The 58,710-nt window shown below is 47.8% G+C and overlaps 1 protein-coding gene across 2 annotated transcripts; it reads left to right on the top strand.

The window, feature by feature from the left end:
* The first annotated feature begins 371 nt into the window (after positions 1-371).
* Positions 372-55,454, top strand: PECAM1 (platelet and endothelial cell adhesion molecule 1). Of its 2 annotated transcripts, XM_080923601.1 has the most exons (15): positions 372-607; positions 698-724; positions 15,629-15,922; positions 17,931-18,233; positions 19,123-19,398; positions 21,593-21,841; positions 23,346-23,621; positions 27,009-27,296; positions 27,771-27,878; positions 28,454-28,481; positions 29,144-29,217; positions 29,863-29,916; positions 31,593-31,655; positions 39,053-39,109; positions 54,519-55,454. In XM_080923601.1, exons 1-15 carry the CDS (start codon positions 574-576, stop codon positions 54,536-54,538), a joined length of 2,151 nt encoding a protein of 716 aa, XP_080779727.1. In that variant the 5' UTR covers positions 372-573; the 3' UTR covers positions 54,539-55,454. The 2 variants fall into 2 exon arrangements, with proteins under 2 accessions (XP_080779727.1, XP_080779728.1); XM_080923602.1 differs by lacking the exon at positions 39,053-39,109.
* Positions 55,455-58,710: the final 3,256 nt, after the last annotated feature.

Here is a 58,710-nt window from a genome sequence, read left to right as displayed (position 1 = left end):
TTGTCAGAGAAACTGGCCAGCGAAGGATAGGCCTAGATTTATACTGTATGAAAAAAAAAACCCTTAGAGAGCCCACCGGAAAGGTAGACAGGCCTTGCTAGGTATCCCACAATGGCACTTTTGGGTGGAAGCTGAAAGGAGGGAAATAAAACCCCCTCACCCTGTCAGGAGGAAGAAGTCCCTGAACCCAGATGAGGCAAGAGGCTCATGTCACTTTGAGGCAAATGTCACTTCTGGGTTTTTTTGGTTGTTGTTGTTTTCTCCTCTTCTAGACAAAGCCACTGAATTCAGTGGTCCCTCCGGAAAGCCAGTCATTTCCTGAGGAGATATCAGGCCAGCCCAGACCTCATTGTTCTTGGTTTCCAGCTATGGCCGCCATTACTTGACAAGTACCAGAGCTGGTCTCTGCTCCTGCAGAGGTTGTCAGAGTTGTTTCTACGTTTCATGCAGAGTCTGTGGCTGGGAAGAGAATTTCTGCCCCTGAGGCATGGCCGGAAGGCAGAACTAGCGGAGTGCTTTATCTGCTGGAGTCTTTCAGGATTCAGCTGAGGTGGGCCTCAGTCGACTGACAAGATGCTCCTGGCTCTGCTGCTCACGCTGCTGCTCTGTGAGTTTTTAGCCTATTTCTTTCTTCCGTTTCCATGAGGCTTGAATTAGTGAAATCAACGGACTGCTTTTCTTTTTCTTTCTCTTCTAGATGCAAGCCTCCAGGCTCAGGAAAACTGTAAGTCCTGGTATTTTTACACGGATTCCTTCTTTGTGTCTTTTCTGAAATTCTTAACCCATGTCAGACTGCTTAGGGTTGGTATTTACAACAACTGAAAAATCTAAAGTGGGTTCTGTCATTATGTACACATACACACACACACACACACACAGGCATTTAGAACAAAATCTTTTACGGTTCTAAGGTTGAAAGAGTGTGTTTTAGAGACAGCGTCGTAGGCAAGTGTTGAACACAGTCTTGGAAGATCTTGGTGGGTTTCTGTTGGTTGGGACTGGAGAGATGTGTTTTTTAAAATCCCAGTGATTCCGTATTTGTTTGTGGTCTTTCTGTCATAAGCTATTTCTTTTTGCATCATACTATGTCTCTAATTGTTTACTTTCAAACTGGTCTTTTTATTTGTTTGGGTTTGGTGTCTGTAATCCGCAGACACAGAAAGATCAGTAGTGAAGTCCGGCTTCGGCTACATAGAAGTTTGAGGGAAGCCTGGGCTACAGGAGAGACTGTCTGAAACAGTACAAAACCAACCCCCCAAAAGTTAAAACTAAAATATTTTTTTCTTCCAATTGTTTTAATTTACAAATGGGAAGCGGTTAACTTGACAGACTATGGAGCCTGAAGGAACAGACAGTAGATGGGTGGCGGGACCCCCTCTCTCCTAAGAGGACCCTCTCTCCTAAAAGTTTAAATAAAAGGACCTTCCAGATCCCCTTTTCTACCCAGCTGGGAAGCTCCGTTCTTATCTGAGCTCTTCTGAGCTTGCACACGGGGAAGGAGTCTGTCTGTCTTTAAAGTCAGACCTATCATCCCCTTGAGAGCTGGTTCGGAACCTCTGATTTTTCAGATTTAAGGAGATTTGTCTTGCTTGGTCAGAGACTCTGAAGGAAGGGGCTCAGCCAGTCCAGGGGTTGGGCTGGGAGTCAGGAAGAAGGCCACAGTTACACTCAGTCAAAAGTTATTTCAGTATGAGAAGAACAGGGATGCTGGGCTGCAGGCTGACCTCTATAGCTTTTCTGAGCTGAAGAATTTGACAGGGCTGAGTGGAGCCAGGGGATGGAGCTGTGGCCCCAGGGTGGGGAGGATTGTGGTCTGTGAGTCTGTCTGTGCTTCCTTGGGCTTCCAGCTCCCTTGGCAACACCTGGAGACAGACTATATATTATCTTCAAGTCATCCCCACTTGAGGGTGGAATCAGTGCTTCTCAGAAAGACATGACTCAGTCCAGAAAGTCAGGGGTTATATCAGTTCTACCATCTCCACTACCGGAACCCAGACATCTGTCTGAGGCTTGTGCTTGGTTTTGTTCGGATTGGTCTGATTTGAGACAGGAGTCTCACTCTGTACCCTAAGGTAGTCTTGAACCCACTGTGTAGCCCGGCTGCCTATGAACTCTAAGTCCTCTTGCCTCAACCTCCCCAGTGCTGAAATCACAGCTGCCACCCTGGCGCCCAGTGGCATGGAGTAGGGTAACACTGAGATTGGGGTAAGGAAGGCGACTCACTCGAGCTGTCTGTGTGTCCCCCCAACCCCCTCCCCTGTCTCTCTTCCGAACACAGGGTGTCATACCTGAAACTCTCTGTGTAGCTCGGGATGACATTGACTTTCTGGTCCTCCTACCTTCCTTTTCCAAGGGTTGAGATTATAGGCACGCACCACACCAGGTTTCTGCAGTGCTGGGAGCCAAACCCAGGACTTCACGCATGCTAGGCAAGCCCTTACCGACTGAGCTACATCCCAGTACTCTCTAGCTCCTGTCTGGATTCTGCCCTGCCAGCCCTAGATGGCTCTTGCTTTTCAAGATCCCCATAGCTTGTCCTCCCCTTTCCCCCCACCACCACCCTGCTTCACAAGACACCAGCTGTAAGAAACATGAGGCAGAGAAGCAGGCAACAGGCTGAAGCTGCTTTGTTGGAACTGGGAGGGGTCGTTCAACCTTTCCCAGGGGTGAAGGATGAGGGGCTGGAGATGTGTGTGTGTGTACATGTGTGTGTGTAGCTACCAGGAAGTTACAGCTTATATTTTTGTAGTTGGACTGGAAGCAGGGTGGGTTCTTTTTGATACTCGGGCACCTTGTTTCTGCAGAGGGAGATGACCAATCAGGCTGGGGCTGAGCCACTCTTTGGAGTTAGGGTTATTGCCCAGCACAGCCTGACTCAATTCCTCATGGCCTGAGGCTATTACATAATATATTCCCAAATATAAATGGGTAGAAGGAAGAAAGGGATGAAGGTGGGCACGGAGGTGAAGGCTTTAATTCCAGCACTTGAGAGGCAGAGGCAGGCGGATCTCTGTGAATTTGAAGCCAGCCTGGTGTACAAAGCAAGTTCCAGGACAGCCGGGCTATTACACAGAGAAATCGGGACTGAAACAAACAGACAAACAAAAGTAAGGGAGGGGTTGTAGTTGGGGGGGGGGCTTCTTCCAGCTAGACTGAGGTGACAGTCCTAGTGGTGGAAGGAGCTTAGGTCCCTTTCAGGCGGGACAGTGGCTGGTAGTTTTTAACCATGAAGAACTGAGGGACCCTTTGAAGGAACCTGGTGAGACAGGTAAAAAGGCAGAAACCAAAGAGCGAAGTTAGTACGACAGTGATTGGATCTGCCAAGGGGGTGATCCATGGTCCCAAGAAGTTCACATATCCTTGCAGAAGATACTGCCTGTCTTTTCTCTGTGTTTGAGTATTTCTAGGAATTGTTTACCATTCTCCCGTAGTAGACCATGTTGGTTTGCTTAGAAACAGCCCTCTTCCCCTAGGAAGGCAGAGATGTCTTGCTTGGGGGGTGTAGGGGAGCACCATTAAGCCTAGTCTTCCACAGTCTTTGGACACTGCAGCCAGGGATCTAATTGATATTTTAGGGTGACTCTGGTTTGTTGTGTCAGGATCAGGTCTTCCTTAATCTGATTGGTTGTTGGTTGGTGTTGTGCCTGTTCAAGCCCTATCACTTGCTGTAGGATGTGAGCCATTGGGGAGGCTTACCTAGAACCCCTTGTTTTGGTATAGGAGAAAGTTCTGAGGGTAAAACACTTTTTAAAAGATTTATTTTACATATGTGAGGTCACTGTTGCTCTCTTCAGACACACCAGAAGAGGGCATCGGATCCCATCACAGATGGTTGTGAGCCACCATGTGGTTGCTGGGATTTGAACTCAGGACCTCTGGAAGAGCAGCCAGTGCCCTTAACCACTGAGCCATCTCTCCAGCTCAGTAAAACACTTTAAAGACAGAGTAAAGGTGTGAGTATGAGGATAACAAGGAGGGGTCCTCCAGAAGGAGCCAGAGTCGTGGGGAGCTGAAAGCTCATACATTGGAGGAGGCTTGTGGTTGAATTTTTGTCTGGGCTCTGTATCTTTGAGCCCCACCCATCTCAAGCCAGTTAGGATTTGTTGGTGTGGAAGTAGCCTCCTTCTGAGGGCAACAGATCCCGTCATCCTATTCTTATCGGGAGTCAGATCTAGTCATGCAGCTCTGCAAAGAACTGAGTTGGTCCTGAAGGATGATACGCTGGTCCCGAAATGTCTCTAAGGCAGCAGGAGAGGCAGGGAGCTTAACTGGTGTAGTTCTGAGTCCCGAAAACTATATCCAGAGTGGCAAAAAGAGGGGTGAGTCGGTGGAATGGGCTCCCTCTCCAGAAGTCACCTGACCTGCTTTTAGGGGTTTAGGGTGCTGACAAATGGAGAATACAGAAAGGCATCGGCTAGTGTGTTTTAGGGGAGGGGCTGCCCAGGGGCCACAGTAAAACTCAACAGATGGCAAAGAACCAGCACAAAAACCAAGAGGGAATACTATACAGCCCTGTAGGGAACATTACGAGTCAAAGTTTAGACTAGCCGGTCCCTTTCTCATGTTCCCTGAGAAGACTTGTTCTCTCCAGGGAAAGGCGGTAAAAGGAAGACTTTCACAAAATTCTGGGTTTTTTTCCCTGGCACTACTTATACTGGGCGTGGTGGCATGGCATTATTATCCCCGCGCTCAGGAAGTGGAGGCAGGAGGTCAAATTTTGGTATATGAGATCTTGTCTTAAGGAAAAAAAAAACCACAACGGCAGGGTGGTGGTGGTGGTGGTGGTACCCTCCTGTTATTCCAGCTCTTGGAAGGCAGGGGCGGGGAGAGTCCTGAGTTCAAGGCCAGTCTGGTCTACAGAGTAAGTCCTAGGTTACACACAGAGAAAAACTCTGTCTCAAAAAAAAAAAAAAAAAAAGAAAGAAAAGAAGAAGAAGAGGAAGAGGAGGGGGGAAGAGGAAGAAGAAGTAGAAGAAAGAAACAAAGAAAGGAAGGAAGAAAGCCAAAGAGACAAAACCTAGTCAGTGGTGCTTTAGGTGATACCTTCAACCTTCAAAGGCGCTGACATCCCTGTAAAGACTAGAACAAAAGAATTGCAGCCTGTGAGCTCCTGGCGTCTTTGAGATGGGAAGGGCCTCTTGGTTTAGAGAAACATTTCCTTCCTACATCAGCTCCACAAGGTAGGTCTGCTGACCCCGCTGACCCCTGCTACGTTTATACCATCCAGGCCCAGCTCTGCAGAGTCAACCCTAGGGGTAAGCAAGCCTGCTGCCCAGGCCACACAAGTGGAGTATGTGAAATGAAGGTTTAACTGGTTTTCTAGTTTATTTCCCCCCACTCTGCAAGTCAGGTTGTGGCCAAACTCGACCCTTTTCTCAGGCCCCTGGCTCTCCTCAGCCAGCCTCTGTCGGGAGGGAACTCCCTGGACTTCCCACCTAGTCCTGGCTGCTGGCTAATCTGCCTTCCCACCCATCCTGCTGGCTACTTTCTGGTGTCAGAGCACAGGCACATTCCCTCAGGGTGACCAGGCCCCTGCTGGGCCATCTGGGCCTGAGCCTAACCCTTCTTCACCACAAGCACCCCCACCCCCAGGCCCCAGTGGCTTCCATTCTCTTTGAGGCTAGTTTAGAAGAGCTAGCCTCTGCTTCCTCTGGTCACGGCCTCCCTGCCTGGAATCTCAACTCCACCAAAGACTACCTGATGCCAAGCCTTTTCCATCCCGTAACTTTTGCTGCCCTGAAGATCACACCCGTATCCGGTTTCTCTTGACCTAGGATTTCCTTTCGTTTCCTTTCCCTCATAAACCCTCTTCCCTTTCCTCCAGGGGAGACTGGGTTCTGCCCAGCCCCATTCCTGTCTCTGGAGCCTCCTGGTCACAGTCTCCCCATAGCCAGTCTCCCTCTCCATTCCATACTGTTCTCTCTCCTGAACCTCAGGCTTTGATCCCGGGCCTACAGTATATTCATCTGCCAGGCCTTCAGATTTCGCCTCAGAAGCAAGGCTGATTTTCACTCTAATCTTTTACCTGGTGTTATCTGTGGCCAGGAAACTCTTCCATTTTTTTCCGGTCCTATAGTCAATCAAATTAGGCATTAAAAAAATTGTGGTAAAATGTAGTCTAAATTTTATTTTTTTATTTTTTTCATTTACTTATTTTTGAGGGCAGGGTCTCGCTATGTAGCCCTGGCTGTTGGGATTCTGTAAACCCCACCCCTCAGTTACCTGGCAGTAGCCAGGTATGCTCTGCCCCAGTGACCTGACACTATAAAAGGGGCTGCTTGCTCCCTCCTCTCTTGCCTCTCTTGCTCTCCCACCCCCACCCCTCCTCTTTCCTTTCCCTTCCCCCCTCTCCCTCCATGTGCTCATGGCAGGCCTCTTCTCTACTCCTCTCTCTCTCTCTCTCTCTCTCTCTCTCTCTCTGCCTCTACCACCCTCTAACTCTCCCATGACCTGAACAAACTCTACTCGTGTGGCTGGTCCCTCAGGGGAATGGATTCCCAACATGGACCCCCCCAGAGGCATTTCCCTTGCACCCAGGCCTCGCTGCACCTCCATGGGCCATATGCCCCCCACTCTCTCCATCCTTCCCCTAACATTGGTGCCGAAACCTGGGACATCATCTTTTCACAACATTGGTGCCCCGTGACTTTTTTTTTTTCAGTGACTTTTCCTTTCACTGGCTATCATGGAACTTGCTATGTAGACCAGGCTGGCCTTGAACTCGGACATCTGCCTGCCTCTGCCTCCTCAGTGCTGGGGTTAAAGGTATGAGCCACTTTGCCGGCCTTTAAAATGTATTAGTGACATTTAGAGCCTCGAATAGTTCTAGAATGTTTCCATCACTCTAGAAGTGAAGCCCTTTCGGTTCCATTGAGAGTCTTGTATGCCCTTTGGCTCAGCCCATCCGCTTGCCCAGCCTCCTCCATTGAACGGCCCCTGGCTACTCTCTGGCATGGAGTCGGAGGCCATGGTGAACTAGAACATTCTAGAACTCTGGTTCATTCTGGCATTACCGTCCTGACCCATCTTGCCTACACTCTGCTCCCAGAATGGACCATGCTCAGAATGCATAGGTGTCTTGTGCTCCTGTTCCTGAAACATGCTGTTCTGGAGCACCCAACAGCTGGCCCGACACAGACTTAATCCTGGGGCATATCCAGCACATGTCCTGGTCCTCTGCAGGGCAAGCCCTTCCTGTCTGCATCATTGACACATGACTAAGCTATAGCCAACTATGCACCAGCCTGCACTCTCAGAGAGCAGGGGTAATTTCTTATTTTCGCTGGACACCCGGTACCTGGCACAGTTGTTGGATGAATGTCACATGGCTGGGAACTTGAAGTGAACACGGAGATGCTTGAGAGTCCCTGGGGGCAGATGGGCCAGCATGTCCTGTGATAACAAGGAAGTGCCTTGGGGACTCATGCTTCCAAGGAGCTCTGTAATTTTCCTGACAATTGTAGGTAGTTCCTCCTCCCCCTCCCCCACAACTCTGAGTCATTTCCAGGTTGAGAGCCAGGTGGCTGGAGGGGGTGGAGGGGCTCATCTTGCTAAGAGGAAAGCCCCATCTCTAAGCTATTAGTGTTTAGCATTGTACCTACCCTTCCCCCTCCCCCCCACCCACAGGGATTCTCAGTGTAGCCCTGGATGTCCTGGAACTCCCTTTGTAGACCCTTCTCTCTTTAGGCTGTTCTGTGCCCTGTTCTCCATTAATGGTTTTGAACAGTTTGAGGTTTAATGAGGATTATGGAAAAAGTAGAGAGCCCTCTAGAAAATATAGTTATACATAACAGGAGGTCTGTGGGACACTTCGAACACCATGTACACCTCCAAGAGCCCAGGTATCCCAGGCCGTGAATAGTGACTGTCCTGTATACTGGTGAGACCTCTGTGCAGCACTTTAGTGTGCTTCTGCTGTGGGGAGGAGGAGTAAGATTGTGTTTTATAGACATGGAGAATTCTCAAGATCTGCTGGGTGTATTATTTTTTGTTTGTTTGTTTGCTTGATTTTGCAAAACCAAAGACCGATGATCAATATCCCCAAAGACTGGGGATATCCCTCAGAGCTCGCCTGGCATGTGTGGAGCCCTGGTTTTGATCCCTAACACTGCCTAAACCCCACACGGTGGCTCTTGCCTATAACCCTAGGACTTGGGAGGAAGAGACAGGAAAATCATAAAATTCAAAACTCAAGCTAATCCTTGGCTACATAGTGGGTTCATGGCCAGTCTGCTCTATAGAACTATTCCAGAGTAGCCAGGGCTACACAGAGAAACTCAAACAAACAAACCACACCCCCATTACCGTACTTACTTGGAGAGCTGCACCTGGGAGGTTGGACTTTCTAGGGCTGCCAAGGCTGCAGAGGGAGTGCCCAGCCAAACTCAGAAGCTTCCTGTTAACAGAACGTGAAAGGAGTTGGAAGAGGGGTGCGCCTGCTCACGCTGTAGTCCCAGTACTTGGGAAACTAAGCCAGGATTGTGAAGGATTTAAGGCTAGCCTGAGCTACATAGCAAGATTATCTTAAATTAAACAAATATTTTTTTAAAAACTTGAATTATTCCAAGACTGGCTGAAAGCAATATACATTCAGTATCTCACACAGTCTGTGGGTAACTACGGCTCAGGATCTCATGTGATAATAGATAGACCATTTTGGTCAAGGTCAGAGTTACTCCAAGGCTGACTAAGCCTGGGCATCTGCTTTTGAGCTGACTCCTGTGGCTGCACTGAAGGCCTCCGTTCTTCATCCTGTGAGACACCCCCTTCTTCTCTGCTCTCATGGGACGTGACTGTTGGCCCAGGGCTGAGGTCCTAGAGGAGACAGCTTGTCTAGATGGAAGCTGTACACGCCTGTGACTGACACAGAAGGGGCATCCTGGCTCCACTGGGGTAGATAGTCCTGTGATCGCCCCGGTGTAATGTGGGAGATGTGAGGGCAGGGCCAAGGGTTGTTTTGTAGGCTGTCTAGAGCAGAGCAGCTACCATGATATCAAAGTTGGTTATGTTCTCTGTTAGGGTGAGAAGCTAGACTGGGCCTGGCTCAGTTTCGGAAATTTTCTTCATTTAAAAATTTTAATGCATTTTTATTTAGTGTGTGTGTGCCTGAGTTTTGTGTGCACTCCATGATGTGCTTTTAGAGGTCAGAGGTCAACTTGCAGGAGTTGATTCTCTCCTACCATGTGGGTCCTGGCACGGCACGGCACTGAGTACCTTTGCTTGCTATGCTGTCTCAACGGTCCTGTTTATTTTTATTTTTCCATGTGTATGTGTATTAGATGGACGTGAGCTGCCGTGTGGGTGTACAGAACCCTAGTTCTGCAAGAACTAGTGCTCTAACCACGAAGCCATTTCTCTTGCCCCCACCCCCACCCCCGGTCTCCCCTGGAGGCGGGGTTTCACTGTGTACAACAGTCTGGCCTGGAATTTGCACTGTAGACCAGACTGGCCTTGAACTCTTGGTTCACAGCGCCCGGCTCCTCACGTTTTCTGTGCTATTTCCCCCTCTTCTGTCCTGTGATACTCCTGCTGGCTGAATGGCGACATAAGGTTCCTTCCAGTGATCCAGGTGCACGTTACACAAGTGGATGTGTGTTAGAGAACTCACCCGTGTCCACACCACCCTCCTTACAAAAGCCACACTTGGTGCTTTACTTGAGTTTTTGAGGCAGATATTCTCCATGTAGTTCTAGATATCCTGAACCACCTTGTTTCGAAAACCTTGTGGACAGCGTTTGAGAAAAACAACAGAGCAGCCAAGTTATAAAACTTGAGGGAAATGAAGGAGAAAGCCATGCCTTTGGCAATGGGTCGAGTAGCGTAGCGGGGCAGTGTGTAGCAGTGTGTGTGAGGTTGGGTCTCAGAGACTGAATGCTCAGACTGTGATCACAATCATAGAGAAAAGGAGCTAGAAAGGAAGGGAAATTATAAAGGCCACGGGGTGGATGCTTCTAATAGCTGTTCACAGCTGCCTGAGGCAGGTGACTTACTTTTGAAGAAAGAAAAGTTCCTTCCAGCTTGTCTTTATTTAGGTGGAACAGAATTCCCTTTGGGGATTCCTGGATTCCAACTGATTAACTGGCCTGGTTAGATTGATTTTTTTTTTCTTTTTTTAAAGATTTATTATTATGTATGTGAGTACACTGTCTTCAGACACACCAGAAGAGGGCACCAGATCTCATTACAGATGGTTGTGAGCCACCGTGTGGTTGCTGGGATTTGAACTCAGGACCTCTGGAAGAGCAGCCAGTGCTCTTAACCACTGAGCCATCTCCCCAGCCCCTGATGGAGTCTTAAAAGGCGGTAAGGGAAGAGAAGATAGGAATGGCACAGGAGTTATGAGTTCTTACTGCTTTTGCAGAGGACAGATGCCCAGCACCCATGTAGGGCAGCTCACAATTGCCCCTAACTCTAGCTCCAGGAACCAGACACCCCTTTCTAACCTCCTTGGGCACTTTATTAATACACATAAACCCATATGCAGAATACACTCATGCACGTGATAAAAATAAACAACAGGGGGCTGGAGAGATGGCTCAGTGGTTAAGAGCACTGACTGCTCTTCTAGAGGTCCTGAGTTCAAATCCTGGCAACCACACGTTGGTTCCCAACCATCTGTAATGAAATCTGATGTCCGCTTCTGGTGTGTCTGAAGACAGCTACAGTGTACTTATATAATAAATAAATAAATCTTAAAAAAAAAAGAATAACAAGGAACAGTAGTATGAACTGTATGTAATGCTTTGTGTGAACTTAATTTTTTTGCATCTATTATGAAGTGGGGGTGGGGTGTTGCTGACTCAGCAATGGGGATAGTGCCTGGCCAGGAGAGGCTCCTAGCGTTTCCTGTAGTTGTCCTGTAGTGTGAAGGAGGAAAGGGAAGAAGGGATTATCCACCAGGTCCAGGCTTCTTAATTACCACAGGCACCTTACCTCCCTCATCGACTAAGATAAAAATATGGAGGTAGGGGAAGTGGGGCTTGGGTGAGGTGTGGCTCAGTGGCGTTCGAAGGGCACTAGCTTCGATTTCCTAGCACCAAGAAAAACAAATTCCCAAGGAATGCAGATGTGTTAGCATTCCCATTTCAACATATATTAGCAGAAAGACTACGGTTAGTTAAAAACAAACAACTTCCAAATAGTCAGGCTTGGTGGTGCACACCTTTAATCCCAGCACTCAGGAGGCAGAGGCAGGCGGATCTCTGAGTTGGAAGCCAGTCTGGTCTACAGAGTGAGTTTCAGGACAGCCAGATATACACAGAGAAACCCTGTCTCAAAAAAACCACACACATAGTAATAACAATAACAACTCTCAACCCTAACTAGGTAAAGGCGGCTTGTTCAGGACGCCGTCTAACCGGCAGCCGTAACTGGGGTGGAAACCACAGTATGAAGAAATGTGGGAGCCTAAAGAACTCATTGGTTGTTTATTTCTGCCAATTCTGGGGAACAAACCAGGGATCTCATACATGCTAGGTGTGTCTACTGCTGGTCTACACCCCCAGCTTGGACATTATGGTGTTCCAGATTATTCCGAGTGAAGTAGATTTCTAGAGACGGAGACGAGATGAAGCCTTAAAACTCCCATTTATTCTGTGACGGATAGACTCCAGCCATCATTTCCTCGGTGTTTTCACCGGTGCTTACGACTGACGCTGTATCTCCGCGGAGGTGGTGCTTGTCTGCTACGCTACACTCAAAAGTCCTAGATTTGCTCCTCAGCATCTCATAAGCCAAGTGTGGTGGCCCCTGCCTGGGAGCCACTGCAGAGGGAGAGGAAAGCCTGGGCCAAGTGGGACCCACTGCTAACAGCTGTGGGTTGAAGTAACAAATGTCTTGCCCTACCCAGAGGTGGCCTGTGGGCTGTTCATTTCCTGCTAAGAGGTCAAATCTTGAGAATGCCTCACTTTATTTTTTTTTTTTAAACTGGGTCGTTTCTTAATTTCTCTATTTTATGTATGTGTGTGAAAAATCACTGTGAATGGCAGTATAATTTTTGTCTTTTTCCTGTTTATATTCATGTTACCATTTGGAGGACATAGACCCCAAAACCGTCATGAAGAAGCAAGCAGGGTGTGGGCAGCCATCTTTGCTTTGAGAAGTTTGTACGTGTGGGAACCAGTTAATTACTCTATATTTTTTAAAAAACAGAGTCTTACTATGTAGCCCTGGCTGGCGTACAACTTCTCCCACCGAGCCCTCGCCCCTGCTTTATGTGGGTTGTTGTAGTTGTTATTGTTGTTGCTTTGGTTTTTGGGTTTGTTTGTTTTTAAGGCAGGGTCTCAGTATATAGGCCAGGTTAGCTTCAGACTTGCAACAGAGCCCACCCTTGACCTTGAACTCCCGATCTTCCTCCCTCTACCTCCTGAGTAGACCCTTGAGATTAGAGAACTTCTGGATTCAAAAGGGAAATAAACAAAATCCAATTATGAGGATCAGAGTCTACAAATGAACCAGCTGAGCTCACTGGCATGGCTTGCCTAGAGAGGGCTGGTCTCGGGTTTTGTTCTCTATCTCTTTTCCTGGTACTGGAGCTGAACCCAGGGCTTACATGTGCCAAGCAAAGAGAATCATGCTCTCTGCCCCTCAATAAGGCAATTTTGTGAGTGTTGGGTTTGCTTGTTTGTTTTTGTGGGAGGGGGTGTTCATTTGTTTTAGACAGGGTCTTACTATGTAGCCCCTTTAGGGCATCGAACTTGCACTGTAGATCAGTCTGGTCAACTGAGTAGATGTTAAGGATACATACCACCATGTCAAGCTATTTGTGTGTGTGTCTATGTGTGTGTATGTGTCTGTGTGTGTCTATGTGTCTGTGTCTGTGTCTATGTGTCTGTGTGTCTGTGTGTGTCTGTATGTGTGTGTCTATGTGTCTGTGTGTGTGTATGTGTTTGTGTGTGTGTGTGTGTGTGTGTGTGTGTGTGTGTGTGTGTGTGTAGACAGGGTGTTAGTTTCTTCTTTACATTTTTAAAAAATTCACGGGCTGGAGAGATGGCTCAGCGGTTAAGAGCACTGGCTGTTCTTCCAGAGGTCCTGAGTTCAATTCCCAGCAACCACATGGTGGCTCACAAGCATCTGTAATGGGATCCAATGCCCTCTTCTGGTGTCTGAAGACAGCTACAGTGTACTCTTTTACATTACATAAATAAATCTTTAAAAAGAAATTCATTTGGAGGAGGACAGCCATTCCACACACAAAGGCCAGAGGATAGCTTGCTGGATGGAGCAGGGTCTCTCCTTCCACCATGTGGGTTCCAGGGATTGAACTCAGGTCATCAGGCTTGGTGGCAGATGCCTTTACCCGATGACCCTCTCACTGGTCTTTTTTTTTTTTTTTTTTTTTTTTAAAAAAAAAAAAAACGTAGTAGTGCTGGGCATTGTACCCAGGGCTTCATCATGCATCCTAAGGAAGCATTCTGGTAACTATGTTACCTCTTAAGGGAGCCACTTCCTAATGGCCTATGGGGGCCATTTTCATTCAAACCATGATACTTTAATACCTTGTTCTAGATTTTTTTTTTTTTTTTTTTTTTTTTTTTTTGGTTTGTTTATTGTAATTGTAAGGGTGTGTAAGCCTTCATCTGTGTCTCTGTAAACCTGGCCTAGGGACCCAAGAAGCCTTGATCCGTTGAGAGAGACCCCTTTTCGGGTTACTTATCAGATGTCCTGCATATCAGATATTTACATTAAGATTCATAGTGGGGGGGCGATGGGCTAGGGGGGTAGGGTGGGGAAGCTCCAGCTTTACCGAAGTGATTGTCCTTAGCTTGGTGGAAGCAGGTTTGGTGGTGGACGTGCTGGGAGTGCAAAGAAGCCTTCTGCAGGAGTTAAGCAGTGTTTCTGTAGTTGAATGCCCCTCCTCCATGGCTCCCCATGGCGGCTCTTGAAGGGAGAGACCGTCTGTGGTTCTAAACAGTTTATTGATTGCTCACGGTGGGAAATGGATGCATAAAGTACCATATCTACTTCTCTAGTGGACCTGAGATTAAATACCCTTTACAGGAGAAATGTCTGGGAAGGGAAGCTTACTGGCTAAGCCCTCCAGGCCTCTAGGTACCTCGTTAGCATGGAGAACTCTGTTTTGGACCTATGTGGCCATAAGACACTTTTCTTTTATGTGAGGAGCTGGCGTGTGTCCCAGGCCAGGAATTTGGCAGGGAGCAGGGAGTCACCTAAGTCTCAGGTCTGTGCCCAGAGTCTCTGGGGTTCAATCCTTCCTGATGTGGTCTTATGTCCCACACTCTGAGGCCACTTAATGGCAAACACCTGATGACCGCAATATAGAGGGTTTTATTGTTTCTATCTACGTACATCTATTTCAGGTAATGGCTGCCTTTTCAAAGCTTGCTTTTTTTTTTTTTTTTTTTTTTTTTTTTTAATCTAAGGCACTTTCAGAAACCACAGCATACGTTCACTATTTCTGAGATATATGTCTAACTTAGTATACATTTTTGTTTGTGGTACTAGGGATTGAACCCAGGCCATTTCACATGCTGGGCAATCACCCAAACCCTGAAATGCATCTGCAGCCCTCCCTCAACACGTCTATCCGTCTGTGCTTCTGTCCGTCTATCTATCTGTCTGTCTGTCTGTCTGTCTATCTATCATCTGAGATTTTACAACTTCATTGGCTTGCCTGAGATATACTATGTATCTGAGACACACTATGTGCCTGAGACACACTATGTGCCTGAGGCACACTATGTATCTGAGATACACTGTTGGCCTTGAATTTTCTATAAACCTACAGCTCTCTAACTTTTTAAACTTGAGACACAATCTCTCTCTGGTGACCTGGACTGGTCTTTAGCTCATAGCAATTGTCCTGCCTTAGCTTTCCAAATGCTGGGACTTACAGATGTTAGCCCCATACCTGACCAATGCTATGCCTTAATTTTGTGTGATGTGATCTGTGTTTTCCCACGGGATCTTGAAAACAATTACCGGAGGAAGCACATTCCTGGGCATGTCTGACTTTAGGACAGAGTCACTGTTTATTAAGCAACTACTATGTACAAGTATTATATTCTTTCTGGCTACTGGCTTATATATCTATCACAACAACTTAAGAAATAACTCCGTTTTGACAAAGACTTATTTTGTGTGTGTGTATGTGGTATGTTTATGTGTTGTGTGTAAATGTGTTATGTGTGTGTGTGCTGTAGTGTGTGTGGGAAGGTGTGGGGGTGTATGTATGTATATGTAGTGTGTATGTATGTGTGTGGTGTATGTGTGTGTGGTGTGTATGTGTAGGATGTGTGGTATCTGTGTGGTGTGTTATGTGTGGGGTGTGTGTATGTGTGGTGGTGTGGTGTGGTGTGTTGTGTATGTGGTATGTATGTGTAGGATGTGTGATGTGTTATGTGTGTGTATATGTGTGTGGTGTGTATGTGTAGGATGTGTGTGTGTGTGTGTGTGTGTAAGATGTGTGGGGGTGTGTATGTGTGTGGTGTGGTGTGTTTGTGGAGGATGTGTGTGTGTGTGTGTGTGTGTGTGTAGGATGTGTGGGGGTGTATATGTGTGTGGTGTGATGTGTATGTGTAGGATGTGTGGTGTGTGTGTGGGTCCCTGTCCCTCTGAACAATGCTGTTTCGGAGGTAACAGTGTCTACCCTCCTCCTGTTTTGCCTCAGCTTTCACCATCAACAGCATCCACATGGAAAGCCTGCCATCCTGGGAGGTGGAGAATGGGCACAAACTGACCCTACAGTGCCTTGTGGATATCAGCACCACCTCGAAAATCAGGCCTCAGCACGTGGTGCTGTTCTATAAGGATGATGTGCTGGTGTACAACGTCTCCTCCACCAAGCACACAGAGAGCTTCCTCATTCCTCAGGCTCGGGCATCGCACACGGGGATGTACAAATGCACCGTGATCCTGAACAACAAGGAGAAAACCACCACTGAGTACCAGCTGACAGTGAAAGGTGAGTCCTGGGGCTTGGGCGACTCACGCACACACGCTGGTTCCCCTCACCGCCCTGCCTGCTCACTCCCTGGCACCCTGACCTGAACCTGTAGGCTTTAGAAACTCCCGCTGTGTTAGGGCAGAGCTTCCTCCTTTGGGATGATGTCCCGTCCTTGGGAACACCTTTCTCCATCCTTAAGTCACAGACTACACCGTATTCTCCCAACCCCGTTTAGGAGACAGTCTCCCCACAGCCTGAGCCAGCTCCATTCTCCTGCGCATGCGCTGGCATTACAGGCACGTGTCTCCACACCCTGCTACTGAGTTTCTTTTAGCACTTTCTCAACAGAGTTGTTTTCTCCCGGCTGAACCAGCCCTTACCGAGTTTGTGCCCCTCTGTGACAGTGACATACCGTAGGCCGTGACACATGAGCCAGGCCTTGCTGGTGCACACCTTTAATCCCAGCGCTCAGCAGGCGGAAGCAGGTGGATCTTTGTAAATCTGAGGCCAGCCTGGTCTACAAAGCAAGTTCCAGGACAGCCAGGGCTACACGGAGAAACCCTGACTCAAAACAAAGACAACAACAACTGGCCTAATTTTTTTTTTTTTTTTTTTTTTACGTCCTGGGCGAGAAGACCCAAGCTTGTAGTAGACATTCAATAAATTACAACAGAGAGAGGCCAGGGATAGCTCATTCTGTAAAAAAAAAAAAAAAAAAAAAAAATGCTTTCCACTCAAACAAAAGACGTGTGTGTGTGTGTGTGTGTGTGTGTGTGTATGTGTGTGTGTGTGTGTGTAGCAGGACCCACGGCCTGGGATGCGCCTGTAATCCTATAACCCGGGGTGTGGACAGGCAGGAGGGTTCCTGGGGTTTGCTGGACATTCAGCCTAATTAAATTACTGAGGATACTGTTGTGGTAAATAGAAACCGTGGGTAACCTTTTCTCCTGCGCTAGTGCGGGCACCATTAGGACCACATGGCACTGCGGGGTGTCTATCTCAGCGGCTCCACCAAGTACTCACAGATCCCGGCTTCCTTTGACTCAGGCGATCTGCTCCGGCCCGCCCCAGCTGCTTCCTGATCCGGGTGGCCCCCGCGTTGTTTTCACTCACTTTCCCTTGGCGGGTGGTTACTACACCTGGCACACACACATCCCAACTCAGAGGCAGGCTTTGTGTGTCCCACCACTACACTCCTTTTTGAGCTCAATTAGGTCGCCACATCAAGAAACACGCCAAATACGAATAACAACCTATACTTATGTGTAGAGAAGAATATCCACATTCGCCGGCATGTTGGCTACCCAGCTCCATCCCCTTCTTACCTTTTCCTCTGGCTCTTCTGAGTCTCCATGCTTTCCTCCTCTCTCCTGCCTTACAAAACCTTCGTCCCCGCCCCACTCTCTACTCTCCAATCATGTTATCGCCTTGATATCAACCTACAAGATGCAAGTTTAGTGAGGTATCCATCTTAAATAAGCAAGCAAATGAGGAAGACGCCCAATATTGGCCTGTTACCTCCACAGAGAGGTACGCATGAACGCACGTACACACGCACGCACGCACGCACACACGCATGCATACACATACAGAAAGTGTCAGTATTTAATAATATTACTACACCTTTTTTTTCCCTTACTTTTGAGACAGAGTCTCACTATGTAGCCCTGGCTGTCCTGGAACTCACTGGGTAGACCAGGCTGGCCTCAACTCAGATCTGCCTGCTTCTGCCTCTTAAGATCAAGGATGAAAAGTGTACGCCACCACGCCTGGGATTTCCCTTTTTAAACTGTACCAGTTGGGAACCTAGTTTTATCACCTTCTGAAGAAGACTGAAAACCATTGTTTGCACCACCATATTATATTTTTAAACGTTACACTACAGTGCCAGGCACACAGAGGCCCTGGGGTGGGTAGGGCTGAATCTTCAGGGGACAAAGGATCCTGATACTGATCAGCCACAGTGACAGATGAGGGAGATGGACCTTAAGAGGAACTGATCCTAACTGCACTTTGTCCTCCAAAGGTGTTCCCATACCCAAGATAACCCTGGACAAAAAGGAGGTGACAGAAGGCGGGACCGTGACAGTCAATTGCTCCATGCAAGAGGAAGAGCCACCAATATATTTTAAAATTGAAAAGGTGCAACTGGAGACAAAGAATGTCAAGCTAAGCAGAGAGAAGGATTCCAGGCAGAACTTCGTGCTTATTGAATTCCCCATCGAGGAGCAGGACCACGTGCTAGTGTTCCGCTGCAAAGCTGGGGTCCGGTCCAGAATGGAAATGCAGACCTCGGAATTTGTCAGGAGTGAATACGTCACCGTGCAGGGTCAGAATCCTGCCCTCTGTACCATCCCTTGAGGTGTCAGGTTGCATGTAGCAAAAAGGAACGCAGCGTTCGGGAAGCCGCAGCTCCTTTTGGGGTGCCTGCTTCCATAATTATAAGTTTGGTAGCACAGACTAATCCCATCCCAGCCCTGGTGAGGTTCAGGCAGGGGGATCAGGGATTCAAGACTAGCCCTCAGCTATGAGATTCTTTCTCCCATGAGCCAAATAAATAAATGACATTAATTAGAAAGAATAAGTGGGGGACAGGAATGGCAGTTGGGTATGATGGTGCAGGCCTGCAATCCCACACACTCAGGACACTGAGACAGGAGGATTGAAAAGGCCAAGGCTAGCCTCAGCTATGGAACAAGTTCAAGGGCAGTCTGGGCAATTTAGTAAGACCCGTTCTCAAAGTAAAAATAAAAGAGAGGACTAGAGCTACAAACATGGGGTGGAATGTTGACCAGCATGTGAGAAAACCTAAATCCATTGAGGGAGAGGCCACAAGGAAGAGGAGCCAAAAGAGGAAAACCAAAAAATCTAGGGAGCTGGCTTGGATGTCCCAAACCCATGTAAAACCGGGTATGGTGGTGCATGTCTCTAGAGAGCCAGAGACAGACAGATTCCTGATACTCACTGGCTAGTCAACCTCAGCCTAGTTATTGAGCCCCAAGCCAGTAAGAGAGTCTGTCTCAAAAGAAAACCAGGGCGAATGGGGCTAGAGAGATGGCTCAGTGGTTAGCATTCTTGTTCTTCTTCCAGCCTTTATACACATACGCATAGTAGTACCACAACCCCATTCACACACAGGGTTTCTCCCACCCAGATAATAGAGTAGAAAGTACCCCGTTTGGAACTTGAGTCCAACTGGCTTGTCATCTTTCTTACAGAGTCTTTCTCCACGCCCAAGTTTCAAATCGAGCCTCCCGGGATGATCATAGAAGGGGACCAGCTCCAGGTTAAGTGCATAGTTCAAGTGACACACTTGGTCCAGGAATTTCCAGAAATTATAATCCAAAAAGACAAGGTGATTGTGGCCACCTCCAAACAAGGCAATGAAGCTGTCTACTCAGTCATGGCCATGGTGGAATACAGTGGGTATTATACCTGCAAAGTGGAATCAAACCGCATCTCCAAGGCCAATAGCATCCTGGTCAACATCACAGGTAGGGATGATGGGGGGGGGGGGGCTGGCAGGTGGGGGGTGCTCACGAGGCAATTGTGGCTAGGCATAGTTCCATGTGTCTATAATACCAGCATTGGGGGCACTGAGGTAGAAGGATCATGAGTTCAAGGCCAGCCTGGGCTATCTAATGAGACCCTGGCCAATGGGGGTGATGTCTTTTCTGTTCCAGGTGGCCTCGGGTATATTGATGCTGGGTGCTGGGGCTTGTGGGAAAAAGTCAATGTATAGCGGTCGGCTGTGCTGGCTGAATGTTCAGGGGTTGCCGCTGACTCAGTCCTGCTGCTTGCTACTCCCTGTGCCCTTGGCTAAACTGTTGAACCTGTCCTAACTGTGTGAGATGCAATGAGGATGTGATGGTACTCACCTCCTAGGACTATCAGTCACAACGTCTGCTTAACTGAGAGGCTGTAGGGCCAGTCACAGTGTTTAAATGAGATAGTTGTAGGGTATAGCACAGTGTTTCAATGAGATAGTTGTGGGGTATAGCACAGTGTTTAAATGAGAACTGTGGTCAGCACTTAGTAAGAATTGGCTAATATCTCTGCAGGTGTATATACCTTTCCTTTGTGTCAGACTCTTTCTTCTTCATGACCTCTTTAAAAATTTTTTCTCCTTACATTTTTTAAATGCTGTTTTATGTGTATGGATGTTTTGCCTGCATGTAGGTCTGTGTGTGAATGTTTTCCCAGTACCACAGTATAGGGTGCCCTAGAACTGGACTTACAGTTGCGAGTCACCATATTGCTGCTGGAAATTGAACCTGGGTCCTCTGCAAGAGTAGCCAGTGTTCTTAAGTGCTGTGCCCAAACTCCAGCCCAAACTCTTTTTCTAAAAGGTGTTGGGGTCTAGGAGTCACCCCACAAACCACACAAACACAGATCTCAGTCAGACCGGGCTAGTTTATTGAACGCACAGGCTGAGATTGATCAATCAGGGATGTAGTTCAGAATTTGGGGGTTGTCCACAGAAGTCTGCCTGCCTCTGTCTCCTGAGTGCTAAGCTTAAAGGCATGCACCACCACACCTGGCCTGTATAAAAGTGTATGGTGGCACATGCTTTTAATCCCAACACTCAAGAGGCAGGTAGATTTCTGTGAATTTGAAGCCAGCCTGGTCTACAATGGGAGTTCCAGGACAGCCAGAGCTACATCGAGAGACCCTGTCTCAAAAGACAAAACAAAACCAACCAACCAAACAAACAAACAAAAAGCTTTTGAAAATGGAATTCATGTATGTCTGTGTGCATTTATATGTACCAGCATTGTGCGTGTGAGGCTGAGATCAGAGGGTGTCAGAGCTCTTGGAACTGGAGTTGCAGGTGGTTGTGAGCTGTCTAATGTAGGTACTGGGAACCTGATCCAGGTCCTCTGCAAGAGCGTAAGTGCTCTTAACTATTGAACTGTCTCACCACCTTCCTCCAGTTTTAAAGACAAGGTCTCATGTAGCCAAGCTCTTATATATATATATATATGACACATTCTGTTTACTGGGTTGCGTACTAAGAATTGAGGACTTTGAATACAAGCAGGCCTGTCAATGATGGCTTCTTCTAGCCCTGATGAACTTGCAAATATTTTCTAATATACTTTCTCCAGGCAACCACCTAGGATGACTTCTTTCCATGGGACTGTTCCCTTAATCCCCCAAGGGTGAAGTTTAGTTTCCTCTCTGTGGGCTCCTCTGCAAACAGTATTCCTGAATTGAGCATCAGATAGACATCTCTTGAAGTCGGACTGTCACATGTAGTTGCCTCCTCAAGGCCCAGCGAAGGGTCATCCCCACAGTGAACACTTGTGGAAGCCAGGCATAGTGGCGCACACCTGTAGTCCCAATACCTGGCATGTTAGATAGGAGGATCAGAAGTTCAAGGCCATTCCCTATATAGTTCAAGGCCAGCCTAGGCTACTTGAGACCCTGTCTCAATAAATGAATGAATGGATGAGTGAATCCTCATAGGTTGAAATGCAAGAAGAGCCTGCGGTGAGATCTCAAGTTCAGAGGGAGTCCGGGCTCTTTAAGGCCACACTGGCAGGTATGTGAGAACCAGAGGAAGACTTTTTTGCAGGCTCCTAAGCGTTGGTTCTGCTGAAAGTAACTGGGCCACAGTCATCTCCAGTCGAGGATTGAGGTGGTACCCAGACACATCTCCCTCTCTTCCCACTTGATGTTCTTCAGAGCTGTTTCCCAAGCCAAAGCTAGAATTCTCCGCCAGTCGCCTGGACCAAGGGGAAATGCTGGACCTGTCCTGCTCCGTCTCGGGCGCACCTGTAGCCAACTTCACCATCCAGAAGGGAGAGACGGTGTTGTCGCAGTATCAGAATTTTGGCAAGATTGCCGAGGAGGGGGACAGCGGGCTGTACAGCTGTACCGCGGGCATCGGCAAAGTGGTCAAGAGAAGCGACTCTGTATCGATCCAGGTGTGCGGTGAGTATGCGCTCAGCTGCTCAGCTACACAGAGTAGGAATAAGGGGTGTGATGGCCAGCTGTCCCCAATGGTCAGCTGTCCCCAGTGCTGTCTCAAAGGCTGATGGGATTCAGACAGGTTGAGATCTCCAGGGAGGGCCAGGAAAATGGCGTACCGAGTAACAGTGCTTGCTGCCCAGCCAGACTGCCTGAGTTCAATCCCTGTGATCCACATGGTGGAAGCAGAGAAACACCTCCTAAAAATTGTCCTCCAACCTCCGTATTTAATCTGTATATATGTGTGTGTGTGCTTGTGCCCACAGACTGCACAGACCTCTGTGTGTGTATCTAAGACCTGTTTAGGAGGCATGTGGTTCATACTTATAATCCTGACACCCAGGAAGTTGGGACAGGGATTGCCGTGAGTTCAAGACCAGCCTGGGATACATAGCAAGGGTTTCTCTTAATCCTGACTCCCAACATTAAAAACAAACAAACGAACAATAAAAAAAAAAAAAAACAAAAATGTATTTAAAAAAAGAAGATTCTAGTTGGATGTTGGTAGTACATGCCATTAATCCCAGCAGTGAGGCTGGGGGATTGCTGCAAGCTCAAGGCCAACCTGGGCAGGGTCCTGTCTCAAAAATCAAATGAACAAGGGATCAAAAGAGATTGCTCAGTGGTTACAGGCATTTGCTCTTGCAGAGGACCTGCGTTCAGTTCCCAGCATTCACATCATGCAAAGCCACCACATCTGGGTGGTGGGTCTACAGGCTGGCATGTACCACCATTCCTGGACCTTCCACCTCCTTTCTCCCTTCATTACTTCCTCCTCTTCCTTTCCCACACTCTCCCCCGCTTCCTCCTATTTCCCTCCTCCTTCTGAGACCGGACAGGGCTACACTATGTAGCTAAAGGGAGCCCCAAAGTTGCCGTTTCCCCACCTGCCCTCCCAGGTGTGGAACTGAAGGTGTGCTCCAGTACACCCAGATATTATATCAGCATTTTTCTTATAAAAATTAGATAATTTAAGATGGACAGTAGTGACACTCACCTTTAATCCCAGCACTCGGGCGGCAGAGGCAGACAGACCTCTGTGAGTCTGAGGCCAGCCTGGTCCACAGAGCTAGTTCCAGGATGTTGTGAGCTATACAAAGAAATCTGGTCTTTAAAAACCCAAAACCAAAAAAAGTTAGGTTTATACACACACACACACACACACACACACAAATATACAAAATTCTTTCTACCTCCACTTTCTTAGTGCCGGGGATTGAACTCAAGGCTTTACACATGCTAGGCAAGTACTCTGCCACTGGGCTACCTCTCCATCTATCCACAACAGTTCTCTTTCTCCCTTGTAAGCACATGCACATATAGAGAAGCATTGCCTGGCCTGGGCAGCCCTATAGGAGCCCCTTAAGATGGATAAGGCAGATGGGCAGGCTCAGAGTTTTCAGAAGGAAGGTCCTGGGCTGGGTTGTTGCTTCTGTTTTATTTGGATTTTTTTCCTCTGCTGTTTTAGAAATGCTCTCTAAGCCCAGGATTTTTCATGATGCCAAGTCTGAGATCATAAAAGGACATCCCATAGGCATCAGCTGCCAGTCAGTAAATGGAACTACACCCATCACTTACCACCTTCTGAAAGCAAAGAGCAACTTCCGGACTCTGGAGATGAACTCCAGTGACCCTGCAACATTCACAGACAAGCCCACCAGAGACGTGGAATACCAGTGTATAGTGGATAATTGCCATTCCCACCCCGAGGTGCGCAGCGAGATCCTGAGGGTCAAGGTGATAGGTAAGCAGCTGTATTGTGAGAAGCAAAGGTGGCGCTCCAGGTTAGAGACTGTGGGGATAACAAGGATGCTACCTGTGCGTTCCATAGCAGATACGTATCAAAGCAAGACCAAGTGGGTCTGGGGAATATCTGTGGGTTCTTGCTGTGGCCATTGTAACCCCTCTTTACCTTCCAAGTGACACTTGATCCCCCTGAAAAAGGAAGCTGGTTGGACCTAAGGAACTACTGGTATTGTGTAGTTGGGTTGCTTTGGTTTAGGGGCCTTTTCAGATGAAGAGAGAGCCCCCCAGAACTGCAGGCCAGAACTCTTTCCTCCTATTGGCCTTGGTGGAACATCTGAGTCACACATGAAACCTGCTGCAGGCCTTGCTGCAGACGGTGGGCTCATGGAATTTTGCTGACAGTAGCCCAGAATTTTCACCATGGTCTTGGGGTTGGATATCTTTTCCTCAAGCATCTGACTTGTGCCTTTGGGTGGCTTTTGCTGCTCTGAATCTTGCTACAATTCTCAATTCCCCTTCTCTTCCCTGTGGCAACTTTTGTTAACAACTCTGTGTGTCATCAACACGTGCACAGTTTATAGGGGCTGAAGAGATGGCTCTGTGGTTAAGAGCACTGGCTACTGTTTCAGAGGTCCTGGGTTCAGTTTCCAGAATCCACATGGCAGCTCACAAATGTTCCTGGGGATCTGATGTCCTCACATAGACATACATGCAGGCAAAACACTAATGCACATAAAAATAAATCATTAACATGCAGTTTATAATCATATACTGTGTACCTGTGCTGGTATGGGCAAGACTTGGCCACAGAATAGGGGAAGTGATGAAAGTAATTACAAGCCTATAATCCCAGCACTTGAGAAGCAGAGGCAGGCAGGTCAAGAGTTCAAGGCCACCTGGGGTTACATAAGACCCAAGTCTCAGTGGACAAAGGAGGGAAGGGGTTGCTATGCATCCAGGCTGTTGTTGAAGAGTGAAGACTTCAGATCTCCAGATGTCAAAAAGTAAATGCATCTGGGAGACAGATCTCTGAGTTCAAGGCTAGCCTAGTCTACAGAGTAAGTTCCAGGGCAGCCACAACACAGAGAAAATTTGTCTAAAACACACACACACACAGAGGGAGAGAGAGAGAGAAGAAAAGGAGGGGGAGGAAGTAGGAGATGCCCAAGAGGAAGAGGAAAGAGGCTGAGTTTTAAATTAGGTCAGAGTTAGTGACTAGCATTTTCTGAGTCTTCCACATGTGTTCAGCCCTGGGTGAAGCATTGTAGTAAATCATCCCTAGTAATATTTAAAATAGCACACAAGAATCATCATAGTTTACCACTGATTTTTGCAATGAATTCACTAAGTCTTAGAGCTAATGCATGGTAGGTAGGGCTGGGATTTGAACCCAGGCAGTGTGGCTCCTGAGACCATTTCACCACTAACCTCTTGAGCTTTCCAGTGGGAGAGACTGTCAGGTCTGCCAATGTGCCCAGGCTGTCTGCCCCTGTGTGGGACCACTGCCATTTCAGGCCTGATGCTCTTTCGAGATTGGACCGCCCTGTGTGTGCTCAGAGAGGTGACTCATGTCATCTGTCAGTGGCCAGTCCACTGTCACTAGTAGGGAAGGTGGCCTGGAATGATGACATAGGACATAGGACCAGAATTTGAATGGTTAAGAATGTTGTTGAGGAAGGATGGCACAGTTGGGGGCGGGTACAGCGAATTTGTCTCTCTGAGCTTCCAGGTGGGAAGGAAGCTGTGAGGTTCCGGGAAGCTGTCTGGACAGGAAACTTCTGTTTAGCTTTCATTACTCAGAAATAAAGCCAAGCGTGGAAATAAAGTCTCAAAGTGGAGATGAGGAGCTAGCGAGGTGGCTCAGCAGGTAGAGAGGTGTCTGCCAGTCTGATGACTGGAGTTCATTCTTGTGGAAGGACAGGTTTCCACAAACTGTCTCAGAGTTCCATGTACACACAGAATAAAGAAATCAAAATGTTATTTATTTTTTTCTTAAAGAGTGGAGTTGGAAGACTGAGAACCAAACTTTCCAGAAAGCCCAAACCCACATTTCACGGCCAAAATAGGTGGTGAAGGAGAAGGCGGGCAGCTAGCAAGGGAGGAGGATCAGCTGCAGAGAGCACACATAAGTGAAGCCATGTCAACAGGGGTGGCGCTGGGTGACCCTCAGGCTAGAGGAGGCCAAGACTGGAATAAATGACCTCCTCCACTGAGTCTCCTCTTTAGGACCATGGTTCTGAGGCTCAAGGAACGTTTCCAGCTTCTTTGAAACTGGAAATAGCAATGCAGTTTCAAAAACCAGATGGTTGTCTGTGGATGGTGGTGCATACCTGTAACCCCAGGATTTGGAGGCTAACATCTGGAGTTCATGGCTAGCTCTATGAGACCCTGTCTCAAAACGAAACAAACATGGCTGTGCATGCCTTTAATCCCCGAACTTAAGAGGTGGAGGCGGGCAGATCTCCGAGTTTGAGGCCAGCCAGAGTTACGTAGTGAGATCCTGTCTCAAAACACACAAATGAACAACGGCAATAGTAAACAACAATAGCAAAGCCAGGCGGTTGGGAGAGCAAAGAAATGGAGACGAGGCTTTAAAAGCCCACAGATAAAGGAAAACCAGGGGTAAGCGCCACACATCTTTTAAAAATCTCATTATTTGTTTGATGTGCATTGGTATCTTCCCTGAATGTATATCTGCATGAGGGTGTCTGATCCTCTGAAACTGGAGTAACAGACAGTTGTGAACAGCCATCTGACTGGGTGCTGGGAATTAAACCTTGGTGGGGTCCTCTGGAAGAGCAGCCAGTGCTCCTAACCACTGAGCCATCTCTCCAGTCCATGTGCCACACATCGCTGTAAGCAGAAAGGCAGAGAGAAATCATTCAAACACACACACACACACACACACACACACACACACACACACACACACAAGTACACCTATGTGCTTACATACATACATATGCACATGCACTCAAAACTCCAAGAGAGAGCACAAGTTAGTCTTGTCACTGAGTCTTGAAGTTGAGAGGCTGGTCATGCTCAAGGCATGAGGATGGTGCATGTCCCGAGCATCTTGTGTTTTATCAGTGAATGGGGACAGGAGCTGTCTGTTACTGTCCTTCTGGTCTAATCACTGGAAGTGGAGAGAAGAGGATTGAAATCTTAGGCTGGAAGAGATGCTGACAAGAAGAGGTGGCCATTCTGTGTCCTTCCCTCCCTTCCTCTCCCTCTTGTGTTCTTTGAGATTGGTTCTCTGTGTCGCATTCTGGCTTGGAACATGAGATCCTTCTGCATGCATCTCCCAAGTGCTGGGATTACGGGTGTGCACCTCTTATTGCTTTGCCCCACTCTGCTCCGGACTAATCCGTGGCCTGCTTTCCAGCCCCGGTGGATGAAGTTACGATTTCCATCTTGTCGAGTAACGAGGTACAGTCTGGAGATGAGATGGTGCTTCGATGTTCTGTGAAAGAGGGGACTGGCCCAATCACATTTCACTTTTACAAAGAAAAGGAGGACAGACCCTTCCACGAAGACATCGTGAATGACACCCAAGCCTTTTGGTACAATAAACAAACTAGTAAGGAGCAGGAAGGCCAGTACTATTGTACAGCCTCCAACAGAGCCAGCCTCAGGAGGACCGGCCCCCGAAGCAGCGCTCTAACAGTCAGAGGTGAGTCCAGGCCCCACCAGGGCTACAGTACGGGGGCTTCCAAGGTACAGAAAGCATGCATACCTTGTAAAAGGGAGAGGAGTAGAGACTAGCTCATTTGAGAGTTAAGAGGCTGGTGGTGTCTGATTAGTTACAATGGGCAGAAACCCACTCATACTAACTTGAGCAGAAAAGGAGATGGTTATAAATAAAGAACTAAAAAATATTTTATACAGTCCCAGTTCTAAGTATTTGATAGAGAGATACCAGTTGGCTCATACTGTGGGTTAAATGTCTATTCATGAACGACCTGTGCCCAAACACAGACACGTTGATAGGAGCCTAGCAGCATCCACACAGGCAGACATTGAAGCAAGGTGCCATTAACAAGGATTGGAAAAAAAAAGGGGGGTCTGAATTGCTGCTTAAGTCTGCTGTTACTCCTTGCTGGTTCGAGGAAAAACATGTGTCTCCTCTCTTCTCCCCGACTCCCAGTCTTTCTTGCTCCGTGGAAGAAAGGGCTCATAGCAGTGGTTGTCATTGGAGTGGTCATTGCCACCTTGATAGTTGCAGCCAAATGCTACTTCCTGAGGAAAGCCAAGGGTGAGTGCCTGTCTGTAGGTTGCTCTTCCAGGAGACTGGCCGTGTCTGCGAGGCATCCCGGAGGAGGCTGAAGGAGCGCTATGCTTCCTCCTTACGGGAAGTCAGCTGGCACCTCAAGGTCCTGGCTGTGGTGGGTGCGAAGCTCTACTGCTCATGAACACGGGTACTTATCGAGTTGGGCAAGCCAACTGGGGAGATCTGGGTGACATTACACCCGGTCTAGTCAGAAGAAGCTAGTTCTACACACACATGCACGCGTGTACATACCGTGTGCAGCACAGGTACACATGCACACACTGTGAGCCTCCCAGAGAGTCTTTCATGATCTTGTACCGTATACCATATACATTTGTGGGAAGAGGGTCTAGCCTAGAATCAAGGAAAGTGGTGCTACTGTCTGAGCTGGGGGAGGGGAAACAGATGATATGGGGGTGGGGTCTTTTGTCTTTTCCAAGGTAAGAAAACTGCACTGAGCTACACCCGCAGTTCCTCTTCTTACCTTTACTGGGTTGAGGGAAAGACTGTTGCTGTCCTGTGCGCTTGTACTGACCTGGAATTTTCTTTCTTTTTTAAAGCCAAACAGAAACCTGTGGAGATGTCCAGGTGAGTGTTTCCGTCAGAGCGGGTGGCTTTTTTGTGGCTAGGCCTGGATTTGTCTGAAAGCTCAAGCTGGTTGTTAGGAAGCTGTTGGAGAGTCATAGAAAACTCCTAAAGAATAAGGGCCTTGGGTATCATGGGGGTGTGTGTTTCTGTATGTCTGTCTGTCTCAGTGGAAGATTGCCAACTACATTATATACTTAGAATAAAAGAGTTGACCTTTTTAAAAGAAATGTTTTTACCAGGCTAGAGAGATGGCTTAATCTCTGCAGGTATTATACACTATGCACACGTACACACACACACACACACACACACACACACACACCCAAAATTAAAAAAAAAAAAATATATATATATATATATATATTGCATCCTTTACCTTTTGCTGTTGCCCAGGTTAGCCTTAAATTCCTGATCCTTTGCCTCCCGAGGGCTGAGATAACAGGCTCGTGACCCCGTGACTGCTTTTTGTGTCTTGCTGTGTGTCCCTGGCTGGTCTCAGATTCACGGTCATTCTCCTGCCCCAGCCTCCCCAATGCTGTGATTACAAATGTGTAATGGGTATATTTCTTGCTTTTTCATGATTTTCCTTTGATGGTTTTGTTGGTTTGGGGGAAGAATATCAATACGTATTTTTCTCCTTTCTTTTTAATTTACACGTGAAGGCCAGCAGCTCCACTTCTGAACTCCAACAGTGAGAAGGTTTCTGAGCCCAACGTGGAAGCCAACAGCCATTACGGTAAAGCCAAGGCCTCTTAATTATAAAAGGTTTTACCAACTCAAAGTCTAAGGTAGGGTTGAGGTAGAAGGGAAACCCCGGTTCGGGCAGTGGTCCATTGCTAACCAACCATGAGAAGATAAGCTAATACACAACCAAACAGAAAGCAAAGGCGGGAGCTTTTCTGCTTTCCCCTTCTCTGCTTCATTTCTTTGGGAAGATAAATGGAGACTAACCCTACTGCTTGTTGCCACCAAGCCTCTGGCCTCCACACACACATACAAGCACACACACACATGTATACACACATATGCATTCATGCGTGAGAGCACACACACTTACATACATGGGTGAGAGCGCACACACACATGAGTGAGAGCACACATTCACATATGTGCACTCACACACTCATGCATGGGTAACAGTACACACACAAATGCATGGGTGAGAGCACACACACATGCGTTGGTGAGAATACACACAAATGTATGGATAAGAGCATACATTCACACACATGCACTCACACATTCACTCATGGGTGAGAGCACACACAAACATGCATGGGTAAGGAAGTGCACACTCACACATATGTACTCATACACATACCAGATTACAAGAAGCTAATATTTCTATTGTCACTCATCCTGACTATTATTTTTCAACCAGGTTATGATGACGTTCCTGGAAATGATGCAGTAAAACCCATAAATCAAAATAAAGGTAATTATTTAAATATTGGATTAGCAACTTTTACATTAAAAAAAAAAAAATCACAAGCAGCTGTGTGCCGGGGTGACACATACCTTTAATCCCAACACCCAGGAGATAGGGGTAGGTGGGTCTCTGGAATCAAAGCCAACCTGGCTTACGCAGAGAGTTCTAGGATAGCTAGAGCTACGTAGTGAGTAGTAAGACCCTGTCTTTAAAAATAAGTAAATAAATAAATAGCTACAGAAAAAAAAAAAATAGGTGGCTGGATAATTCCCCACCCCTCCTCAATAGGCTTCTTCAAGGCCCTATCAATATGTGCCTAATGGTAAGGTGTAGGCGGCCGGGTTTTTTTCTCCAAGATGTTAGCCAGTGTTCAAACAAAAGTAAAATCTTCCTGACATTCAGAGTGCTGTAGGAGATATCTCTCTTGGGTGGCCGAGGTGGAGATTTTTAAGAATTTTTAAGACAACGAACAATATAGACAGTTTGTTTCTGCCTAAGGCCTAAAGAGATTGGCTTAAATAATTTCTTGAAGGTATTTTCTATTCTGTGCTGCCCTCTTGAGAACTGAAACTTCCAGCCTGCTTCTGTGAAGTGTCTTTGGCTACACCATCTGTTCTAGCTGCCAGTAAGAACCCCTGATTCTGTGAGGCCTTAAAACAGGGCTGACATGAGCACATCTGTAATCACAGCACTCAGGAGGCTGAGGCAGGAAGACCAGGTAGTCAAAGCTAGCCTTGGCTGTGTAGCAAGTTCCAGGCTGCCCTGGGATACATGTGACCCTGTGGCCAAGCCAGCTCAGTCAGTCAACAGGATCTAGAGGGAGGGAGTGAGGATTGAAAAGAAAAAGACAATTAGACAAAGTTATAACGTGACTCCAGCCAGTGCAGAGGCTGAAGCTGAAGTGGGCTTATTTTTTCCAGTCTGCTTTTATACCATTCTAGGTACAAGCAAAGAAAGTGGTCAGTCCTAAGGAACAAAGGAAGTATAAACAAAGGTCCCATGATTACTGTGTTCAGGGTCTTGACAAGACTCATCAAGATACAAAGAACACATTCCTCAGCTGAATTCATCTTGAGCCTATTTCCTACCTCAATGTCAAATTCCTACCAAATTCCCAGAAGGCAGCCCCAAAAGCTCTCCACAACCCTGTCTCAAGAAACAGCAATAAGGGCTGGAGAGAGAGATCAGTTATTAAGCACTGGCTGCTCTGTCAGAGGACCCAGCTTCAGTTCCCATACAGTGAATGGCTCACGATCATCTGTAATGCTAGTCCCAGAGGATCTGACACCCTCTCCTGGTCTCCTGGGTACCAGACACAAAGAACAGCAGCAGCAATAGCCAGAGTTGAAAACAAAATAACTTCCTGGGTGTCTCAGCAGAGCCCCGAGATTTTGTTACCCAGAATGCCTCATCTTCTTAAAACACTTAGAGGCCGGTAAGCTCGGTCGGTCCCACAGCATTCAAATCCACTCCCACATCCTTGAGACTGGGTGAGCCTTGACTACTGGAGCCCATCTTGGGCTGTTCCCCATGCCTATTAACCTACTGAAAGCTCTCCCACACTCTACAAATCAGAGAGGCTATGTATGGTGTCTGCTGACCGCAGTAAAGGTCTTCAGTGAGGTTTGATGACTCTAGAGGACATGCTATCTAAACTCACAGTGCTGTGATTTCTTTTACAGACCCCCAGAACATGGATGTGGAATACACAGAAGTGGAAGTGTCCTCCCTTGAGCCTCACCAAGGTGAGCAGCCCTCGCCCAGTGAGCAGAGCCCATGTTACACTCTGGGCTTGGATGTAGATGCCACCTGAGATATGTGTATAGTCAGAATTGTCTCCCGGAAGAGTGGTGGTCTGCAGACCTACTAGATGCACCTAAGTCTGGAGCTATAAAATTGTGATTGTACCCTGAGCGCTCACTGAGGGCCAGGCAGGGACTGAGAGCTGAGGTCTCTTTTCTGGAAGAGTCTTTGGGAGCAGCCTCTCCCCCTGAAGCGTTCAAGCCTTCTTTCAAAGGCCAGACCCTGCCCAGATGCACTATGTTCCTAGAACAGTTGCCTATGTGGGCCAAGTGTGTGCCAATCAAGTGCATCTTAAAATAGGGATCATGGGGCTGGAGAGATGGCTCAGTGGCTAAGAGCACAGACTGTTCTACCAAAGAACCTGAGGCTGGTTCCCAGCATCCATCCATTTAGGTGGTTTATAGCCCCCTGTATACTCCAGCTCCAGGGGAGTCCAGCGTCCTGTTCTGGTATCTGCAGGGAATGTGCTCACATTTGCTCACTAGAACACACAAATGATGGTAGTGGTGGTGGTGGTAGTGGTGGTGGGTGATGTATTTGCTATTTACATCGTTGCTGTGACCAAATGCCTGACAAGACCAATTTAAGGGAAGAGAGGTTTATTTGCTTTGTTTTTATTTAGGTTTATTGGAGGCAATGCAGTTCTGCATGGCCGAGAAAGTTTGATAACTAAGACAGGTTTTTAGATACTGTATCTGGGGAAAGCAATGAATTCTGGATCTCAGCTACATTTGTCCTGTTTATGCAGCCTGAGACTGCAGCCCATGACATGGTGTGCCCACCACATTTAGGAAGGCTCTTTTCACCTCAATTAACCCAATTTAGAATGCCCACACACATACACACAGACACACAGACACACACACACACACACACAGAGAGAGAGAGAGAGAGAGAGAGAGAGAGAGAGAGATGCCTAGAGGTAAAGCTTCCTTGGCGACTCTAAATTCAGTCAAATTGGAGGACTTTTGGGGAAAGAATAGAATCCTCTCAGTGTGGCATGGGACCTGTGCCTTAGCTTTTTTGTTGGGCATGTGGGTCACATGAAGGCAAGCTGACTGTAAGTCCCCATCTGATTCAGTGCTGGGAAACCGACTCAACAGTAGGTAGGTGACAGCAAATGCCCTAAGGCGGATCTCAGCCATTTTGAGCACCAGAAACTATGCACATCTCCCAACCCTTCTCCACCTTGGCCTGCCCTTGGGCTCCTGCGAGCTTCAAAGGAAGTAGCCATCCCAAGCCTTCCGGTCCTTGGGGGAAGCTCCTTAGGACTGCTGCCATCTGTCTCCCTTTGCACTGAGGCTAAGGCTGTATGCTATGATCTCAGCCATGCAACCCTGGGCTGTTTTCCAGGCTGGGCTGCCAATCATTTGCTGGGGCCACGTGGTGATGGCGCCCTGAAGCCACCTCTTGCTCGATGCGTTAGGACAAGTTCTGGAGCTTCTTCTCTGTCTCTTATGAAACGTGATTCCAAGTACACATCAGCAGTTACATATGTGAACTTTCCAATCAGGGGACATGTCCTGTGCTGACCTATGGTACACCACTGGTACTTCCCCCATGATCTCTGGTCAGAACTGTTTCCAGAAGTGTGGACTGGAGACTTTAATGTGTATCACTATATAGGCATCAATGGTGTCCTGACTGGGCCTGAGGGATGGGGAACGAGAAAGGCCTGCCACTCTTGTTTTTATTTTATAGTGAAGCCTTTGACTCATTTTGGTAGCTAATAGTGACAATGACATAATGGTGCCCACCACCGTGGGAGACACAAAGACATGGATGTTCCCTCCGTGGTGTGCACGTAGTCTAAGTGGGAAGGGGAAACTAAGGAAGAGATGGGCATCAGGACTGTAAGTAGAGTGCTCAGAAAACAGAGCTGGGTGTGTGGTATATACACACACTCAGTCCCAAAGCTCGGCTGTGTGACACAGGGGACCAAGATTTCAAGGCCATCCTGAGCTACATGAGACCCCATCTCAAAAGCATTGGAAAGGAGGCTTATGTGTCTGCAGAGACAGAAAGGGCGTGAACAGAGTTAGGACAGGGAGATGCTGGAGCACGTGGGGTCCCAAGGATTTCAGTTCTATTAGAAATAAGTTAGGAAACTTTTCCAGAGGCTCCAAACTGGGAAATGGCTGGTTCTGAGTTCCTTCTTTAAAACAAAAACAAAAACAAAAAAACAAACAAACAAACAAAAACAAAAACAAAAACAAAACTTTGGGAGGAGCCCAGTGTATAGAGCCTTTAACTTGCCAGTGTGAGGACTGGCTGGAGTTTGGGTCTCAAGAGCCCACGTGAATATTGAGTGGGCATAATGGCCCTCCTGTAATTCCAGCATTCCTCTGAAAGTCAACAGGAGCTCCCAGAGCAAGCCGGCTGGGTAGACCAGCCGTGTGTGTGTCTGGCTTCAGTGAGTATGGTGAAGAACTGTTATGTATATTGATACTAGATTTTTTTCATACCCTGTATTCTAATCAGTGTTTTCCCTCCTCCTCCAACTCCTCCCAGATGCTCCCTACCCACCCAATCCACACCCCTTCATTCTCTCTTTCTCTCTAATTAGAAAACAAACAGGCATATGTAAAAAAAAAAATGAGGTAAAACACAATACAATAAAATGAACAAACCAGAATAGAGCAAAACAAACAAATGAAAGCCAAAGAAAAGCCAAGAAGCACATACGAACACACGCACGTGCACGAGCGCGCACACACAGAAGCCCCATAGAGACACAAACATACATGCACACACACAGTCCTCCTAACACATGCACTCACATGCACAGATACCATACATACATAAAATCAAAAGCAAACTCAGGACTAGCAAGGAAGTGACCCGAGGAACAAGACTGGCCATACAGACAGGCGTGCTATCACTGTGCACGAGATAGTGGGCACCGGCAATGGGTGATGTCTGGGTGTACTTTTGAGACCCATCACAGCCCGTGGCTGGGTTGGGGGAGCCTGAGTCCCCTATTTCTTGCTGGAGTAACTGCATGACTGGCTGTGGTGTTTGAGTGTGAGATCTGGTTTGGCTAGGTTAAGTATAAGATGCCAGTGAAACACCCGAGAGGAGGAAGCCTGGGGGTCTGGAGCTCAAAGGCAAGTCTGGGTAAGCTGTGATAAACTGTAGAGTGCTGAGTACCAGCTGTCACTCACTGGTCCAGCCTGGGCTTGGAATAAATATCCTCCGACATCCTGGCCTTGGCAACCCAGGTAACAGCTTTCCTCTTCCTAAATGGAAGTGAGGTTAGAGGTAAGGGGAGATGTTAGTTAGCCTGAGGGTAGAATGACTAGATCAGACCAACCCACACCTTCCTTTCTGATCTGGACACCGCACTCTCCTGCGGTAGGTGAATACTGACCTCGGAAGACACAGGGAACCAAATCCCTGCTCTCTGTCTGTGCAGAACATCCTCAAGCAACCTGTTACCCTGGGCTCAGACACTGGGCTGGATCGATCTTCCCACAGTGGTCCAGGCCCAGGTCTGGGCAGGCAAAAGTCTGAGGGTTGTGCATGATGCCTGCTACTCGTGTGGGAGTGCACGTGTGTGTGCTGGGACTTAAGAACGCTGCAGAGGGAAGGAAGCATCGCTGCCCCTAGGAAAGGCTCCATTTCCCTTTCGACAGGAGTGTGTCCTTGTATCTGGTTTCTTTAGCTTTCTTGAGTGTGTGAAAGAGTTGAATAGAGGAAGTGTGGCAGTTCCTAGAATAGGGTGGGACCATGGCATTTGCCTCTGGTTTCCCTCGCTAGACTCTGCAGCTGTCTCTTGCAGATGAGCACAAGCTGCTGGGTGCCCAGCCAGTGCTCTAGGGGAAGATTCTAGAATAAAGGTTATTTGGGTGGCAAGAGAAACTTCAGAGAATACAAGTTGTGTTTACTTATCCCTGCCTCCCCCCTCATTGCAGAAGGACACTGAGAAACTCGGTCTGGACCACTGGTTGCTGGCCCCTTGTCCTTCCCCAAGCAAGGACTAGGGCATTGCTAGGTGAAGAAAGAAGGGCTTTGTGGGTTCAAGGCCAGTGAGGACTAAACATGAACTGGTGCCTGCCAGCCTGGTCCCCTGTTTTCAAGGTTGGAGGAGGTGATGGGGATTGTGTCCAGATCTAACTCTGGCTGGCAGCTAACCAAATGGTCACTGGGGAGGGAAGAGGGCGGGAAGGAACTCATTAAATCCCGATTTGCTGTCTGTTTGCTCCGAGGCTAATTGCTGGGAAAACCCCATGACGTTGAAGCCATCTCTTTCTCTGTTAGCACAGAGAAAAACAGAAACCAAAATAGAGGCCCATCAGGAAACGCCTCTGACAGCAGAGACAAACAGCCTCCTGGCCTGGGCTAGTCATTAGCAGGCAGCTGCTGCCAAGGGGACATGGGAGGGGGAAGGGCAGTGAGCAGCTGCACCCTGCTCCCCACCCCCTCTACTGAGCTGGGCAAAACCAAGGGCAACCATAGACCATGGGCACAGGTCAATCTAGAAGTGGGTGCCAGCCCTGCCTGACTTGAGGTAGGCACATTCTGAAGCCACCGAGGTCCAGAGAATATGAAACTGTTGCCGAGGAGACCAGAGAGATACCTGAGACAGTGGAGTTCACAAGATGTCCCGACCCCACCCCCCACCCCGCCCAAGTTTGGCTGCCTGACTCTCACCCCTATCCCAATTCATCCCCTTTCTGTCCTAGCTCCATGTTAGGATAGGGCAGAGGAAGAGCTAGCTGTGTTTCTCATGGACATCTTATAACAGTTACCACACAATTTAGCTGTGTGTATGTGTGGTGTGGTGGGGTATGTGTGTAGGGTACACATGTCCCTAAGCACATGCAGAAGTCACAGACTCTGACTTATGTCAGGTCTCATGCTCTGTCACCCACTACCTTATTCTTTTGAGACAGTCTCCTCCTGATCTTGGATCTAGGCTGGCAGCCAGCAGGCCCTAGCAGCCAGTCCTCTTACCTCTGCCTCTAACATTGCTGGGGTTATAGGTGTCTACGGCTATGCCCCAGATTGTCTGGGGTTTGAGTTCAGGATTTCCAGCTTATGTTTGTACAGCAAATGCTCTTATAAGACTTGAAGTGAGTCTTAACTACTGGGAGACCCCCCGCCAAACAGCCCCGCTTAATGGCCAACCCTCAATCAGCCCCTCATGGCAAGTGACTAGAAGGTGACTCCAAATGGCTGTTACAAGCAGTTTTTATATTTTTATGGGTACAGGTTACATCTACAAGGTTACAGTTCAAACTTATTGGCTAAGCATATTGACTTTTAAATCTATTGGCTAGCAAGCATCGGTCAGTACATTTTGAGAATTTCTACTCAAGAATGTTCCTGTGGGTGGAGAATGGAACTACCTTGACCCTAGTTGGGTGGGTGTAAAGCTGGCGAAAGCCCCTGGGGTCCTTTACTCTTAACCACTGAGCCATCTCCCAGCCCTGTGGCACTTGTCTGTTGTTTGTTTGTTTGCACTGGGGCTTGAACCCAGAGCCTTGTACATGCTGAGCTAATTGTGCCACTGAGCCGAATCTTCAGCTCATTAACCCCCTTTGCACATCTGTCTTCCCTGAAAGCTGGGACCAGATCCTCATTGTCTTCCTTAGTAGTTGAGGCCACATAGGAGATATGGACAATGGTTAAATGGGTCTCTTGGTGTGTAGAAGGCCCCACATCAGGTTTGGAGATGCCTGGACTTTTGGTCTCCGCTTCCGGAACTGGAATGTAAAGGGTTGTGTGAGCTCCTGCTCTTTCTCATAAGTTCTCTTAGCTGTCCTTACCCTGGGGGACTGGGATCTCAGCCACTCTACTGAACTCCAACCTTGGGGAGTCGCTTTAATTCCTTCTGCACTGCCTTTATCCTTCTGGGTGCCCCAAGTTCTCCTGTGCGGATGTGGACCACTCCTGGCCTTTGTTTGTCATACAGGATTTATACAGCCACCCGAATCTAGTCTAATGAGGAACCTAGACTTTAGTTCCACAGATGACTTACCATTCCTCCAGCTTCGTACTCCTTATCACATAGGAAATCTCAGGAAGGGGCTGTCTGTGCCTTCTAAAGTTTAAGGTTAGCAATGCTTCAGAGCATGGACTGGTGCTTTCTCTCATCCCTGCAGACAGTGCTAGGATCGTGTAAAGTCTGAGCAGTGGGGTGGGTGGGGTGGAACATAAGCTGCCTTTGCTCTATGAGACCTTGGGAATCCACCAGGGCAGACAACCGTGGGAACAAAGAAAGTAAATATGCTTTGGGTAAATGTCACCAAACTGCTCAGGGCACAGAGGATGCAAATATTGGGGGTGTGTATGCATATGGCTGTGGGGGTGATGCTTGTTCAGAGTCTTAGAGAAGTAGGATAAGAGAAAGGAAGGCGTCAGCAATTGAAGGGCTCAGGGTCCAGAGAAAGGAAAAGGTCACTGTAGGAGTGGCATCCTAGCAAAGTGAGAAAGCATCCGTGTGGGGCCCCAAGCATCTCCACGCGGCAGGACATCTCAGACTATCTGGGGGAGATAGGCACAGGAGGAGGCTAGCCCAAACCCATCCAGCTGTGCAAAGAGACTTCCTGGTCTCTCCTGAAAGTCTCAGAAACCTGGGGTGTGTTCCATTTTTGTCCTGCTTCCTCGGGGGTTCTCTGGGCATATGTGTGCATATACATGAATGGAGTCCCTATGTGAGTGAGTCTGAATACTGTGCACAAGTGTGTACATGAGACACATGACATATACAGTGTGTACGTACTCTATGAGTGTACACAACACGTACATACACAACCTTGAACATACTTCAATATGAAGTAAACAGGGAATCTTGTCTTCTATTCCGAAAGTCTAGCCCAGAGAGTTATGACACTGGCTACAGGTTCGAGAACATGCAGAGCTCTAAAAACACCGTTTTCAGGTCTGTAATCCCAGGAGTTGGGAGGTGAAAGATGGAGGATCAGGAGTTCAAGGCCAGCCTGGGCTACATAAAACTGTCTCAAGCGACAATAACAAAAACAAAAACAAAACAAACAAACAAAAAAATGCAATCGAACAAGACAGAACAAACTATTTCCAGGACAGGCCTGAGCATGCTTTACTTAGGATCTATGGTGAGCCTAAATGTTGGCATCAAAGGCAGCCAGCTAAGCAAACTCCATCTGCAAGTGGTAATTGTGTCAGCTGACCTATATGGTGTTAACCTGCTGTCAGTCTCAAGGAGCCTTTGGATAGGTCCAAACTTCTGAAGCTGGGGGATGATATGCTGGATGACGCTTCTGGACAGGGCAGCGGTGGGTGGCGGGTAGGTATAGCAGTGGGCTAGCCTGGGGCTCCAAGGCAGCTACTGACCTGTGCCTGGTTCCCTTTCCAGCTCTGGGAACGAGAGCCACAGAGACGGTGTACAGTGAAATCCGGAAGGTCGACCCTAGTGAGTGAGGGGCCCTTGATCCTCAGAGTGGGAGGGCCTGTGCTAGGATCACTAATGGGGCTTTGGAAGTGGGCGGAGGGTGGGGGGCAAAGCCAAGAGGGGCATCAACTCTATTTTATTTCCTTTTGGTTTTTTTGAGACAGGGTCTCTCTGTGTAGCCCTGGCTGTCCTGGAACTCACTCTGTAGACCAGTCTAGCCTCAAACTCAGAGATCTGCCTGGTCTGCCCTCTAAGTGCTGGGATTAAAGGTGTGGGACACCTCTTCCTGGCAGAGCATCACCTCTTATATTAGGGCCCGACTCTGTCCCTCCTACCACCCTTAAGAATAGAGAGGCACAAACAGTATAAGGCACTTGTCCACGATCACAGAAGCATGCCTAGGCACCCAGAGCTAGACTCCACATTCCCAATCACTGAGTTGCACTGTCTCTGGCTAGAGAGAAGGAAGTGGAAGGACAGCGCTTCCTCATATACTTCTGGACTTGCAAGGACTTGCAAATGAGACAGACCAGAAAGGGATAAGCAGATTGGGTTGATTTACATGCAGAGGAAAATCTCGGTGAGGAGTGACTCAGAAAGGAGATGGGAGAGCAGGATGTAAACGTAAACAGAAAAGGCGGGAGGGATTCTGAGCATGGTAGCACAGGCCTGTAACACCAGCACAGGGGAGTTAGGGCCAGAAAAGCAAGCTTCGGTTGCCATTGCCTATAAATAAAGTTCAAGAATAGCCCTGGAGGGAGAGAGAGGGAGAGAGAAGAAAGAATGAGAGGCTGGAGAGACTGCTCAGCAGTTAAGAACACAGGATGCTCTTGCTGAGAATGGGGTTCAGTTGCTAGCTTGTACATGGTGGCTCGAAGCCATTTTTAGCCTCAGTTTCAGGGTATCTGACACCCTCTTCTGGTCTCCAGAGGCACTAGAAATGCATATGGTACACATATCTACATTCAGACCAAGCATCCATACATATAAAGTAAAAAAAAAAAAAAAAAAACAAAAACAAAAACCTTAAATTAAAATTTGCAAAGAAAAGGAAAGAATAAGAGACACACAGATAAGAAAAATGAAACAGATCTTTAACCTTCTGAGGAAAGCAGGTGGTGGGAAGATAGCTATCCGGGGCAGGTTGTCCTCATGTTTCTCATATTCTTCACTGATCATCTGTCTTGATTCGGGTTCCTGTCATCACCAGAGCCATTAGAGGATCCAATTCTACCGACTATAGATGATAAAACCAGCATCCTTGTGTGACCTGGGTGGCCTTGGTCAAGCCATGAAACATTCCAAGACTTCCATAACTGTCTTAGTTGGGGTTTCTAATACTGGGATGAAACATTATGATGAAAAGCAACTGGGTGGGGGAGGGCTTGTTTGGCTTATATTCCCACATCATGGTTTCATCATGGAGGGAAGTCAGGACAGGACAGGAACCTGGAGACCGGAACTAATGCAGAAGCCATGGAAGAGGTCCTGCTCTGCCTCTTTTCTTAGAGGACCCAGACTACATGCCTAGGGTTGACACCACCCACAGTGGGCTGAGCACCCCATGTCAATCATTAATCAAGAAAATGCTTGCCTATAGGCGATCTGATGGGGGAAATTTCAGCCAAGCCTCCCTGGGAAATTGGGGATGGGCTAGATTCTCAAGATCTGTTAAAACTCAGACTGCCTGATCCACTCCCAGCCCTGAGTAACTGAGTCCTTCAGGTTGAAGAATTTACAATGTTGGCAGAGGCTGTCTTGGGGACTCCAGTTTAAAAGTCGATCTGTGGGTGCCGTGATTGTGGCGACATGGGTTCTGCCCTTAGGGTCTCTCGCTCCCCAGGTATCCTGGACTGGTCAGAACAGGGAGAGCTGAGAGAGAAAATCCAGAAATACACCGTGTGTGCGCAGAGGGTGATGGAAGGAAGGTGGATGTTAGCAGCTGGGGGCTGGCTGGGTGTAAGGAAGGGTCATAGGAGACACTCCCTCTCATAGCCCTTGCTATCTTCAATGGCACCCCAGAGCTGGCTGTTTGGGGAAATGGCTCATAGGGCGGAGTTTTGGCTCTGAAACCCCCTTTCCCCTGAGAGGTTCAAAGGAAGGCCACTCCTCTAGATAAAGCAGAAGGGCTTGGGCAGGCCAGCCTCTGAGGAGCAGCCCCAGGAAGGCGCCCTTGGAGAGATTTGGGGGAAGGCCACAAAGAAGCAGGAGGGAGTTTGAAGGCCATGGGAGGTGTGTGCTGTTTGCAATCTCTTCAGATTTCTCTAGCTTCCTCTTTTTGTATGGTTGTAAAATGTACATAACATTTAATGTGCCCTTAGTGAATAGTCAGGTGGTTAATGTAGTGTTCTTTCCATCCCTTTATACCATTGGGCAGCCAGAGAGCCTACCCTCCATCTCCTGGATCTCCACCCTCCCAGTCCGTTAGCCAATAACTCCATCCCCAACCCTTGGTCACCACCAATTCTGTGAATCTGACCCCACCACACCATACCCTGTCTGAACTTGGCCACGCTCAGCCTTTTCATCTGTCAAAGAAAGAGACTGAACCAATGGGGTTCTCATATATTAAGCTCTCATATAATCTCAACACTTCAAGAGTCCCAGGGTCGCACTGGCGAGACAGTCAGTCAGTGGGCCAAAGCACAGTCACCAAGCTCAACAGCCTGAGTTCAAACCCTGCAATTCACATGGTGGAAGGAGAAAAACTAAACCCCAAAAGGTGTCCTCTGACCTCCAGATGAGCATGGTTGGCGCATGCCTTTGATACCAGTGTTCCCCGGGGCAGAGGCAGAACTCTGGTTTTGAGGCCAGCCTGGAATATAAATAGACAGCCATACTTACTCAGAGAAATCCAATCTTGAAACAAAACAAAAGGATAAAAATTTGAAAAAGAATAAATAAGCCAGGCATCCTGGAGCTCACATTCAATTCCAGTGCTGGGGAGGTAGATCTCTGTGGGTTCAAGTCTCGCTGGGTCTATCAAAACCGTTTCAGACCAGTCAGAGCCATTGTAACAGAAAGTACCAGAGCAGGGCTCAGTACCTTTGGCTCTGGTCTCGTCAGACAGATGGACAGAGTGACCCTGGCACAGGAAAAGTAAAGTAGGCAGAGATCCACTACAGTGACTCTTGGGAGGGTAAGGGCTGTGATGGATCGGTGGCATCTGCAAAATACCTTCTAACTCGAACATTCAGACCCTCCCTCGGGGTCTGCCAAGTCTCTTTGCAGCCCACTAACAACACCTTCTTGCAATGAGCTCTCAGGTAAAAACCTCTTAGACCAAGGAAGGTGAATCTCTGAGTTCAAGGCCAGGCTGGTTTACAGAGGGCAGCCAGGGCTACACAGAGAAACCCTGTCTCAGAAAAATACAAACAGCAACAAATGACAAACAAAAAGAACACCTCTACACCTTTAACTTTGCCCTTTCCAGTAGCAACGTGAGCCGCCAATGCCGGCTTGTCCCCTGGCTGTTTGCGAGGGGAGTCAGGCATTCCCAGAACTAACAAAGTAGAGATAAGCAAACTGTCCCAAGTGACGCCTGCCTGTGATGCTAGTACTTGTGAGGAGGGGAGTTCGAGATCATCCTCAGGTAGATAGAAAGTTCAAGTCCAGCCCAGGCCTCCTGAGACCCTGTTAAATAAGAGACAGAGAGAGGGAGAGGAAGAGAGAGGGGGAGAGAGGAAGAGAGAGAGAGGGAGAGGAAGAGAGAGAGAGAGATCAAGAAGGGGGAGGAAGAAGGAAGAAAGAGGCCAAATCTAAAAAGGCCAAAGGAAAGAAGATAGTATCCATTGGTTATAACCAGAACAAGCTGAAAAATGGTCCTTCAGTAATCTGCATTTTGTTTGATGTTGTTAATTTAATCTTCAGTTTTCATGGAGGAGTAGGGTTGATGCTGTTGGTAATCATCCCTTATCCCCGTGATTGATTGATTGATTGATTTTGGGGATGGAAGCCAGACCTCATGTCTGCTAAGCACCCACTATGCCCCTAAGCCACATTTCTGGGTCTTTCCTCATAGCTTAGATGCAAACTTAACCTTTCCGGGTTCTAAAAGTTATTTTCCCCTTTCATTAAAAAATACTAGCTAGCCTGTAGTACACACACCTTTAATCCCAGCACTTGGGAGGCAGAGGCAGTTCGATCTCTGTGAGTCTGAGCACAGAGCAAGTTCCAGGATAACCAGGGCTATACGAAGAAACTCTGTCTTGAAAAACAAAACCAAAAGACACCTTCATACATGTAACGTGTTGAGGTCTGGTACCACAAAGGCTGGGAGATTGAGTCAGATATCCTGGGATTGGGATTGCAGGTGGTTGTGAGTGGTCACAAGGACGCTGAGACCCGAACCTGGGTCTTCTGCAAGGGCAGTCAGTGCTCCTAACCACTGAGCCACCTCTCCAGGCCATTATGTTAGGATTCACAAGCCTCAGTCAGTGGCTCTAGTTTGGGTTTATGAATGAATTGCATTACCAGAAAAGGAAAAAATTAGGTGTCTCTGTGTCTCTTAGTGCACAGTGGTGAACTGTAAGAGAAAGTAAACCAGGCTGAGGCTGGAGACATTTCTTCTGCCTGTCACTTAAGTAGAACAAGTTTACTCTGGACTCCATGCAGGATAATCTGTGATACACCTGAACTGTAGGAGGTTTCATTTTATGGTGGTGGCCTGCAGAGCTGGAGAGGTGGCCCCCGGGACCCCAGGCATGCCAGTTAGATGCCCGCCCACCGAGTCAGCATGAGTTTATGGTTACTACAACTTGATGTACAGAGGGCAGTCCTGATGAGTCTGGTGTGTAGAAGTCAGGGATGCTGGCAAACCTCTCATAGTACCGTCAGTCTCTCCCAAGAACTCCAAGCCTAAAATGTCAGCAGGGCCAACACAGAGAAGCCCTGGCTTAGAGGACATCATCTTCTGTGCCTGTCCACCAGAAGAGCCCCCTCAGAGCTTCCTCTATGTCCACCCTAGGAACCAACCAGGACACCTGGTGCCACCTACACCCCTGGCCTGGAAAAGAAACCAAGTCTTGCTCTCAGCCCCAGCTCTGAGTCAGAGGGATACCCCTACTCCCCACCCAAGTTTCAGCCATTCAGCCTCTCCCCTGCTTTCTCTTCATGTGGAATTCAGACTTCCAGGATCTTTCCCTTCCGCCTTCTGTTCCTGTCTCTCCCCACCCCACCTCCACCCCATCCCCTTTTATTCTTTTTCTCTAAGATAGTTCAACTAGCAATCCTCCTGTGGCAACCTCCCCAATGGTGGGATTACAGTTGTGTGCCACCGGACCCAGCCCAGGATGTTTGCATCAGGGGAGCAACAATCCCTAACTATCCTGTTCCTGGCGTCTCCATACCAGGAATGAGTGACTAGTCTAAGAATAGCCATGACAGGAGATGTCATTAAGAAAGAACCCAGTCTGGGCCCCATGGCACTTGAGAGGCTGAGGCAGGAAGATTGCTGTACATTTGAGGCCAGACTGGGCCAGGGTTAGACCCTGTATCAATTTAAATCAAGGAGGAGGGGAGGCCTCTCATCAGGAAGCCACCATGTCTAAGGGTGGACCACTCTCTGGTCACTGAGCCCTGGACTTCTTCTTGGCCTTTTCCCACTCCTAGAACTCTGAGCAATAAATTTCTGTTGTTTCTATATTTTAAAAAAGGAAAAAATAGGACGTGGGGGAGGGATGTGCCTGGCCAAGTCCCCTCTGAAGGGAGAGAAGAACTCTTGAAAATTGGTTCCCACCCATCCTGTATGGCCCAAAGCCAGCGGGGCCAACAGGTACTGCCAGGGTGGCATTTCCTGCCTGAACATGAAAATATGGAGGAGGAAAAAAAGTAGCATATCCCATGCCCCACTGTGTAACCTTACCCGCCAAAGAAACAGTCTCGATTGCAGAGTTTTAACTTTCCCTGTTTCGTTTCTGGTTCCGGAGAACATGGGCTGAAGCCAGAGCATGGGGCTCTTCTCCCCCAGAGGTGCTATCATGGCCTCCCTCAGTGTGTGGAAGCTAACAGTAACTTCTCCGTGCCTGGGCTGATTTTCGGGAGGCCAAGCACCTTTGTCCCAGCTAGAATAGAAGAGGGGCCCCTTAGGGACAGAGGTTCCTGTTCCTTCTAACTAGGAACAATGGAATAGGTGACAGGGTTTGAAGGGGAGGTAGACTTGGGGAAAGTAGGTTTTTGCTTGTTGTTTTGTGACCAGAGCCTGGAACTTCTGGTAATCCCCCTGCCTTGCAGCTTGAGTGCCAGATTGAGCCATTATACAAGGCTCAGCTTTTTCTTTCTTAGAATTATTTGGTTTTGCCTTCTGTCCTAGGGTTTTACGGCTGTGAACAGATGCCGTGACCATGGCAAGTCTTAGGACAGCATTTAATTGGGGCTGGCTTACAGGTTCAGAGGTTCAGTCCAGTATTATCAAGGCAGGGACATGGCAGCATCCAGGCAGGCATGGTGCAGGAGGAGCTGAGAGTTCTACATCTTCATCTGAAGGCTGTTGGTGGAAGGCTGACTTCCAGGCAACTAGGGTGAGGGTCTTAAAGCCCATACCCACAGTGACACACCTACTCCAACAAGGCCACACCTAATAGTGCCACTCCATGGACCAAGCATATAGAAACCAACACACCTTCTATCTTTCTTCTCCTCCTTTCCCACCTCTTCTTCCTCTGTCAGTCTCTTCTCTCTCTCTCTCTCTCTCTCTCTCTCTCTCTCTCTCTCTCTCTCTCTCTCTGAGGATGACCTTGAACTTCTAATCTTCCAGCCTCCTTCCTAACCCCAGGCTTTACCAGCCTGTGCTGCCACACCAATTTATATGATACTGGGGGTCAACCCCCCATTCATTCCAGGCAAGCATTTTACCAACCCCTAGTCCCCCCAACCCTCACCCCTGCCCTGCCCCCAGCACCACATGGGAACCTTTCTCCCAGAGAACAGATGAGGTACCCATTGCTGCTGTTTCCACAAGACCATGTACTCAGTGTGCTGTCTGGAGAATCAGCTCCAACAGAGTCTCTGAGATAGATTTGCAGGAGGCTGGTCCTATGCAAAGAGGCAAATCATATCCCAGCCTTCCATCTGGTGGTGAAGCATGTCTCCCATTCATGCAGGCAGTGATGTGATCCTTCCATGCAGAGTTTCCTGCTCTCTGCTCTCTCACTCTCTCTACTTCTGGGCTTTTGGCAGAGGCCGTGGGCACAACGGTGGCCTGGAAGGGTAGCCAGGCGCAGTGTGCATCTGATAAAAGGATGAGTCAAAATGAGCCTCATCTGGGAAAGGGAAATTGCTGGCCCTGCCCTTAGGCAGTTTGGCCATGGATGCCAAAAGCCTGAGCTATCCTCATTCCTCCTCCTCTTCTTCCTACTCTTCTTCTTCCTCTTCCTCCTCCTCCTCTTCCAGCCTTACTCCCAGGAATGGGCAGACAGTGTAAAATCAACTATGGGAATAGGTTTGCTGCTAAAGATATTGGTGACATTATCTATTTAAGACAGCAAAAACTTGGAAAGAACCTCTTTTAAGTTTAGTTCGTGTATATGCATGTTCTGACTGTATGTTTGCATGTCTGTGTAGCATGTGTGTGACTGGTGCCTGAGGAGGCTGGAAGAAGGTGTCACGTGCCTTAAGACTAAGATTATAGACAGTTGTGAACCACTATGTAGGTACTGGAAATCGAACCCAGGTCCTCCAGAAGGGTAGCCAGTATAGCCACTGAGCCATCTCTCCAGCCCTAGAACCTAACTTTTTAAAGTTAGGAACTGGATAAGCAATCATCTGTGTAGCCACTTAACTTGATGGTGTAGCTTCTTGGACAGTTAGGTTTGAGGAGGGTCTTGGACGGTCTTATAAAGCCACAGTGCATAAAAGAATAGGGTAAAACATCGCCCTAACTTCCCTGACCCTCCCCAATAGTCCACTTGAAACACTGCTGAGGGAAGAGTGGGGGTGGGGAGGAGCAAAAGTGGGTGGGGGGTGGGATCAGAGATCACTTTTATTTGCAACTTTCTAATTTCCTGTTATTTTCTATTTCTCTCTACTAATTAAAAATCTTTAAAATTTGGGATGAGAAGCCTGGCATGGCGCTACACTTCTTTAATCCCAGCACTCTGGAGTCAGAGGCAGGTGGATTTCTGTAAGTCTGAGGATACCTTGGATAGTCCTGAACAGATAGTTCAAAGATACCCAGGGCTACATAGTGACTTCCTGTCTTAAAAACAAAAACAAAACAAAAAGCCAAAGTGGGCCTCTGGTTGGTAGAATGCTTGCCTAGCATGCATCAGACCCTGGATTTCATCCTTAGCACCCCATGCACTGTGTGTGGTGGTTCATGCCTATAATTGAAAGACGAAAGGCTCAGAAACTCAAGGTTATCCTGGACTACGTAGGGAGTTAAAAGGCCAGCCTGGGCTACATGAAACCCTGCTTTGAAAAAGCAAAGCAGGCATACACAAAATAGCCAGATGAGATCCCAGGGATTCTACACACCTATCTCATGACCTAGAAGATCCCAGAAGCTTGCCTAGAGACAAAAAGGCATCAGCAGATGGCCTGGGACCCCTTATGCACTAGTGTCATCTCTACCCCCACCGTGTACCTCCTGGAGAAACTCCAGCAGCAGATCCAGCTGGAAGCTGCCCTAGGTCCTGTGCGTTCACTACTGTGCCCTGTTTGTTTTGCAGATTTCATGGAAAATAGGTACTCTGTAAGTGAGCACTTCATACACACTATGTTAAAAATGCTCCATGGGGCTTAGTGGTGGCTCACATGTGAATTACCACACTGAGGGTTGTGGGGAAAGTTTGAGGCCTTCCTAGGCTACAGAATTACTTTTCAGGACTGCAGTATGTGACTGGGTTTTGTTGCTGTTGCTTTACAAATGTGTTCTTTTTTTTTTTAAAAGATTTATTTATTATATATAAATACACGGTCACTGTCTTTAGACAAACCAGAAGAGGGCATCAAATCTCATTATAGACAGCTATGAGCCACTGTGTGGTTGCTGGGATTTGAACTCAGGACCTCTGGAAGAGCAGTCAGTGAGTGCTCTTAACTACTGAGTCATCTCTCCAGCCCTACAAATGTGTTCTTATAGGGTAACTAACTATTTCCCAATTTGTCCCAGGTCTGCTTCCCTCTAATTCTCCCCAGCACCTTGTTCTAACCTGGCCCGTCAAGACCAGGAACCCTGGCCTCCTCTAGCAATCTAAGCCAGTTCCAGTACTGATTCTCTCTCTCCCTGTTTCTACGTTACAGCTCAGCCTGTATAGGCAGAGAACCCCTGGAAACCCTCCTGTGATGTTGGAAACCTTTCTGCTCTTAGTATGAGAGAGTCTCAGGCATGAGTGAGACACGCTCGAAAGAGGGGCTTGAGTTCAAGGCTGGTTTGGGCTACATACTAAGTCCCTGATGAGAGAGGGAAGAGAAGAAAAAGGAGGAAGATAAGAGAGATGAAGAGAGGAGGGGCAGGGAGATACGGCAGTTGGTAACATGCTTACGTCAGGATCTGAGTTTAATCTTAGAACCCAAAGTGAAAAGTTCAATTGCAGTGGCACACAAGTGTATAATCCCAGTGCTAGGGAGGTGAGCTTGAGGCCAACGAGAGACCCTGTTGAAAGAAGGGAAGAAAAAAAGAAAAGGAAAGGAAAGGAAAAACGAACAGTTCTTAAGGAAAAGTCGTCTGAGGTTGATGTCCAGCCTCTATACGGGCATGTGCATACACACACACACAGAGAGAGAGAGAAGAGAGAGAGAGAGAGAGAGAGAGAGAGAGAGAGAGAGAGAGAGAGAGAGAGAGAGAGAGAGAGAGGAGCACACAATAAAGGCGGGAGGGAGAGAAGGAGGGAAGGACAGGGATTAAAGTTCAACCCATGCATAACCCACAGCCTTCTGGTTCCCAGCCTGTCTGTGGGCACCCAGCAGCACAGGGGTTAACAGTGCAACTATTATCCTCAAAACTGAGGAACTGGCCTCTAAAATGGTCTTTTGGGTCTGGGAGAAACTTCCAGCAAGAATTCTGTAGTCTTCAGTGGGCCCCTGGCTTCCTTTGTTTTGCCGGGCCTGAATTCTTGTTAAACAGAGCTCATTATGCCGTGGACAGACAGGAAGACGCTGACATTCTCTGTAAGGAGGAAGGCTCTCCGTGTAAGGGGAGGGGGAATGAAATGAACAGCTGTACCCACCCAGGCTTCTGAGAGCTCTGTTATATCGGAAAAGGTACTGGCTTGGTAAAACAGCTCATCCAGAATCCCCCAGAAGCAGAAACAGAGGCCAAGTCTGCAAAAGCTCTGGCCTGTGCCATCACTGTTAAGAAGTGACATGTGACATGAGGGCTGGAGGGATGGCTCAGGGCTTAAGAACACCAAACGCACTGACTGCTCTCCCAGACATCCTGAGTTCAATTCCCATCACCCATATGGTGGCTCACAACCATCTGTAATGGGATCCAACCTTTTCTGGTGTGTCTGAAGACAGCAACAGTGTTACTCATGTACATAAAATAAATAAATATTAAAAAAGGGGGGGAGGGGATGAGCCAGGTGCACAGAGCAGAGGCAGAGGCAGTAGAATCTCTGTGAGTTCAAGGCCAGTGTCTGGTCTACAGTGTTTTTAACCCGGAGTTCCAGGACAGTCAGGGCTCTGTTACAAAGAGAAGCCTGTCTCAAAAGGAAAAAAGAAGTGACTGTTGGGCAAGAGTTGAGAACAATGACAACCTTGCACCATAGGCAGAGTGAGACCCAGATAAAAACCAGTTCTCTGGTTGTTCCCATGGCTGCCTGTATCTGTGACCACCCGGGGCAGGGCTGCAGGCCAGCATTCGGAACTTTGCCGAACCAACCTAGTTACTTTGTCTTCCACCCAAAGGAGCTCTCTGGACAAAGGCTCTGAACTCTAGGCCAGTGGAAGAATGGCCTTCCCTCAGCCCCCAAAGTCTACTCTGCTCCCAGGGTGCTCCTAGTACTTGGGCTAGCCCTACCCCCAAAATAATAAAGCCATTTGGCCGGAACTCAGGGGTTCCCAGCCGTTGAGAAATGGATTTTGAATCTTGAAGCAAATAGCTTTTGTTTATGAAAGAAGCAGGCAGAGCTTCCCTAATAACCAGCCATGTGGGTCAGAAGAAAATGCAGTTGCCCAGCAGGGAAATGGGAGGGGCTTCCTTCCTGAAATCAAACCTGGCAATCATTCCGCTCTTGTTTAATGGCCGTTGCTTCTGAAAACATATCGGAGGAAATATCTGAACAATGAGACAGCCACTTAGCCTGCTACTAACTTGGTATTGTTTGACTTGCTTCAATGGCACACGCTGACTTCATTTTTCCTCTTGCCATTTTTGCCTTGTTTATAACTTGTGTTTGTGGCCCACGCAGACAGATAACGTGGAAGAGAACACCCTGTACTTAAAAAAAAAAAAAAGAGCTCAAATCTGGGCCTGTGGAGGTCTCCAGATTGTAGAAAGAACTCCTGACTCTTATGGGTTGGACACCAGACATTGTCAGTTAAGGGTCCCTTCCCTTCTCCCCAGGACTGGCAGGGAGATGAGTTGTGATAGAAACTGCTCAGGAGTGTGGCTGAGGCTGCTGAAGAATGGGGGGTTTCAGCTCTACAGTCTTCTTGTGGGTGACTTCCTCAAACCTAAGCACCCCTGCCCATAAAGTAGAGATGGTGGTGGTGATGGTGATGATAGTAATGATGAAAATGAAGTAACATTGTAAGACTCAAAGTGAGTCTTAACTTCCTGGAGACCCCCCAAGTGAGATAAGAGAACGGAGTGCGATGCAAACACAAGAGGTTTATTTTCTGGCGCATCAGGGTCTACCTTCAATCAGCCCCTCTTAGCGAGTGGAAAGCAACCCCGAACAGTTATAACGAGCAGTTTTTATACTTTTTAGGGGTTCAGGTTACATCAGCAAGGTTACAGTTTAAACTTATTGGCTAAGTAATATTGACCTTTGAATCTATATTGGCTAGCAAGCATATGACATTCATTCAAACAATATCTGGTACCAGAAGGTGAGGTGACAGTCAGTACACTCTGCTGTTTTTCAAGAATGTTCTTGCTCCCCCCAAGAACTGTGGGTGGAGAATAAAACTTGGCCTAGCCTTGACCTGAGGTGGGAAGTTGATACTTGGTCTAGTCTTTGACCTGAGGCAGTGGGTAGAAGGCTGGTGAAAGCCCCTAGGGTCCTTCAACATCTGCCTACTGGGATTTTCTGAAGGGTTAAATGAGACTACAAACTCAAGCCATCAAAGCCTAGGATTCAACCAACGCCAAAGCTTGACACAGGCATAGGAGAACCATATTTAAAATTATCCTTACAGTTGCTTAGTCTGTATGTAAGTTTCTGTCTTCTCATCAGTAATCATTTTTTTAAAAAAGTGTGTGTGTGTGTGTGTGTGTGTGTGTGTGTGTGTGTGTGTGCAGATGATTCAGTCAGGATAATGTTGGAGAATTCATCTCCTCCTGTGGATTTCAGGCTTAGAACTCAAGTATGTGTTCAGGTTTGTGCACCAAGCACTTTTACCTGCTGAGTCATCTTTCTCAGCTCCATTTCCACATCTGCAAACTGGGTGACTTCTCACCCAGATACTGCAGGGATTAAGAGCACACTCAGCCTGGCTCTGATAGACTGGAAATGCTCACACTGAGTACTCTCTAGAAGTAGAAGTCAGGGACCCGGGCAAGGAAGGGCCTTTGGGGTTACTCGGCCCCCACAAGCTGAGCAGAGGCAGGGTGGTTCCAGAGCTGACAATTGGTTTCTGACTTAAGCGTAGCAGGGCCAGTCTACCCTGAGAGTGTGTTCACCTTCGCTGACGGACTAGCCCTTCCTGTCTGTAAACTTGGTCCTGTAATGTTATCCAAAGTGCTGTTGGCCTTAAGAGAGGGAGAGAGAACAGAGGCATCTGGCAGAGACTTGGTCTGGGGCCCGCAGAAAGGCGAGACACGGGGATCACGTCTCCCTTCTCTGGGAGGACGGAGGAAATGACAGGCAGCAGCTGCCAGTGCTGGCAAGCGTCCAGGGCTCTGGCCTCACACAGCTTTCTTGGCCCTTTTGTGCAGTTCCATCCTAGCCAGGGAGGAGCCAGACTCTTGGTCTTCCAGTTGGGCCTCTCGGGTCTGCATCCTGTGCTGAAAGCCCCAGACCCAGCAAAACAACATAGAGACTGTCCCTTTTTGTCCCCTCCAGGAAGCCAGGCTCCCTAAGGTGCCAGGCAACCTTTACATCTTCTTTTGCTCCCACCTCTGTGAGTTCTACTTACAGCAAAGTGTCCTCTGTCCACAGAGGGTTCAGAACAGCGGGCCTTGGTGTTCCCTACTCTTTGGGGCTTTCCCTTCGCAAGGCTCTCTGCCCTGGCATCTCCCAGCATGCCCAGCCCTTTTGCCTTGCAAATTTCTTTCTACTTTACAAAATCTTCAAAGTTGGTTCAGACCACTTCTGAGTACCCTGGTCAGAACCGGGTCCCTCATTGCCTCCAAACTACTTCTTGAAATGTTTATCTGTAATTGATAAAGATTGGGGAGGAGAGTCATCGGGTAGATCACACGCGCCTGGCAAGTGATCCACAATCCATATAAAAGCCAGGCATCAGTAACCCCAGCATTCCTTGGCAGAGATGGGACGTGGGGGAACCTTAGAAGCTCTTGGGCCAGCTAGTAACAGTGAACCATAAAAGAGACCTTGTCTCAGACAGAGTAGAAGGTAGAAATACTTGAGGCTGTCCTCTGACTTCCATATGAACCTTGTAGCACACACATGTCCATATTCACACAACGGAATACACACACACACACACACACACACACACACACACAAGCAAATTCATTGGTGGGCTATGAAATCCTTGAGGCAGAATCTGTCCTGCTGAGAACAGAGACCAGCGCTAGGTCAGATAAGGGTCCAGAAACCAGTTTGGGTAGGTGACTCAAACTACCATTTGGAGCTGTGTTTTGTGCTATTTCGAGACAGGTTAGCCTGGGGCTGTCGGTACAGCCGAGGATCATCTTCAACTCTTGTGGTCCTGAGTGCTGGGTTGTGAACATTTGTCTCCATGCCTGGCTTTTTTTTTTTTTTTTCTCCCTTATTTTTTTAATTAGAGTAAAACATACTGAACCTAAAATTAACCACTCTATTATTGTAAAGTTCAAGAGCTGGATGTAGCTCAGTGATGGAACAGTGTCTTACTGTGTGAGGTCCATCCCTAGCACTCCAAAAGAAATCTTCAGTTGCTTGAAGCATGTTCATATTGTGACTGTCACCATGATGCACTCCAGAATTTTTTTTTCCCTTAAACTCTTATTCCGTGGTTGTTTGCACATGCACACAGGCATTCAAAAGTCAGAGGACACCTTCTGGTTCTTCCCTTCAACCCTCTGGATCTTGGGATTGAACTCAGTTTATCAGGTTGGGCAGCCAGCACCTTTCCACTGAGTCATTTCAACAGTGCTTTTTTGCTTATAAAGGATTTGTGTGCGCACACGATTGTGTTGAGGGCAGCGAGGCAAAGAGGGTGCTAGCTGTTGCTTATGACTACCCTTGAGGCAGGCTCTCTCCCCGACCCTGAGGTACATATATTCTCCCCTAGGCTGGAAACCAGAAAGTCTGTGTTCCTCTCACAGCTGGAATTCCAGGCGATATAGACCAGGTTGGCCTTAAACTCACAAAGATCTGCCTCTGCAGACTGAATGCTGGGACTAGAGATGTGCAGCACCAACACCCAGCCAAGTTTTTATGCTGACCTAAGGACCTAAGATGACTCACATCTACAATCCCAGCTCTGAGGAGGCTAAGACCAGAGGATCACTCCCAGGCTGGCCCAGGCTACAGAGTGAGTTCCTGGTTCGAACAAACAAACAAATAAACACAGAACAAAGGCAGACCAGACAGAGTGTCTGTTAGCCACAGGTCCTGAGGGAGTTAGGTGGAAGATCTCACCGACCTGGTGGTCCCATTCTATCCCTCTACAGCCCCTATGGGACACCACACTGGGTGCACGTGGGTACCTGATGCGGTGGCCTAACACACTATGCACAGTGGCAGAATAGGGGTGGAGACAGCAGCCTCCACGGAGCAGTCGTGAGAGAAAGGAAGACGGGTTGGGAACAACAGCTGCCCTAGAAGATGGAATCCCAAAGGCACAGCTTCCCTGCTTTTGTTCGTTTGAGTCAAGGTCCTCCATATCCGGGCTAACCTAAAACTTGACTTTGAACATGTGATCCTCCTGCCTCTACCTCCTGAGTCCTGTGATTACAGACATGGACCATGTGTGGTGCTGGTGATGCAGCCTAGGCCTCTTGCATGCTAGGCAAGCGTTACAGCCAAGGACCCACATCCCCGGCCCCTTTGGAGTTCTCACGTGGAGTTCGCACCGGTTCAGTTTATACCTCTCTTCCTCCGGGGTGATCTCTAGTCCTGAGGGTGTGACCTAACCCTTGTCCTCTGTCCTACAGAGAACGGAAGGCTCCCTTGATGGAACTTAAGACAGCCAGGGCAGGTGCACGTACCTGGAAGGCCGTCCGTGTCCCGAGAAGAGCAGCCGGTTCCCGTTATCGCAAGAGTCCTGTGCACTTATTTATGAGCCAGCCCTGTCCCCACCGGGAGTGGCACTCCTTCAGGCTAAGCCATCCGATTTGAAATTTCTCTCGTCTTGCTAATGTTGGGTATACAGAGAATCAGAGGCGCTGTTTAATGGCCAGCCTGACCTGTCTTTTAAGCTGAGCATCTTTGTGTTTTGGGAGGTGAAAGGAAGCCCCAGAATTCCCTGGAGTATTTTGAGGCTCAAACGTTGTGTCTCGGACAGACAGAGCGCTTCTTAGTGTCTGTGCGGAAGCCACTTTCTGCTCTGTCAGCCATTACTGAGTTAGTTTTGTTTTGTTTCGTTTTGTTTCTGTTCTTTTTCTTTCTGGGCTGACCTTGATCTTTGCAGGTGTGCATTGCTGCTCAGGTTCGCCTGGTCCCCCCTGTGTGGCCTGCCCTCTAAGGGGGACCAGCTGATTGGGAGCAATGCCCATGGAATGGCCACTTGAAGACAGCAATGGCAAAACTAGAGACTGAACTGCTTCCTGGATCTTTCTTTTCCGCTCCATGATGAAGGCCAAAGAAGAGAGATGTTTGGCCACAGCAGCTGTTTTGTTTTTTGTTTTTTATAGTAAAAGTAAATGTGTACTTTTCTCACTGATTTTTTTTTTATTTATTCCCTGCTAAAGAAATAGTGTCTGGAGGTCTGAGCTGTCTCCGAGGGTGGCTTGAGCAGGTGGGCAGGAGCCGTCTCCATTTTATTATGGAATATCATACCCATCCCTCGTGGCCATCCCTGTTTGCCCCAGCCACCAAACTACAGGGCCCTGAGGGGAGTTGTATTAAATAAAATTGATTTTTACTCTTCAGTTATGTGTGAGATGTCATCTACTGGGACAGGCCACAGGCCAATAAGATAAATGCAGCCCTAGGGACTCTCACTGAGTCCAGTATCACAGAGAATCAGGCTGTTCTTTCTTGTCTCTTGAAGCCTCACATGGACCAACAGCGGGGGTAGCGAGATCCTTTGTGCTGTGCTGGGGTCCCTGGCTGGGGATGTGGCTCAGTTGATAGAATGCTTATCGGACATGCACTGGCTCAGGAGGAAAGAAGGCAGCAGTGAGGGTCTTTTTCCAAGGAACCCAATCAATACTCAGAAAAGTAATCAACTAAGGATCAAATATTCTCAGAAAACAACTTTACAGATTTTTTTGGACCTACTGAGTTTCATGCCCAAAACAAACAAACAAAAATGGTGTGAGGGTTTCATGCCTGTGGAGAGTTATCTTGAGGTTGTCTTTTTTCTTTTTTTAAAGATTTATTTATTTTATGTATATGAGTACACTGTAGCTGCCTTCAGACACACCAGAAGAGGGCATCAGATCTCATTACAGATGGTTGTGAGATGGTCATGAGCCACCATGTGGTTGCTGGGATTTGAACTCAGGACCTCTGGGAGAACAGTCAGTGCTCTAACCACTGAGCATACAATAAGCAGATCGTATGATATGGGAGAAGATGGCGAGGGTTGTGGAGGAAAGACTTGATCTGGGAAGTGGAGAAAAAGGGGTCTGAGGGGGGAACTATGGAGTATTTTTCATTTGGTAGCGAGTTCAGGGAACCTCCTTAAGCTGTGATTTGAAGTTGGGAGAAGTGGAAGTTGCCTATAATCCCAGCACCCGGAAGGCTGAAGCAGGCAACAATGTGAGTGGAAAGGCAGGGGGGAGTCTGGGACTGGAGGGACTGGTCAGCTGAGGGCTCAGTACTACTGCTCTCACAGAGGACCCAGATAATGACAAAGGTCCCACGGTACAGGGAAAAGGAGGCTGAAGGGACGGAGCGAGCAGGAGAGCAATAGGTGAACCACCTTCATTATTGAACCAGACCAACAAGGTTGCCTCACGGAGCTGAAACAGATCCATTTCTTCAAATGCCTCCTCCAAACTCCTGTCACTCAAAGGGTGGGTTAGAAATGACGAATCTCGGGGCACACCATGAGTCTACCAAACCCAAACCCAGGTGACTCACTAGAAGCCACTTTAGTCTTTCAAACTTTACCTGATCCCCACAGACTTCAAACAGCTCTTTTCCAAGGGGCTTTAAAGCTCATGGGCAGCAGAGATCGCCACCTGGTGGTCGAATGTGTTAATAACATGTATTACCTTCCTAGGTCCTAATCCTTAAGAATTGGAAGAACAGATTTAAAGTAATTAACGTTTTAGCACAACTGTTTTGGAATTTTTTTAAAAAGTGATTTTAAAAAAAGTATCTCATGTAGCCTAGGCTTACCTTGAATTCTACATATATCTGAGGATGACACCTCCCTCCACCTTTTAAGCCCCGTAATGGTTACTCTCCTTTCTCAACCGGCTGGATTTAGAATTGCTTTGGCAATTATGACATTTCCCTAAAGGTTTATCAGAGGAAGATGTGCCTTTGCTCCATAGATTGTGGTTCCGGACTGAATAAAAGAGACCTAAGGGTTCTAGATGGTTCAGCAGGTAGAAGCACTTACTACCAAGGCTGACGACCTCAGTTTGGTCCCTGGAACTCACAGTCTGGAAAGAGAAGCCACTCCCTCCCAATTTCCTTCTGACTTCCACATGTTTGCCCCCTCTCCACTCACAAGATAAATAAAAAAATGCAGTGGATTGAAAGGAAAGAGAAACAGTCAACTGAGTACCCGCGGCACTTAACTCCTACTGAGTCTTGACTTCAGGCAGGACAGGACTAGTTTGCTCCAGCCACTATACCTTCCCTGGTGTGAGAGCCGATACCCTCAAGCTGTGAACCTAAGCAACCCCACCCACGAGGGGCATTTGTCGGGGGTCCTATCACAGCAATGTGACAGATTGATAGGCTGAGGAAGTGTTCTATGTCAAAAGAAACTAAAGGGTGTTGGCCCTTAGAATTTCAGCTGGGGGATCTGGGACAGGGGGATGATGAGTTTGAGGTTGGCCTGGGTTACCAGTACGTAAATAAATAGATAGATAAACGAATAAACAGATTCATGACTAAAACTGTTGAGACTACATGTATATCTGCAGCACGAAACCCTGAATTGGGTCCCAGACTTAAAAATAAAAATGTGGGTAAGAAGGCAACTCTGGCAAATGTACTAGCTGACAGACTTGAGGAATCAGAGGCCTGGGTTCAGTTCCCAGGACCCATGTGATAAAAGCTGTCCTCAGACACTGACACAAATAGAGACCTAGCATCTTTGGATGCTCTTAAAGAAAGAGAGCTGAAGACAGTCATGGTGGTACACATCTGCAATCCCGGCACATGGGAGGCAGAAGAATTGATTCCAAGATCAATACTTGATATTAGGGGAGACAAAGTCAAAAGAAGGAGAGGAGGACAAGGAGGAAGAGAAGGAAGAAGAAGAAGAAGAAGAAGAAGAAGAAGAAGAAGAAGAAGAAGAAGAAGAAGAAGAAGAAGAAGAAGAAGAGAGGAGGGAAGGAAGGAAGCTAGGTTTGGTGGCACAGGCCTTTAATCCCAGCTACTCATGAGGTTTAGGTATGAAGACCTTGAGTTCAAGGACAACCTGGACCATTTAGTGAGTTTCTTCCTCAGAATAAAGAGAAGGCTGAGTCGGAGTGGTGCACCTTTAATTCCAGCACTCTGGAGACAAAGGCAGGTGAATCTCTGAGTTCCAGGCCAGCCTGGTCTACAGAGTGAGGGCTACACAGAGAAACCCTGTCTTGAAAAACTAAGAGAGAGAGGGGGAAGAGGAGCCTAGCATATGGGAAGGCCTGTGTAACTGTATCTTTTATCTGTATTGTCTCAGAGGCTCACTGCCTCCCTCTGCTAACCCTGGAAGCTTCTGGCCTCCCTACAATCTAATCTAGTCCTAGACTGTTTTCAGCCTCTGAGACTTACTGAGACTTACCCCTTCTTGTTCTGATATCTGGTTGGCTGGTTCAACTCAGCTCAACTCAGTTCTAGCTCAAACTCTTTCGACTCTTCCAGATGCCTTTAGGTGTTTCTTCACCGCTCCCTCTCACATGCAAGTATATATAAAGAAATGGAGCTCCCTGAAGTTTGGACTTTTTAATTTCTCTTATTCTTGTGGAGGCCGCTCCTGTTAACATAACTGAAGCCATTATGTACTTTGTCTCCATT

This window comes from Micromys minutus (assembly GCF_963924665.1).
Source record: "Micromys minutus genome assembly, chromosome: 10".
Classification (NCBI taxonomy): domain Eukaryota; kingdom Metazoa; phylum Chordata; class Mammalia; order Rodentia; family Muridae; genus Micromys; species Micromys minutus.
Note: the sequence above shows the minus strand (reverse complement) of the source record. Positions and strands in the feature narration are given on the sequence as shown.

Bases quoted from the DNA above. Each gene is read 5' to 3' on its own strand.
- PECAM1 (XM_080923601.1), top strand. From the start codon at position 574: ATGCTCCTGGCTCTGCTGCTCACGCTGCTGCTCT. The intron at 15,923-17,930 runs GTGAGTCCTGGG...TGTCCTCCAAAG, and splicing joins GTACCAGCTGACAGTGAAAG to GTGTTCCCATACCCAAGATA. The intron at 21,842-23,345 runs GTGAGTATGCGC...CTGCTGTTTTAG, and splicing joins TGTATCGATCCAGGTGTGCG to AAATGCTCTCTAAGCCCAGG.